The 54,950-nt window shown below is 32.6% G+C and overlaps 1 protein-coding gene across 1 annotated transcript; it reads right to left on the reverse strand.

Annotated features, from left to right (window-relative positions):
- Positions 1-1,345: 1,345 nt before the first annotated feature.
- On the reverse strand, positions 1,346-54,280 carry LOC120584379 (probable ubiquitin carboxyl-terminal hydrolase FAF-X). The gene is made up of 13 exons (XM_039840049.1): positions 53,917-54,280; positions 50,564-50,589; positions 31,514-31,767; positions 25,533-25,678; positions 24,380-24,459; positions 22,234-22,346; positions 20,703-20,921; positions 15,760-15,875; positions 15,296-15,547; positions 15,082-15,220; positions 13,322-13,474; positions 12,445-12,549; positions 1,346-1,624 (listed from the first exon to the last, which is right to left on the reverse strand). Exons 3-13 carry the CDS (start codon positions 31,607-31,609, stop codon positions 1,346-1,348), a joined length of 1,698 nt encoding a protein of 565 aa, XP_039695983.1. The 5' UTR covers positions 31,610-31,767; positions 50,564-50,589; positions 53,917-54,280.
- Between the last annotated feature and the right edge of the window lie 670 nt (positions 54,281-54,950).

Consider the following 54,950-nt stretch of genomic DNA (forward strand, 5'->3'; position numbering starts at 1 on the left):
CTGGATTTCATTAACCAATATCACCATAAAAAAAATAATAATGAAGAAGTAAAAAAAAAAAAAGAGAGGAAAAAAGAAAGCAAGAAAGAAATTACCAAATAATTTCAATTAAGTTAATGTCACTGGAGACTGTCACCTGGTCATATTATATACTACAAAAAAAGTATAAATAAAACATAATGTAGAGATAGAAGGAAAAAATGAAGAATATAAGACTATAATATGAGAATAAATCTCTTAAAAAGAGATCTCATAGTTCTTACAGCAAGTATATTGCTTTCATTCTCTATAACACTTCTCTATTTAACAAAACAGAATTCAAACATGAGGCTTTTATAACCATTTGAGATGCAGAATAAATAGTTAATGAACAGTCAGAATCAAGTACAGTGTAATACTGGCATATGATCAAATAAATGAACTATTTTCTTCTTTTGATAAATCTTAAGCTCTTACTGACCACTGAGATTTTAAAAAGTTCTCTGTTTTTAATCTGCTCATTAAGAAGAGTAATAAAGTTAAATTTTAATTCATACCTTCTTCCAAATTGGAAAAAAAAATTAGTTTTACATGAACAGGTGGGATTTAGTCCACAGACTATGAAGAATGACATCTTCATTTTTTAAGTATCTCAGGTAAAGAGTTCTCCTCTCTGAATTTATTCATCTAGTTATATATACATATGTGCCTATATGACAACATTTCTTTGATTATGGCAGTTTAATTCAGCAAATACTTCTGAACCTTTTAAATTATATGGGTTCCAAAAACTGAGAGTATCATCTGACCCTGCTTAACCAGACAGATTATATTCTCAGAGAATGTCTGCCTTCAAGTAACTAAGAATACCCTGCCTAGCATTCTTTTGCATTTTTTTTAAAGAAAATACATCATCTTTAATAAATAACAAAACACTGCTAAAAAAATATATAAAAACAGTTTCCAAAATTTAGTATAAAAAAATCATATTTAAAGTCAGAAAACATAAATGACTTAAATTAAATGCAGAGAAACTATAATTTGCTCATAAGGACACAACTACTTAGGAAATTTTGTTAATTTTCTTAACTTTTTGAGTAAGAATCTAATTACTCTTACCTCCAAAGTCACTATTGGTTTTAATACTATGATTCTATTTTACCATCCTATATTTAACTAAAGTAGTACCATAATGGATTGTTTACTCTCTATAAACCCTTCTTGCAGAGAGGTAAAAATCCTAAATGATATGAAAACTTTTTGAAAAAACACAAAAAGAAAAAAGCTAGGCTTAAATAAGGAAGCCAATTCTTCAAAATTACTTTAAAAAACAAAAATAATGAAATTACTCTATAACTAAGCCATCCTAATTGGGTGGGGGGGCAAGGGGTGGGGAACAACAACAAAAAAAAAAAAGAGCAAGGAAGCACTCCCATACCTGGGAACAACTATAATCTAGTATTTTTATGTGGGCACTGAGAGCCAAGTCCATGATGTCTACAGGCACATCATCGCTATGGGCGAGATTCCAAAGAAGGTTCAACACTTTGTGTGCCATCACACCATCTTTATCATCCTCTGCAAGACGACGTATCAGCTCAAGTAGCTTTTCACGTTGTTTCTTACTTGCATTTGTCCAACTTGCCTAGAAAAATTATTTAAATCACATAAATATCAATATATAAATGTTTTTATAGTAGGTCATTAATATTTAATTTGAATTGACTACATTGATCACACCCATACATAAACATAACTGAGCAGTTAATTATTCAACTGTTACTTGAGGAAATTTAACAGTATTCATGGGATAAACTAATCTAAATCCCAGGAAAAATTAAATCTCTAGTTACAACTTAAACTCTTATCACTATTGACTTAGAAATTGCATAATAGAAACATGATAAAGAAAACCTGATACAAAATATGTTAAGGAGTCCTAAAACTCAACAAAAATACATAAAACCCAATTCATAAATGGGCAAAGGACTTAAATAAATATCTATCTTTATGTTCCAGCTATCTAAAGGTTTTTGTATATTTTTCACATTTTTCTACAATTTATCAAAGATATATAAATGGTTTTTAAGCACATGAAAAGATGTTCAACATCACTGATCTTTATGGAAATGCAAATCAAACTACTACCTCACATCCATCAGCATGACTACTAGTAAAAAACATGACAGAAAATAACAAGTGTTGGTGAGATGTAGAAAAACTGAAACACTTTGCTGTGTTGCTAGACATGTAACGGTACAGCTGCTACAAAAACAGTATAATGAGTGGTTTCTCAAAAATTAAAAAAAAAATTACGTGATCCAGCAATTTCACTTCTGGAACTGAAAGCAAGGTCTCAAAGAAAAAGTAGCTATAATATGGAAATAATCCAAATGTCTGTTATCAGTGGAGGAATGGATAATCAAAATGCAGCATATCCATTCAAAGGAATAGTCACTTAAAAAGGAAGGAAACTGTGACATGTGCTACAACAGGTGAACCTTGAGGATATTTTGTTAAGAGAAATAAGCAACTCACTAAAAGAGAAATACTATAAAATTCCACTTACAGGTACTTAGAACAATCAAAATAATATAGCAAAAAGCAGAAGGGTAGTTCCTGGGATCTGGGCAGGTGGAAATGAGGTGTTGTTTAATGTACAGAGTATCAGTTTCATCGAATGAAAAGAGCTACAGAGATGGTTGGTGGTGACGGGGTATACAACACTAAGACTGTATTTAATACTACTGAACTATACACTTAAAAATGGTTAAAATGGTAAATTTTGTCATATGTATTTACTGCAACAAAAAAATTGAGAGCATACCAAAAAGGAATGTGCTTTACACATTTTTGAAACAAAAAACAAATATAGGCATAGAAAAAAAGTATGACAATGTCTATATTACTGACCAAGAAGAAAAAAATTTAAATCTTCAATTACAAATTTAGGAGCAGGTAAAATGCTAAAAAATATTTACATAGTTATGTATTTAAGAAGTGTGAATAAATATATTTATCATTATTTCTTCTATTAAGTACATCAAAAATTCTTGTGTATTATATTATATACATGTAACATAAGAAGATTCTGAACACTGAAGAGAAGAAAGTAAAACTGCTAGAAACTTCAAAACCTGAAGAAACACAACAAGGTTGTTGAGTTCTGTGGATTTTCTTTTGTTTCAAACATCCCAGAGTTGAAGCTGAAGAAACCAGCAATGGAAACATGGATGAACACAGGCAGATAAGTAAAATGCCCCTATAAGCCATCTCTACAGCCAAAGGACCAGAAAAAGGACAACCTAGCATGACAGAAAATTTTAGAAAATAATTGTCCTATTCCAAATAAATAATTCAGAAAAAGTTTGCCTATGTCCACCTACACCACACAAGTTGAGTGGGAAGTCTAGATTTTAAAAGGCTGTAACGAACCTTTCCAACACTTCTGGAGTGATACAAGAGAGGGCCAAGAAGTTTTTCATATGAATAGACCAGGTTATACTAAAATTTATATGCAAGGACAAAGGAATTAGAACAATTTTGAAAAATAAAGAGGAATCTGTCTACCTGACCTCAAGACATATATACAAACAGAAATCAAGACTGTATGGTACTGGCAGAGAAACAGAAAATGGAACAAAACAGGGAACCTAGAAATAGATCCATAAAAATATGCCCAACTGATACCTGACAAAAGGTAAAAGCATTCTAATGTAGACAAGATGAAAGAGAGTCTTTCAGCAAATGGTGCTGGAACAATGATCATACACAGGCCCTCCACCCGCCAAACAAAAAATTTTAATCTAAGCCTCACATCTAAACGAAACTTAGCTCAAAACAGATCAGACTTAACTGCAAAACTATACTTTCAAAAAATGAACACACACAAAAAACGTTTTTTTGATTTACAGCTGGGCAATAAATTCTTAGTCCTGACACTAAAAGTGTGATCTATGGAGGAAATAATCAGATGTTATCAAAAATAAGAACTCTGCTAGGAAATGATGTTAATAGGATGAAAAAACCCTAAAAACCTGGAAAATACATTTGCATATCACATATCTAACAAATACGTAACTCTGTAAACTCAATAAGACAGCAAGCCAATTAGAAAATAAAAGGCATAAAGAGAAATTTTGCAAAAGACACAGATGACAAGTATACCATTTCACTACTTCTTTCAACACTGTGCTATATGTTCCTCTAGACGAGGCCATTAGGCAATTAAAAAAAGGTAACTAGATTGGAAAAGAGGAAGGAAAACTATCTCTATTTGTAAACAATATGATCTTGCATACAGAAAATCTAAGGATTCCATTAAAAATTACAAACAAAATTCAACATGACTGCATGATGCAAAATGAATTTCTAAAAACTGATTGTATTTCTGTAATTAGATATGTTTTTCTAGGAATTTGATGAGAACAATCCCAAAATAAAGGAAACACTTCCATGTGCAATAACAATCAAAAACAATAAATTACTTTGGGCTCTTCCTACAAGCAACTTGAGGTGGCCACTGAAAATGGTTCGCTATTCACTTGATCCAGAAGAAACTGCTTGAAATCATGCAAATCAAGAGGCTGAAATCTTGAAGTTCACTTTAAGACCACTCATGAAACTGCTTAGGCCATCCAGGGTATGCATATCCAAAAAGCCACCAAATAGCTGAAAGATGTCACAGAAGCAATGCATGCCATTCTGTCGTTACAATGGTGGAGTATGGTATGTGTGTCCAGGACAAATGATGGGGCTGGACAGAGAGCCGGTGGCCCCAAAAGAGTGCTGAATCTGTACTCCACATGCTTAAAAATTGGAAAAAGGAATGCTGAACTTAAGGATTTAGATGTAGATTCTCTAGTTACTGAGCACATCCAGGTGAACTAAGCTCCCAAGATGCGGCACAGAATTTACAGAGCTCATGGGTAGACTAATCGTACATGAGCTCTCCCTGACACACTGAAATGATCCTTACTGAAAAAGAGCATACTGTTCCTAAACAAGAGGAGGCTGCACAGAAAAAAAGATATCCCAGAAGAAATTGAAACAAAAACTTATGGCCCGGGAGTACATTTAGCATCAAATAAATGCTAATTAAAAACAAACAAACATACATTAAATTGGTATAGATTTAACAAAAATGCAATAAACACTAAAAAAAAGTTGCTGAATGAAATTAAAGACCTAAAAAAGGAAAAAAAAAATCTCTAAATAAATGGAAAGATATTCCATACTCATAGATTGGATGGCAATACTAGGCAAATTAATCTACAACTGCCTCGCAAACTCAGAATCCCGGCTAAATTCTTTATAGAAACCAACAAACTAACTGTAAAAGTCATATGGAAACAGGAAACCTAACAATGGCCAGACAATATTAAAACAGAAAAATCTGAGGACTCACTCTTTCTAATTTAGAAACCTCCTACAAAGCTACAGTAATCAATTCAATGTAGTACTGGCATAACAACAGGTATGTAATTAATAGAATAGAATGAAAAGACCAGAATTAAACTCTCACATCTATGATTACTTGATTTTAGACAAGAATGCCAGGACAGTTCCACGAGAAAAAGAACAATCTTTAAACAATGTTCTGAGACAACTAAATAATTTTCACTTACAGGAGAATGAACTTGGAACTCTTGTCATACCACATGCAAAATAACTAACTCAAAATGGAACACAGACCAAAAAAATAGCAGCTAAAAAAATGTTTAAGTTATCTTTGAAACTACAGATTAAGCAATTATTTCTTAAATATAAAACCAAAAACATGCGACCAAAAAAAAAAAAGATAAACAGGAGTTCATCAAAATTAAAACTTTTACCCAGAATAGGTGAATCTTTCGAGACAGAAAGCAGACTGCTTGGTTTTCAGGGGCAAGAGAGAAGGGTAGAAAGAGAAATGACTGTGGTGACAAAATGTTTTGAGTGTGATAAAGGTAGTGGTTGCATAACACTGTGCATGTACTAAGTTACACTCAATTGTACACTTAAAAATGATTAATTTTATGCAATGTGAAACTCACCTGAACAAAAAATTTTTAACCTGTGTTAAAAAAGGATACCATCAAGAAAGTGAGGTTAATCTATCAAAAAAAGAAGAGAATATTTGCAAATCTTAATCTGATAAAGGAATTGTACAGAGAATATACAAAGAACTGAGTAAATATTCTGAATAGCAACTTCTTCAAAGATGGTAAACAAATGGTCAATAAAAATACAAGATGCTCAACAGCATTATCCTTTAAAAAAAAATACCAATTGAAACCAACATCAAGATAACGCTTCAAATCCACTAGGATGGCTAAAATAACAAGAACAGACATTAATAAGTGCTGATAAGAATGAGAAGAAACTGGAAATCTCTGCTGGGAATGTAAAACGGGGCAGCCATTTTACATTAAGGAACATGTAAAAAAAACACCTGGGCAATTCCTCAAAATGTTATATTTAAATGTTACCATATAACCTACAAATTCTATTCCCAGTATATACACAAGAGAAATGACACACATGTTGACAAAAATCTGTACACTAATACTCACAGTAGCATTATTCATAATAGCCAGAAAAGTGGAAAATATTCAAATGTTCATCTATTAAAGAATGGATAATATGTGTATACCCATACAAGAGAACATTATTTGATTATACAAAGGAATATGTCCAAACAAAAACCAGTACATGAATTTTCATAGATGCAGTATTCATAATAGACAAAAACCCAAATTTCAATTAACTAATCTGTGCATAAATAAAATTGATATATCCACACTAATGAATATAATTCAGCAATAAGAAGGAAAAAAGTCTGGTACATGATATAGCAGAGATAAACTCTGATACTATTAGGCTAAGTGAAAGAAATCAGTCAAAATAGGCCACATATTTACACTAAATGTTCAGAACAAGAAAATTCAGAGACAGAAAAACTAATGGAGGCAGGGGCTAGCAAAGAAACAAAATGAGGACTAACTGAGGATAAAGTTTTAATCTGGGATACTAAAAATACTCTAAAATTAGATAGTGTTGATGGTTACCATAATTATGTAAATATACTAAACCACGCTTAAATAGTGTGAATCTTACCTTTTGTGAATTGTATTTTTATAAAACTGCTTTTAATTAAACTAAACTAAAACCAAATATGCAACTCTCACTCAACCCTACAGCTGCAATTTCAGAGAACAAAGACTATATTCACAAAAATATCTGCATATCAATGTTCATAAAGTCTTTATTTGTAACAGGCCCAAAACAGAAATAAACCTCATATATCCATTTATGGGTGAGTGGTTAAATTTAAGTTTATACCTTACTACTCAGAAATAAAAGAAACAAACTATAGACACAGACCACATGAATAAACCTGCAGAGAATTATGTTGAGAGGGAAAAAATGAATTCCAAAGGCTACATATTACATGATTCCTGCCTCCCTTCCTTCTATCCATCCATCCATTTATGCAAGACATAAATGTTGACCTCAGAGCCTGCAAGGACCTTGTCAGTTTACAATCCCTTATTTTTTATTTTTTATGCCTTCAGCACCTGGTCTTCCTAGGTTGTCTCCCATCCAAGGACTAACCAAGCCCGACCCTGCTTAGCTTTCGAGATTAGATGTGTTCAGGGTGGCATGGCCATAGACTGTTTAATAATCTTAAAATGACAAAATTATATAAACAAAGTATAGTCTGGTGGTTGACACAGTTTAAGGAGAAGGGAGGGCAAGAGAAATCTGATCGTGGCTACAAAAGGGCACATGAGGGATCTTTGTGTTGATGAAATGTATCTTATATTATGAATGTATAAATAGTACATTTTGGTTCTAATACTGTACTACACTTTTGCTAGATGTTAAAATAGGAAGAAACTATATAAAGAATACATGAGATTTTCAGTCATTTCTTAACATGGCATTTGAACCTCTATCTCAAAGTAAAGGTATTTTATAAAATAAAAACAAAAGTATTTTATAAGTCCTGTAAGTCCTATACAACATGAGAAGCAATATATATTCTCTTGTTAATCACTGGTTAGTAGACCATAAAGACTAGATATCCACCTAAATACCCAATAACTGAGAAAGGAATAAATTTTAATGGGGTTATTAACAGCAATTTAAAATGATAAATATGGGAAGAAAACTTGAGCACTTCTAAATAATTCTAGCATTCACAAAATTCCCTTTGAAATGATGAAAAATACAAAAACTACTAAGAATTTGTACTTTAATAATTATTAATCAATGTAGTTTAATAATGATTAATCAATTATATAACAAGAACAAAAAAGGATAAAGAGAACAACTGTAGAATCAAAGAGGGTTAAAAGATTTATAAGCCAACTACACAGAAGTAGAGAGAGCCCAGAAACAAACCCTCACCTATGGTCACTTAATCTATGAAGTTGTTCACAAAGATGTTCATTTTCACAGAAGTAGTTGGCTTATAAACTACTAATATTCTACTAATATTAATATCTTTATTCAAACTACTAATAAAACTAAAAAAATAGTTTTTACACTATAAACAAAAATTGAATACTGAAATATATGACACTCTTAAGAATTAATAAACCACTATTATAATAACCAAATAGGAAAAATAAACAAGGAAAAAATATTAACTAAAAAGGAGATAAGAACAGTTTAAAAACATGTAAAAAAATGTTCAATCTTATTAGTGACTAAAAATATTAACACCAACAGTACAATGAGAATTTCAAATACATGATACTGAAAAATTAACAACTGAAAAAAGCAAACACTGGTGAAAAATCTGCACTTCAATGTGCAGACATAAATTAATACACACTGAAAGACTTACTAAGACTTACTAAGAACTCAAATACTGGTAGACGTGTTTAAGCAATAATATAAGCAATTATAACTGAAAATCAGTATTTGGAGAATCATTTACTTACTACCTACAAAGAACTGTTAAGTGACATGTACTTCATGAGTTCTTTGAAGCACATTTACTAAGACCTTCCAAGACACAATGAAATATACCATACCAATCTCCAGATTTACCAATACCTCAAAAAATAATGCTTGTTACTGAATAGATGTTCAACAAAATCTGGTAAGTCAAATGGGCAATGTATAGATAATGGAATTTTTATTATGATTCTAGTTAGATCATCTTCAGAATCTCAGAATTAAAAGGAGGAAGAACTGACACCATTTAATCCTCTGTAACTACTATTATACTTGTTGATACACAATTATTTGAGAAGTTATCTGATATTAACTTTTAGAGTATCCACAATAACTTTCCAATATTGATTTCCCTGTTTCTCTTTGATACAGTTCAGAGGACTAAAAAAGAAAATGTACAGAATATTTTATCACATTAGAAAGATACATCCCATTGCTGAGTTGCTTTAATAGACTAATTTTCACTATGATGTCGCATTCCATTATTAGATTATACCACACTTTTTTAATCCTTTTACTACTCACAGACATTTGAATTCTTTCTATTTGGGAATAATACAAATAATTCTGCTACAGACATTGTGGTTCAAATATCCTTGTATACATGAGAGTTTTTTCAGAATACATATTCACAAATACAAAAGCTGTATAATAGAACACAAGAACTTAACTTTTAAGAGATAATATAAAATTGTTTTCTCATGCGGTTGTACAAACTTAAGTTGCTACCAGCAATACAACAGTTATTTTCAACAAGAAATCTTGTGATTCTAATGATTGTGGGTTAATGGAATGAATATAATTTTATGTTCTTGTTCACAAATTCTACCAATGTTAACAATTACAGACTTCTTTAAAAAGTGCTAAATTATATCACTGCAAATATGATATCAGACAGCCCTGTACTTTCCTCTGAATTTCATTTCTATATAACAGGAACACAGACCTTGAGAACTACTTTGTTAGCGTTTTTTTGTTTCCATACATGTAAACATGACCTACTTTCCATTATAACAAACATCTGCATGTCTTCCTACAGTTATTTTAACCTAAAAACAAAAAATGTCTGAAAAAATTTAAAAACTTTAAATAAACCGAAGAGAAACAGTATAATTCTGTATGTGTGATAGAAATTATTACTATAATAAAAAACACTGTTGGAGACTTCAAGTTAAAAATGGATACTTGAAATGGGCATTTGTGCACCCAACATGGGTGACCATTACCCTAATTTCAAGACCAGACAAATACATTTTAAAAAACCCAAAGCAAACCAAAACAAAAAAACCCACAGGCCAGTATTTCTGATGAACACAGATGCAAAAATTCTCAACAAAATATTAGCAAACTGAATTGAGCAATAAATTAAAAGTATCATACACTATGATCAGGTTAGATTTATTCTTGGGCTGCAAGGTTGGATCAGTATCTGCAAATCAATGAATGTGACATATCAAAATTAAAGAAGAAAAATTATATGGTCATACTGATAGTTGCAGAAAAAGTATGTGACAAAATCCAGCATCCATTTTTGATAAAAATTCATAGTAAAAATAGATGGAACATATCTCAATATAACAAAGGCCATATATGACAAACACACAGCTAACATCACACTCAACAGGGAAGAGTTAAACATAAAGTTATCCTAAGATCAGGAACAACACAAAGATGTTCATTTTCACCACTGTTATTCAACATAGTATTGGCAGTACAGCAATCAGATAAGAAATAAAGAGAAAAGGCATCTAAATTGAAAAGGAGCAAAACTGTCATTATTTACAGATGACATGATATTATAGAATTAACCTAAAGAGTCCACCATAAAACAATCAGAACTGATAAATGCAGAAAAACAGAATATAAAATTAATATTCAAAAATTGATTATATTTTTATGCACCAACAACAAATGGTCAAAAAGAGAAATTAGGAAAACATCCCATTTACAATTGCATCAAAAAAAAACCTGGCAATAAATTTAACAAATGAGGTAAAAGACATGTAGTTGGAAAACTGACACTGAAGAAAGAAAATGAAGAAGATACAAATAAATGCTCATGAGTGGAAAGAATTAACATTGTAAAATGTTCATACTACTGAAGCAATCTATGGATTCATGTAATCCCTATCAAAATACCAATGGCATTTATCACAGAACTAGAACAAATAATCCTAAAATTTATATGGAGCCATAAAAGACTTCACAAAGAACTAAGTTGTATGTATCATGCTATCTGAAATAAACTACACTTTAAGGCCATAGTTATAAAAACAGCATAGTACTGAGATTAAAAGACACACAGATCAATGGATAAAAAGAGAGAGCCCAGAAACAAACCCCCACCTATGGTCACTTAATCTATGAAAAAGGAGGGAAGAACAATGGGGTAAAGATACTCTTCAAAATATGGTGCTTGGAAAACTGGACAGATGCATGCAAAAAATTAAACAGGACCACCTTCTAACACCATAAGATTAAACTCAAAATGGATTAAAGACTTAAATGTAAGACCCCAAACCACAAAACTTCTTTCTGGTGTATCTCCTTAAGGAAAGGGAAACAAAAGAAAAAATAAACAAATGGGACTGTATTAAACTAAAGAGTTTTTGCGCAGCAAAGGAAATCATCAACAAATTGAAATGACAACCTACTAAATGGGGGAACATATTTACCTATGATACATGTGACAAAGGGTTAATATCCAAAATTTATAAAGAGCTCATACTACTTAAGAACAAAAAACCAACAATCCAATTTAAAAATGGGCACTAGACCTGAATAGACATTTTTTCAAAGAGGACACACAGATGGCCAATAGACAAATGAAAGACGCTCAAGGTCACTAATCACCAGGTAAATGCAAATTAAAACCACAATGAGATATCAGCTTGCATCTATAACATGTATTGGCAAGATATAGAGAAAGGAAACCTTTATGCACTGTTGGTGGGACTATAAATTAGGCCAGCCACTATGGAATAGTGAAATAAGGTGGAGGAAGAAAAACAAATATCACATGATTTCATTTATACGTGGAATCTAAAACAAAATAAATGAATAAATAAAACAAAAAGAAACTCATAGATAGAGAGAACATTTTGATGGATGCCTACTGAGAGGTGGGCTCAGGGGATGATTGAAAAAGGTGAAGGGATTAAGAAGTACAAATTGGCAGATACAAAATAATTACAGGATATAAAGTATAGCTTAGGGAACACAGTCAAAAATTTTGTAATAACCATGTATGGGATCAAGGTGTACTAACTTATTGGGAGGGGATCATTTAGTAAATATATAAATGTCTAATCACTATTCTGTATACCTAAAACTAATACTGTATATCAACTGTAATTGAAAAAAAAATATTAACTTCTGCTTGAAATACACAAATTCTTTTTCATAAGATTCTTCGATGAAATTTTTTAGTACGTATCCTAACTAAATAGAATAGATATCTAACTAATTAACTCTACTTAATATGAAATAATACAACCTTTCTATTTGAACTACTACCTTAAAGCAATCAAAAAGATGATCAAGTTGTTCAGGAGAAAAATCCCAAGCCACCTTTGCTAGTAGATCATGTACATTCTTAACAATGGCTTCATGTTTCCCTGCCTGTTGGGGAAAAAAAAAGAAAGAAAGAAAGAAAAAAGGGGGTATAAATAAAAGCAAACAACAATAACCTATAGTGTACTTAAATTTGAATAAAGACAGGAAATAAGTAGGTCTATCAATCTCCATTAATTAATAAAATATTTCCAACTGCTTTATCACAGGTTATTACAGAATTCTTTATGTATTTTAAATGCTTACAGCTGACATTTACACTCATTTTATACTAAATTTCTTGGTATATATGGTAAGGAATCCCTAGGAAATTTTGTTACAGAATATTTTCTAATAACATTAAGAAAAAAATAAGGTAAAACTGGATTTTCAAATCTGAAAGCCTTGCTCAATGACAGCAAAACTGGTTTCTCTTGGAAATTATTCATTAATACTTCTAAACTCAAAAAGGTTACTTATTTTTATGAAAGTTAGACTGCTATACAATCGTAAGTTTTTATAAGTAATATAGTAATGTTATTCCTGTGATATTTGCATCCTTATGTAATTCACAGAAGAAAACACCAACTTCTAATTGTTATAAATTTCTATATAATGCATATAATTCTTATCTAACTTATAACTCACCCCATTAACAAAGATGTCTAAAATCAGGAAATCTGTTTATCTTTCAAAAATTATTGGCGGGACTGCTATCATGTTTAAGCTTACTAAAAGTAAAGTAATATAAATTAACATTCCATTATATACGGCTACTACAAGATATAATTTTTAGTATCTTCTTTATAAAAATAAAGTAACTATCACCTTAAATTCTTACCTGTGCTGCCCATATATTATCAAGATCTTGTAATGTAAGAGCTTTTTCTTTAATTACAAAACGAAGAATCTTCTCTAGCTTTTCTACATACTGAGGTTGATGAAGACTATCTCGCAAGACTATGGATAATATATTATTCTGTTGTATCCATTCCTAAATGTAATAGAGAAGTGTTTCAAAGCAGGAACTAAAGAGAAGCATTTTTAAAAAGCAAAACAGAGTGGGGGAACTAAATGAAAATGGTCAAAAATACAAACTTTCAGTTATGATATAAATATATACAGGGGATATAATGTACAACATGATGTCTACAGTTAAGAGTGCTGTATGGTACATTTGAAAGTAAAGATCCTAAGAGTGCGCATCACAAGAACAAACTTATTTTTCTTTGTATCTTTATGAAAATCATTTTACAATATATGTAAATCGAGTCATTACATGCTATATACTTTACTTTTATATAGTGCTGTACATCAATTACATCTCAAAACTGGAAAAAAAAAATAAAAACATGGTTCATACTTCTAAAAACATTAAAAACTCAAATTCTAAAGCACATTTGTATTCATAAATTACAACATAGTAATAAATTGTTTATGTGTCATTTTAATTCAAAATTATTCAATAGAATTACACAGAATTCAATTTTGCATGGAAAATGCTCCTACAGATGTGTTAAATTTACAAATTATAACCCACTAATGTAATGTACTTTTTACATTATTAATGTAATGTAATGTAATGCAAAATCATTAAAATTATAATAAATTGCCCAGAATTTAATTTTTCACACACAGAAATGTTCCTATAAATATGCCTTCAAGTATACTTTGGTAGGAATAATCCATGTTATTTTATATTTGCAATCTTAGATTCTTTTTATAAAAAATAAAAATGTCACAGCAATGTCAAACTGCTTCAAAAGTTTTAGAACATTCTCATTTTCTGTATGTGTCAAGTACTGGTAACAATTCAAGGACCAAACATTTTCACTAATTCTGCACTGAATATTCCACAAACTAGACAAATTACATGAAACTTGGTTCTCACACAGCACAGAGTCATAACCTGGGTCTATAAAAATACTACTTGTCAATACCATTTAAGTGTTCTCAAAACACTTAACACGTTTTGATCATTTATACTAACTATTAAGCTGAAGACTCCTTTATGCAGAGCTGATTCTTCAAAGATATATCCCCCAGTGTGGGCACACAATATCCACTCAAAAAATATTACTGAATAACTTTCATGGTCTACTATATGCTATTCATTTCAACACAAATTATGTATAAATATCTATACTCAACAGTTTTCTTTCAATGTCAAAATGATATGTAATTTAAAAATAAAGTTCTTAAAATCATAAAATATTAATCCACGGAGATATTTTTAATTATAATCCCCATTTTAAAACTGCTAAAGTGAACTGGCACATTATGGCTATGCCTATTTATTCACTAGATTCCAGATCTACCCATCTACTTTAAAGATCACCTTTATCTACTTCTTTTGAACCAAACCTCCAAACCATAACTGCAACATAAACACTTACATTAAATAATAAATTAACAAAAGCCACAATAAGTTACTATATTACTTCCATTTAACAAATCATTTGTTATTACTGTTATAAAGTTTTATAATTTAATAGCCATGAATCAATCTCTGGTTTGAGTCAGTTTTTGTTACTGTTGTTTCTAACATTAATTGGTGCTAATCCACTTTGCCTTAAACAATTATTCATAAAAGGAGCTTACTGCCATTCGCTCAGCTGTCAGCCACTCTTCCTCTTCAGGATTACCATGCCGATGAGTGTAATATGACACATTAGATATCACCTTGTTAATTTCATTCAAGGCATTCATTTTTCCATTAAAAGAGGAAATTTGCAACAATCTATAAAAAAAATTTGGATTAAGTAACATTATAAGAAGTTAAGCAAATAATTATTTAAAGAGGTAAATATCTTACCTGAGTATCATTTTCAACCTAAAAATTTCTAAATTTTTTATCGTTTCTTCTTGTCCTGAAATCCTTGAAGCTAAATTCTTCAGAGATTTAATAATCATTGAAAGGGCATCATTTTTGGTTTCATTCTTTGCTTCTTTTTTCAGTTCTTCATCAGTTAAATTTTCTAAAAACTGTGGAACTATTTCTATAATTGGAATAAAGTATTTTTTCACTGTATGTTGACTGAGAAACTCATAGCATTGTCCAAATGGCCTGAAATCAAGAAAAAACAAAATTTCTGTAACATCCAATATTTTCTCCAGGACTAAACTCTCAAACTACCTTCAGTAATTAAAAAAAAAAAAAAAAAAATCAAGTTATTGCTTTAGAAGAGAAAGCAAGCAGACTAGAAAACAAAAATTCAATAATTTTTAAGGCAACAAGTTTTATACTAAATTGAATATTAATTTTAAAATATAACTTACTTAATAAGGGCTGCAATAATTTGAACATTTAATGCTGATCCATTAATAAAACGGTCATGCAAAATCTGGAACCCATTTAATATGCCAAATTTATTGATGAGATCCACTAGCCAACCCTGCAAGATAAGTAATGAATCAGTTTTTTCCTTTAAAGAGTGAACAAAGTTACTATCTAAAATATATGTTTAAAAAAAGTCATAAATAACAAGTTCAAATACTATAATTACATGAAATTATCTTTTAAAAGTACACAAAACATTTTTATTATACAGTCATATATATATTTATTGAGACTGAAAATTTTTTCCTATTGTATTTTTCTCTGTATCCCTTGAGCCAAAAGCAGCCAGCTTACAATTACAGAGTAGGACACAGAGGCACAGTTGGTATCTGCTCCTATCTCATATCTGATGAATAGGATTTAGCCAACAGTTTCATAGGTAAAAATACTAATTTTTGTAGCATGTAAAATAAAGTTCTATAAATACAAATAACAAATGCACATGCATTAAGTACAGAAGTAAAACTTTTAAAAAAATTTTCCTAAATGCCATGTTTTAGGAGAAAATGAACCAAAATGAAGGAAAGAGAGTCCTTTTTACCATCAATTCTAAGTAGAAATAATTTCTACATGTATAAACAAAAAAATTTTAAAACATAAGAAAAAAAATACTAAATAACAGGGAACTTTTATGAGAATATAGTGGTATATCTAATTCTAGGTTGAATATGATGAAAATCTAAATAAATTTTCACCTCAATAAATCAATTATTTTGTGAATGAATTTACTATAGCACTTCCCTTTTTATTTAGTTTGTCACAGAAATTGACATCAGCAAAATATCAGATTACATTCAAAAGTCTGTTCTTATTAAATATCTTTTAAGGAAAATGCGAATATCCAAAATTTATACTAACCAAGTAAATAAATGTTCAATCATAATCACATTCAAAGATTTAAGCAATCTCACAATGTTTTTACTGACCCATGCCTACTCCTTCCCCAGAGGAGAAAAGTTTAGAGAAAGCAAATGGTTTGATCCTCAATTCCCTTACATAAACTGAAGAGAGCACAGAGAATAGATTTGCAATATTTTAATGGCTGCAGGCTGAGACTGGTTTGCCTATCTTGAAGTTAAAACCACCATTTTTTGCTTAGACCTCAGGATAAGGAAAACCACAGGAAGAAGAAGGCATAGTTCATGAAAACCACAAAGTGATTTGAGACTACAAGTCTGAGAGGTAAAATGAAAAAAAAAGAAAGACAGACAACAAGAAAAATTAAAGAAAAGTGAAGTGTCTAAAGTACTTATGGGACACCCTCAAGTGTTAAAATATATATTATGGAAGTTCCAAAAGGAGAAAAGAGAAAAAAGGGCAGAGAGCTTTGAAAGAAATAATGTCCTCTAACACCCGAAATCTGAGGAAACACAATAAGTTCGATGACTCTAAGGAGAATAAACCCAAAGGGACTCGCACTAAGAAACATTATCAATTTCTCTGCTATCCAGAAGTAAAGCGTCCCTGGCATAGAGTAAGAGTAACCTCCACTTTCTGAATTTCGCATTACAGCGACTCTAATTCTACGTGTAAGACCTACATTATTACCTGTTTCTGCTAACCAAAAGAAATTTAAAGAGAGTTTTTGCTTTTACAGAAAAAGCTGTTACTGTACTAATGTAGGTCTTTTTTAAAAGTGAAATATAAAGCAAATTCTCAGAATGAAGATACTAAGATAATCAAATTGTCTGAAGCCAAAGGTAAGAAATCTTCAAAGCATAAACAGAGAAATGACTCTGAACATATAAGAGATCCTCAGTAAACTCAGCTGATTTCTCAGTAGAAACCCTGTAGTCCAGAGGAACGCTGTATAAAGTGCTGAAAGGCAATGTTATATGAGATTTCTAAATCCTGAAGTTTTTCAAAAATGGGGAAAAAAATAGGGCATTCTCAGACAAAGCTAATAAGGAAGCCTATTACAGTAGACCTATCCTATAAAAAATGCTAAACGAAGTCTCTCAAGTTGAAACACAGGATGCTTAATAGAATGCAATGCTGTACAAAATCTAAAAAAGACTTAAAGGTAAAAAAAAAAAGATAAATATGGAACTACTATTAAGTGTAATTTTAGCATCTGACTTCACTTTTTATTCTTCTACAGTGTTTGAAAGGCAAAAATATGAATAAAAATTATAAATCTGTTAACAGATACAAAGATATATTTGTAACATCAGCAACTTAAATCAGAAGATGTTGAAACTAAAAGGAGTGCAACTGAATTTGAGCTGGTATCAGTTTAAAACAGACTGTTAACTTTAAGATGTTACATTTAACTCCCATGGTAACCAGAGAGAACGCATCTGTAGTTTAACACAAAAGAAAATGCAGAGGAAATGAAAATATGTCAGTCCAAAGAAATCAACTGAATTAATGGAAGTCAGCGAAAGGAAATGATGCACAAAAAAATTATCACATATACAGAAAACAACAAAATGGAAACAGTAAATCCTTATCAGTAATAACACCGATTATAAATGAATTAAACTCTCTAATCAAAAAACAAAGATCAGCAGAATGGATTAAAAAAGTAGATCTAATGAAATACTGGCCTTAGGAGGGTCATTTTAGATCTGAGGAAACAGTTTAGAAATGAAAGGACAAAAATAGTAATTGAGAATAGAAATGGGTATACTAATATCACATTTTAACTCAAAACTGTCACAGGAGATGAAGAAGGACATTATGTAATAATAATAGGATCTATTCACCAAGAAAATATAGCAATTATAAATATCTCTGCACCAAACCTGAAAGTTCCTAAGTATATGAAGCAACTACAAACATATTTTGGAGGTAAAATATAGTTCGACAATACAAGTCTGAGACTTTGATACCATATTTTCATAAATAAATAAAACCAACGATCAGTTTTAAAAAAAAAAAAGCAGTTTTATAAAATACTACCAAACATTCCAACCTTTGAGACATATGCAGAATACAAGAGTACACACATATCTAACAGGAGTACATATTTTTCTTAAGTGTGCATAGAACATTCTACACGAAGAAATCTTTTTAAAAGACTGATATCATAAAAAACATCTTTTCAGGTCACAACGGAATGGAACTAGAAATCAATAATAGCAGAAAACCTGAAAAACCAACAAAAATGTAGAACAATATATTCTAAAACAATCAATTGATCAAAGATGGAATCAGTACTAAAAGGAAGAGCATTTTAAGATAGAAATCTCAAGTCAACAATCTAACTTTATACCTTAAGGAAGCAGAAAAAGAATATCAAACTAAATTCAAAACTAGCAGAAGGAAGAAAGATATTAGATCAGAGATAAACAAAACAGAGAACAGAAAAAGAACAGAGTGTCAGGGAGGGGCACAAAAAATCAACAAACCCAAGGCCTGTTTCTTGAAAAAGGGACAATGGACAAGGAAAAAAGACTCAACTAGAATCAGAAATGAAAGAGAACATAACTATAAGACTTAACAAGAATAAAGATTATTTAAAAGTACTATGAATACATGTTTTTCAATAAATCATATAACCTAGATGGAATGTACAAATTTCAGAACATCTGACTTATAGTACACAACTGACTTAGGAAGAAACAGAAAATGTGAATAGGTCTATAATTACTAAAAAGATTGAATCGATAATCAAAAACCCCCAAACAAAGAAAAATCAAAGACCAGATGGCTTCACTGGAGAATTCTACCAAACATTCAAAGAATATCAAACTCCTCAAACTTTTCCAAAAAACTTAAAGAGGAGGGAACATATCTAAATTAAAACTCTATAGCCACCATAACTCTGGTACCAAAGTCAGACAAACACTGTAAAAAAAAAACTACTGCCATTGATGGAATACTAATGCAAAAAAATTTTGAACAATATACTAGCAACCGGAATTATCAGAAAATTAAATATATTAAACACACAAAAAACAAAAAAATACAGTCTCAATTGATGCAGAAAAAGGATTAGACATATTTCAACACCATGTCATGACAAAAACACTCAACAAGCTGAGAAAGGAACTACCTCAACAAAAGGTCACATATAAAAAATCCACAGCAAACATCAGAATTCACTGGTGAAATACTGAAAGCTTTTCCTCCAAGATCAGGTTCAAGACAAGGATGCATGCTTTCAACAAATCTAGTCAACACAGTATCTAAGTCCTAGCCATGAAAATTAAGCAAGAAAAGAAATGAGGCATCTAAATTGGTAAAACAGGAAAACTGGCTCTAAATGCAGACATTTCACATTATAAGAATTGTATAGTTTTTGTTATTGTGTGTTCTTGTGTGTGTATTAAAGCTTTGTTCTGCCTTTGTTTCTATTGCTGGTAAGTTTTTTCCATGTGTTTATAGATTAATTCAAATGAATATAAGCAAACAGGCTCTGAGACATACAAAAGCCATTAAAGTGATGTTGAAGCCACTGAGACATTAGAATGAACGTAAGGAAAAGAGCCTTCTACATAACTTGATCTGCTAGTTAAGTGCTTTTAGCTGTTTTTCTTAGCTATGTAGATGTATAATTTTCTGCTGCTAAATATACAGAGACGTGCAAACAGTACAGTTGATGCTCATTATTTATAGTAATTATATTCTCTAAACTGATGTAGCAAAACAATGAATCACTACTACAAGAAACAATATACGGTTAGTTTCCAATGATTATGCTCATCAACTAATCAATATACAATTAGCTTTGTTTAGGTATGAATTATAGTGCTGCTGGCTATGAGTTCAATGTTACTGCATCTATAATACATAGTAAATACTATGTCTTTAAACAGAAACCCATAAAGCAAAGTTATATACAGATCATTATGTTAAAGGGAGATTCATGTCACTTAAGATTTGTGAAAAACACAATAATTTTAGTATTTAACTTGAAAATAACAAACTAACATACTTTTGGTGATCGAGGATCCAAAGAACGAGCAAATAGTTCATCTTCAGGCAACTGAGCACTTGTTGAAACTGATTCACATGGGCGTGTCCCATTGTATATATGGAATTTGCAATGAGGATTTAAGGCCATTGCAAGAAGTTCTAGAAGTGGAAACCAGTCTTGGGACAACTTGGCCACACAAAGCTCCACTAGGCGATGAGTATTGTTAATAATACACCTCTATTATAAGAGGAATAGGAGAGAGAGATGAGGACAGAAAGTTGATTAGAAAGAGAAAAAATAATTTCTAATACAAACGTCCTATTCTTGATAATAAAGTCTTTTCATTTTTCTATACTGGTCATCTGAATTCTGCTTAATTTCATAAATACTGTGATCAAACTGACATATCATTAAAAATAAATTAGTATTTCACTGTACTCAACTTCAAGTTTTTAAGGGTTACAAATGAAGTACCCTAGGTTGTCTATTTCTGCTCTATGTCCAGATACAAGTGAATCACTATTTTCTTTCTTTTAAATTTGTAATTTAAAGGTAATAATTCCAAAAATCTAAACATCTGAAATCATGCCAATTACCGAGGATGGGAAATGTAATATAAGCCTAATCTAAAAGTCATAGATTGTTTCCAAAGTTGTCTACTTCTACAGCTAAATTCCATTTCCATCAGAAAATATTAGGGCTTACACATATATATATACCACAGTCATTTGCGGGAAATGTCCAACTGATATTTTCTAGGCTGAAGTTCACAATAAGTATATGTTTGTGTCATACCTTTTGGTTAATTCCATTTTGTAAATAAGGACCAGAAGTTTGGAATATTCAAAGATTCTCATAAGACACAACTGTTTTTTACTTTCATAATTTCTGGAATATGAAGGCATCTTAGAAACAACGGTTGTTTACATTGTTTTTGTCCTAGACTGAAGGTATTTCCTGACAGTAGTAGCTATTTCGTGCTGCCAGACACTTGAAGACACTACCAATCTGAGAACACTTTAACTTGTTTGACATTTTTGTTATCAAAACTGCAGTTTTAATTCATATCACAAACTGTGGGAGTGCTGGTTCCTAATTCAAAAAATGTTTCTTCTCTAACAGCTGACAAGGTTAGAGCTTCCGCGTTTCCTTGCATGTTATTCCTACAGTGTGAGTTTATTTATCATCTACATTTGCACTGAAATTACACCTTTTGGTGTCCCAGCTACAGTGGGAGTCCTCTATTATATTCCCTATCTTGGATATCCCTATCTTGGATATTTTTCTTTCTTAATGGCATGTAGTATAGTGGACTCATAATAAACAACACATCTTGTATAAGGTCACAGGCACTTGGGATTCCAAGTGAAAGATTAAACCAATGTTTTATAACTCAAAACACTATTCTAAAAAACTATTCTAAAAAACCTTCAATAGTATCAACTACTATCAGCAGACTTGATGTGTTATTCACATAATGCTGGGCAGAGAAAAACCCAGAGAGATCACCATGTCAATTTGAGTCTTCAAAATAAATTACAAGACTCACATGAATTTCAAACTTCCAGCCACTCACTGCCTCATCCATAAGAATTTTAGTGAAGGATATTGTTAACCCATCTCGATAAAAACGCTGACATGCTTCACTTTTAACATCAAGACCTAAGAAAAAATGAAAAGATTAAAGAAAACATTTCTCTGGTCAATTAAATTATATCATTAAAGACAACAAATTGTTATAAACTATTATAGTTTCTGACTCAAATAATATTGAAACTTTTTGACACAAGATATGACATTATAAGGTTAAAAAGTAACTTATTTACACTGCAAACATGAGGAATTCAGTAAAAAGAAATGCTATAGTTAATGATTTTTGGAAATACTATTGTATAAACTGCATCAAACCAATAATAATATGCTTTGAAATGATATTGGACTTTAAAAGACAGATTACTGAGTATACAGGAAATCAAACCACTTCATAGTATTTTATTTACTGAAAAGTTTAAAACTTCAAAAAAGTAACTTTTAAAATTTCATTTGGTTGTAAATCATCCATTTCTTGCCAAATTTAAAAGACAGAATGCTCTTTTCTTCCTAATAAATTACTTCTTTCACTTATTGGCATCTAAGCATTTTACTTCTTTTAAATTCCATATGATCTAACAAAATCAATTGTTTCCTGTGCCTTCATCCAAAAAGAAAACATTAACTATTCATAAAAACTCAAGATGTGTTAAATTTGCACAATGCAGTAAACAGTAAATCTGGTTTTTGATTATATACTTAGTGGTATATCATTTAAACCCAGAACCTTCCTTAAAAAAATTTAAAACTGCCTCAGGGTAACCATGCCCTTCCCCCGCCCACCCACCCCCACCGCCAAATGAATGGGAAAAGCCCCTGCAAATGATATACATCCACTGGATGGCAATGCTATTAAATAAAGTAGCATTTTCAATTTTTGTTCATCTTCTACCAGGAGGACTAGAACATGCCTAGTACATAATTTCTTCAATTAATGAATAAATGCACAAACAAAAAGAATTCTGATTATTAAAAAATATTTGTTATTGGTAAAATACTTTCATAATCATTAGATTGTTAGTAAGATTAAAAATAAAATACAACAAAATATTCTTTAAGTGACAGTAGGATAACTGTTATTTAAATGAAATTATCCTTGCCAGTCAGACAGACTTAGCAACAGGCAGAATTCACAAAACACGAAAGATGTAAAAACACTACCTAATGACATGAGCACTTAAATAAATCTTGAAATACTGCATTTCAAATTCTTATTGAATGCTCCTGAAAATAAAATGCTATTTACACTTTAGTTCAGCTTTTAAGGCCTTGACAAGATAGAGAATGTTATTACATAAATTAGTCATTTATGAAGAATTCTGTTAATGTTAGAACAAATTCATCGAAAACAATCAATTCCAATATAAAATTTTTACTTCTGGCCAACAATGAAAACACCAGATTTTCTTTTATGGATCTTTTAAAAAGAGAAAAATGACATAATTTTTCAAGACATTTCTCTTTTCCAGAGAAAACCTGTGTCTTAAAATGTCAAACATGCAATCCTGACAGTTTGTCATGAAAACATTATTAATGAAATGGCAATTTTCATTAAAAAAAAAAATAGAGCTTCTGTTAGCATATCCTTTGATTCACTGGCTTTTCAGTAAATTGTTCAAATGGCAAGTTTGAATAATTTTTACTGAAGTTATTTAAAAATTAATGTATTGCTCAATTATAAATGACTTAAATGCAAAAAAGTAAACATATATCTGACATCATATTGCCACACAGTATTGTGAAGTATGCTTTAATGTATACTATTTTAATAACAGATTATTTTAAATTTGACTCTCGAAATTATCTTTTGAATAACACCTTTAAAATATTATAAAACAACAGATCCAGTCCTTAGAAATATGAATATCATATAAAATTCTGCATAAAATTTTAAAGAATTCAGATGTCTTTAAAGATTTCTCTAACGTTTCTATGAACTTTTACTCTAGGTATACATAAGCCCTACCAGAAAATTTAGTGATACAGTGTATGCTAAGAAAATTTAACAATTTCATAATGGAGAAAAAGAGCAAAGCCAACAAGAACAATGGGGAAGTATACATAGTGGCATACATTATCGTAAACGGAATAACATATAAACTCACCTTTTTTACTAAGATCAATAGCAGCTTCTAAAAGCACTTCTAATTCCCCTTTTGGCAAAACTGGAACTACCCAACGAGGTCTAAAAATAATTATGAAATAAAAAGACGATACACTGAGTACAAATCAAATGTTATAAATTACCTGCTATGATTACTTTAACAATGAAAATGAAAAAAACCTCGACTACGTTATAAATTCACCATTAAACTGAACAAAAGAAGTTGACAACCTTTTCCTTTTGATCTTCACAAAGGCAGAAGAAACAAATATCTGATTTCCAATTCAATTCGCATCAACGGGACATTTGTCATTTTTTCCCTGAAGATTACAAGAGTCTCCAACTCTTTATACCACTGTAAGTGTATTGTTATATCAAAAACTGATACAGAGGCTACCATATCCAGCTAGTATTTCCCCCAATATCTTAAAAGCTCAATCATGTAGGAATATTCTCTACTGACCCACTACTTCCTAGAAAGAACTTTCTATCATCTGCCCCTCAACCCTTTTCAAAGAGACAGCTTTCCAAATTCTCCTATTTTGATAAAAGATACCTATTACAAATAATCTGTTAGATGTAAACAGACACTTTTTTATTTTTAGTTCCACAAAAAGCAGCTTTTTAAATTTCCTCTGCCACTAAGGATTTATAATGATTTAGATCTCCAGTTCTAATTAGAAGTGCACTGTAATAAAAATCAACTACCATAAAAATTAGATAAGCAATACAATCTCTTGCACTGTTTCTATTACAACAATATAGACAGCTTAGAGAGAAAAAAAAAAAAAGTCACCTAACACCTCTAGTAATCAATATACCAGGGAGAAATAAACTTTACAAATGCTCAAAAGGAAATTGGTACCCATACTTCCAGGCTAGAAACATACCAGCTAGGATCATATAGCATCGTTAAGTTGAAGTCTTTATTTATAGCACCATTATCTTTCAACTTTAAAAAAATCTATACAAATGTCTACCTTAAGAACAATGAGTTATAAAGAATTTGGCAATGACTAAAATGTTAAGGCTATTAAGAAATCGTTAAAATTATTGTCCACTCTATTTCTCATCTACTACCAGATGTAATACTGACAAAGTTGTTTGTTTTTTCAGTTTATCGCCTCCATGAAAAAAAATCTAAACAAATTCACCTATTGATCATGTCATCCAACTTTGCCAAGTCAGTATGCGGAAATACAGGTTCTTCAATTTCATGCAGTGGTGGGGCATCACCTTGACCTTGTTCATCTGGAGGAGTTGCTGGGGAATTCTCATTGGAGGAATCAGGTGATGAGGTCTTAAAAATTAAATATGAAAGACTTAAATTTTTATTATACATGTACATGTAGCAATTCAGATATACTAACAAAGATTAAATGAAAATATTACATGTTTTTAAATGTCCATGTATATCTACATTTAATAAAATTGGGATCATTCTGCTTATCTTTTATCACCCTGAGCTTTTTTCTGCATGATTAAGAATATTTTAAAATTAATTAATGGCTACATAATACTAAATGAATTAACCTGGTTAAAATTAGAGAATAGTTTTTATAATGTTTACAGTAAATAAAACAGTTGTATTCAACCATCTTAATTATAAGTTTTTATGCAAAAAGTAGGAAAATGACAGTGTAACCTCTGAGGATATGCCATAAAAGTCATTTCTTCTTTTTCCTTAAAGCAATCTTTCTGAGAAAAGTTCAGTGCCATATCTTGAAGACACTTACACAACCCTATGAAGAGGCTCATGTGGTGAGGAACTGAATCCTCCAGCCATAAGCCATGTCACTGAGCCATTGCAGAAGTGAATTCCCCAACCTCAATCAAGTCATCATATAACTACAGCTAATATGGAAACCACAATTACAAAAGAGATACTGAGTGAGAACCATTCAACTAAGCCATTCCCAAATTTTTAATGTGTGGCATTGAAATAATGGATATTTTGTTGTTTACATTACAACAACAAAAAATATCTTGAAGCATTAAGCATAAGCATTTTAAAATGTGTAACTAAACAGTATAATGAGAAAAAGAAAAAAAGAAACTGAATATTTTGAGGGCAAAAGATAAAACAAAAAGCAAGAGGATACACAAAATCCAAAATATATCAGTATTTGAATTTAAAAAAGGATTAAAAATACCAGTAAAAGACAAAAACACAAAACATGGTCATTGACTACATAAAATATTCTTAAATATAAGAATACAAAAAAGAAAAAAGTAAAATAATAAAAGAGACTTTTGGTTTTCAGTGCAGCATGTAAGGAGTTTGGAAGTTATCATTCCTTCTTAACAAGTAAAAGGCTGAATTAGCTGAAAATCAACTCTTCTCAGATTTGATCTGCCACAGGGCAAATTACTGCCCACAAAATCAGAAGACAGGAGAACACAGAATCAAAAACTACCAGAGTGGAAACAGTATTGAGAAAAGAAAATATTAGAGATTAATTGCTGGAAGCTGGGTATGGAAAGTCTAAAAGTTAAAAACTCTAGGTGATCTATCCTTAAGGAACTCACAGAACTATTTTTATAAATCCTATTAAGTTCTCACAGTGAAGATCAAAGAAAAATCCACTTTGTTTCCATGGAGAGGTAATGCAAGCAGCAATTCTGAAATACTCCAGAGCATTCTGTTCTTAACTGAGACTATTCTGAAGCTGTATTATCAGAGCCTGTTTTACTAGGTTTTTATCAGAGCCCAATCAAACTAAGAGAAAGAAAATACCAAATTCTAGCCTGCGACAGCCTTCCATGTGGGGGCAATAGAAATACCCAAGTCCTGCTATTTCTAGTCATCCTGTCTCTCTTCATCAACACAATACTAAAAGTATACTTACAGCAGTTTCTTTACCCAGTACATAAAAAACAAGTATCAACAAAAAATTACAAGGCATACCAAAAGATAATGAACGCAGTTTAAAGGGACAGAGCGAGGATCAAATTCAGTTATGGAAATATGCTGGAATTATCAAACTAAGAATTTAAAATAACTACAATAAATATGCTAAGGATTCTTAAAAAAAAAGTACAGACAATAAACAAATGGGTAATTCTAAGGAAAAAAATGCCAGAGATGAAAAACACTTTAACAGTAAGGAAAAATGCCTTTGATGGGCTATTAGTAGGCTTAACACAGCTGAAGAAAGAAACATATCAAGCGAAACTTCCAACACTGAAAAGCAAAGAGAAACAAGATTAAAAACAAAAACAAAACACATCCAACTCCCGTCAAAATCCAGGGGTCTGCAACTGTTAGACAACTGCAAAAGGTGTAACATGCATGAGAATACCACAATGCAAAGAAAAAAAGGAAGAAACAAGAAATATTTAAAATGATGAGTGAGAATTTCCCCTAAATTAATGTCAGACATCAAAGCACAGAAACCAGGAAGCTCAGAGAGAGAACACTGAGCAGGATAAATGCCAGAAAATAAATGGTAATGGAAAAATCTTGAAAGAAGCCACAAGAAAGATACGTCATCTCCAGAGTAGCAAGGATAAGAGTTACTTCAGACTTTTTTTTTTTTTTTTTTACACCTACAGCACCTGGTCTTATTTCTAGGTGGTCTCCATCCAAGTACCAACCAGGCCCCAACTCTGCTGAGCTTCCAAGATCAGATGGGATTGGGCATTTATTTAGGGTAGCATGGCTGTAGAGTACTTTTGGAAAGAAGGGAGTGGGGAGAGGGGAGGGAGGGAAAATGGGGGTGATGTTTAAAGAGAGAAAACCACAAATAAAGAATTCTCAGTTCTCCATCCTTCAAAATTACTCTTCACAGTGAAAGAGAAATGTCTCAGACAAAAATTTAGGGAATTAACTGCAAGTAGATCTACCTTTCAAAAAATGTTAAGTCTTCAAAGAGAAGGAAAGTGATGTAGGTCTGAAACTCAGATCTATATAAAGAAAGAAAAGCATTAGAGGAAGAAGTGAAGATAAAATACTTTTATATTTCTTATTCTAAACTGAACTAGCAAAATAGTTTGGTCAAAATAAAGAACAATATATTCTATGATTAAAGCAATAATATAAAGACCAGAGGGAGGAGGTACGGAAATTTGTTATTATAAAGAACTTTACCCATGGAGCTGTAAAGTGTGATTTGAAAATGGATGTACCAATTACTTGTAAATGTATATATTGCAAACTCTAAGGCAACCACTATAAAAGTATAAAAAGAAAAATAAAAAGAGAAAGGGGAATCATATAAAATTCTCAAATTAAACTACAAAAAGCAGAAACAAAGTGGAAGACAAAAACAGGTACTAAGGAAAAGGGCAATGAATACCAAACAGTAAGAATAGGAAAGATATTAATCCAACTATACCAATAATCATTTTAAACATCAATGGTTTAAAATATACCAATTAAGGCTGAGTGAATCAAAAAGCAAAATTCAACTTTATGTTGCAGATGCTTAAAAGTTTGTTTAGAAATTTAAATATAAACAGAAATCTAGGTTAAAATTCAAGGGCTAGAGGAAGATACTCAAACAAACCCATACTGATAGTTATCTTTGACAAAGCAGCAAAGACAATACAATGGGGGAAAAATAGTCTTTCAACAAATGGTGCTATAAAAACTGGAAATTTACATGCAAAAAATGCATATAGAAACTATACCACACACCCTTCACAAAAATTAACTCAAAATGGATAGAAACCTAGATGTAAAACACAAAACTAGAAACCTCCCAGAAGAAAACACAGGAGAAAATCTAGATGACCCTGGATCTGATGATTATTTTAAATATACCGTCAAAGGCATGATCCATTAAAAAAAAGAATTCATAAGCTGAAATTAGCAATTTCTGCTTCATAAACGACAGGAGAAAACATTTGCAAAGTTAAGGACTGTTATCTAAAATATGGAAAGAACTCTTAGAACTCAACAAAAAGAAAAACTGACTGAAAAATGAGCAAAACAGCTGTACTGACACCTCACGAATGAGGATATAAAGATGGCAAATAAGTGTATAAAAAAATAAGTAACATTATATGCCATTAGGGAACTGCAAATTAAAACAAATCAATGAGATATCACTACACACCTGTTAGAATCGTCTAAATCCAAATCCCTGACAAACCAAATGCTGACAAAGATACGGCACAGCAGGAACACTGACATATTGCTAGTGGGGATCTAAAAAAGTACGGCCACTTTGGAAGATAGTCTGGCAATTTCTTACAAAACTAAACATACTCTTTACCTTATGATCCAACAATCACAAGCCTTCGTGTTTATCCAAATGAACCGAAAACTTACGTCCACACAAAAACCTGAGTGGGTGTTTATAGCAACTTTATCTATAATTACCAAAATTTGGAAGCATCCAAGGTATCCTTCAGGAGGCAAACAAAGAAACAAGGTATGGTACATCCAAAGCATAAAATCTTATTCCGAATTTAAAAAAAAAAAAAAAAAAAAAAGGCTATCAGGCCACGCAGAAATATAGAAAGGCTTTAACGTATATTACCAAGTGAAAGAACACAATATATAACTATATGACATTCTGGACAAAACAAAACTATAAAGGCAGGTAACAGACCAATAGCTGCCAGGGACATGGAGAGAGAGAGGAAGGAATGGGTAGAGCAGATATCAAGGCACTAAAACTATTCTATAATGCTTTAATAGTGTATCTATGCCATTAGATGCTGTGAAAACCTATAGAATATATAAAAGACTAAGTGAATTAATGTAAACTATGGAGTTTGATAATAATATGCCAATGTATTTGATTTTTCACAAACATACCAGTTGGTAGGGGAGGCTAAGTGTGTAGGGGCAGGAGAGAGATGGGAACACTGTACTTTCTGAACAATTCTGCTGTGAAATCTTAAAAGCCTATTAAAAGTAGAAAAAGTATGAGAATAATTTAAAATGGCAAAGTTCAGGGTAATTATTAAAAGACAACATTAAAAGTAGTAAGTGTTTTAAAAATACAGGATAAGAAAAAACTTCCCTAATAAACAACCACCCTCCTCCTTCCCCCAAAATGTGGTACAGTTATACAAATATGTGAGGGCAAATTTTAAGGTAGGAAGAATTGCTGGACATTAAAGAGATCTCTACATAAAGGTTAACGGATCAATCAGTAAAACCAAACCAAACCAAATCAAATATTATTTTCTGTTTGTATGCATCTTATAGGTTCAAACTAAATCTAGCTAAAATCGATAGAACAGTGAAATGGTCAAGTCCGCAATCCCAAGTAGAGATGAATTAGTAATAAAACCATATTTAAAAGAAAATAAAACAAAACAAGCCTATATAGAACATCCGAAAAGTATAATAAGTAAACTAAAAATAACTGAAATGTATGACTGCTACACATTATAGCATATAATTTTTTCAAATACTCATGGAATGGAAATTGAAAATATGCTAGGCAAACACCATGCCTCAATAAATTCCCAAGCAAAGACACACTGAAAATGTATGTTTTATCCAGAGGAAATAAGCTAAAAACAGTAAGTTAACAAGAAAACCTTCAACTGCTTGAAAATTAGAATCGATGCACAAACTAAAACGTTAATTGACTCACAGCAGACAGAAACACATCAAAAGTCATGGAAAGTAGTTTGGCAGAACTTACATTATTCCAAAATGAATGTTTTAGAAAATATAAAAACTGAAAGAAAAAGTTGAAAAATCAATTATCCAAATCGTATCAAAAACCTAAAAAATAAACAGCAAACCAAAGCCAAAGAAATGAAGGGGAATGAACTAATAAAAGATTTAAAAAATAACTTTTTTTTTCACTTACCCTCACTTTAAAGATCCAGAAACTGAGGCCTAGATATTCTATTACTTAGCCAGTCATACATTTAGTGGGGCACAAAAAAGACTTGAATATAAACCACTGACTTAATCCATACTTACAACTAAAGGTTAAATAACTGCTTTAATGCTATGGCCCCCTCAAATTCACATAGGGCCTTCCATACAAAAACAAGAGGTATATTCTCAAGTATGTACAGGTTTCCTGTTGCTAATATTAAGCTTCAGTAACTTTTAAGTGTGACATAAAATGACAACAGCTTTTATGATTACCTTACAAATTATTCAGGACATTATTCAGTATTCTTAAGCACCCCAAACAACAAAACCTTAATATCCTACCTGATTCTGTTGGAATGGGGGTTGAGACTGTCCATCAGGAGTCTGGCCCTGGCTGTCATTCCCTCCTACTGGAGAGCCACGAGTTGTGGCTGTCATACTCAACAGAGAACAGATCTTTGCTATTTTGTCTGTTTATGCAGCTGTTGTAAGAGAAGAAATTATAGTCCACTTAAAGGAGATGAAATACCAGCATACGTCAGCCTTAAAAATCTCCAATTCAAGGACAGACCATCTTGTACAGACCATTTCATAACCTAAAAGTAGAAGGAAAAAGGTATAATTTGTTTAATATTAAAATCATACTAATTTTAATATGTATGGTAACATCATTAGAGTCCTTAACTATCAATAATAGATGGCTATAAAAATGAGACAGTATAAAAGTAAATTTTTATCAATACTGTTACTCAACAAATTCATATTATTATACCAGTAATTATAAGGAAACATAAAAAGTACAGTCTTAATGTTACATATAATATTCCAGGAAAAATGCGAAGTTCTTAGTGTCATTTCTGACTTATAAAAGAATGCCTGTTTGTTGCTGCCAAATACACACTGTGAAAATACAAATACTTGAAAGATGTAGAATTCTTTCATAAATAAAATGAAAAACAAAGTTAAGAGATAATTCCATAATGGTGGGATTAAAAAGTAGATTAAAACAAACCTTAAGTATACAAGCATATACACACAGCCTGTCCATATAGTCATCCTAAGATCAAATAGTCTTGCATTTTTTATTTGTGTATATAAACCTCACTTAGAGAGCAATACAAGAAGTAAATTTTTAAAACTTAGAGAAACTCCCTATCTTTCTGTTTCTAACAAAAAATATCAAACCTTTTCATACAACTCAAAAAAATCAATTGCCAATTTCAAAATTTCATTCTTTACTACTTCAAATTTATTCTAAGTTTTTTTCCTTTTGTCCTTTTCTCAGTTCCTGATGATACCATACACGCCCTATCTCTGAAAAAAACCTTGTTCTTCATTTTCTCAATTTCTTTCTAGAAATTTTAGTTAGCCTATTAAGTATGCTTAAATTTTCCCTACTGAAAGCCATTAATATCTGTTCTCCAAAAACTTCTTGAATATCTATGTTGTTCCTTTTTTTCATCATTTGGTGTGCGTTCAAAATTGCTTTCATCAAGATGGTCTTGTGGGAATTACAGGGATGGCTTTGAAAACAAACCAATTCGTCTACAACTACAAAGCTTTCTATGTAGGTATATTTTTTTGGAAGACAACAGAGATGACTTCTGGTCCAGGATTAAGACCCTAACTCTTCACAGGTTATACACAGATTTTGTGTTATATGAAGATTTTATGAATTTAACCTAAAAGCAAAAATATATGAATGGAACTACATCAAACTAAAAATCTTTTGCTCAGCAAAAGAAATCATAATAGCTACACCATTTTACATACCCACCAACAGTAAACAAGGGTTCTAATTTTTTCTTTTCGTTTTTTTTAAGTGCCAGTTTATTATTTTTTTCATACTATATATACATAATTTTTTTAACATTTTATTTTTTTATTTTCCCCCTCCCATCTCCCTTCAGTAACCACTAGCCCATTGTCCATGTCCATGAGTCCCTTTTTGTTTGTCCTGTTCATTTGTTCTTTTAGGTTTATATTCCACATATGTGATATCATGTGATTTTCAACCTTTTCTGTCTTGTTTATTTCACTTAGTATAATTATTTCAGGTTCCATCCATGTTATTGCAAATGACAGTGTTTAATCTCTTCTTATGGCTGAGTAATATCCCATTGTATGTATGTACCACACCTTCTTTAGCAAATCATTTATCATAGGACACTTTGATTGCTTCCATGTCCTGGCCACTTTGACTAATGCTGCTGTTAACATCAATGTGCAAAAATATCTTTTTGGATACTGCCACATAGCTAAATGCAAATTTTTAAGAAGTATAGTTTACACAGAATAATACACAAATAATGGTTTCTCAAGACAGTTATAAAACCGGCTGCTAATAACAAACAATTATCTGCCTAATGACTGAACTTCCAAGGTTCCGCCCCCCCATAAGAAAATAAAATGTGAGAATCATATTTTCAGGAGAATAAATCTCATTCTGGCTGTCAAGCAGTATTTTTTTGCCTTCTTCACATTCCTTTAAAGTTTGTTCCCCTCTCCCCAACCCCCATCTATTTCCAGGGTCTTTGCACAAGCAGTTTGTCTGGTTAATTCATACTCATTCTTTTAACTCTCAACTCAGATGTGGCCTTTTTGAAGAGATCTCCTTGACTAAACCTCATCAAGTCCCCCTAGAATTGGCACTCAGAGCCCCTTGCACTTTCCTTTTTGGCATTTATGTAATTCTCTCTCAACATGGTAAAACATGAACTCCACAATGATAGTGACCTTACGGTTTTGCTCATCAGTGAAACCTAAGAAATCTCAAAAATATGTTAAGTGCTCTACCAATCTAGCAACCACTAGTAAATTATTTAAGTAAATTTGAGTAAACAAACCAAAAAATTAAGGACTACCAATCTCCACACATGCTTTGCAACTGTTCTCATAAACTGATGTTAAGATATTCTTCACCCTAAATCCAGAGGCTTAATTTCAAATATTCAATCAAAAACTACCTCCAATCACTTTCACGCATAGGTCTTTTCTCAAGATGTAGAAACACGGTGATTTCTAGGCCCCAGAATATCAGACTGATAGCCTTATTTCTCTTATTGACAAACTTTCACACATTGCTAGTACAAATGTAAAACATCAGTCCACCACTTTGGCAGTTTCTTACAAAGCTAAAAGTAGATTAACCATACAATCCATTAATCACATTTCTACACATCTACTCAAATAAAAACTTAGGTCCACATAAAAACCTGTACACAAATGTTAGCAACTTTATCAATATTTGCCCAAAATTGGAAGCAACCAAGATGTTCAAAGAGGTTAAAAAAAACTCTGGTAATTTCACACAATGGAATAATATTCAGCAATAAAAAGAAATGAACAATCAAGCAACAAAAAAGACATGAAGAAATCTTAAATTCATACTGCTACATAAAAAAATCCAGTCTGTAAAGGCTACATATTACATGACTATGACTAAATGACTTTATGGAAAAGGCAATACACTTATAGAGACAGTAAAAAGATCTATGGTTATTAAGTGTTCCAGGAACGCGGAAGAGATGACCGGTGGAACATACGATATTTTAGAGACTTGAAACTATCCTGTATACTATACTGATGAATATATGAAATTATGCATTTGTCATCACCCGTATAACTGTACTAAACACTGAGCCCTAACTTGAACTATGAACTTCAATTAAACTAAATATCAAATAGGTTAATCAACTGTATTATAACGATGCAAGATATGAATAGAGGAAATGGTAAGGGCAGATACAAAACCTCTATTTTCTGTGTAATACTTCTGCAACCCTAAAACTGGTCTTTAAAAAAGTTTATTAAAAATGTAAAATAATTTTTCACTTGGAAAATAGTTATTTCATAAAAATACTTGTTAACATAACTGGTTTAGTACTTTTTTCATATGAAATAGTAAATAACTTTAAATCTATAACTTTTAATTTACAATATGGTAAATACCAAAAGAAAACACACAAACTAAGCTAAATGAGATTCTCAAAACTTTTTATAGTGTAAAGAGGACCTGAAATCAAAAAGTTTGAGAACTGTTAGTCTCTTAAATACAGCATGTGTAACAATCTCCTTTCACTAATTACCTTATTGTAATAAAAAACAAAGAATATAAAATTTTATCTGAAACCATTTATATCAAACTTTAATCACTGCAGATCCTTATTCTCCTTTTGAGAAAATACAAAGATCACTCTTATCATTTCCTCTATCAGGCTGCTAATATTTTTTAGCAGCATTAACATTCTTCAGAACCATCAGCTAAGACACTCCTAGATTCCCAACATTAGAAACTAATAATGTTAGTACTTTTAAGTTGCCAAGTTTTGTCATATTTTGTCATGTCCAATCTCTTAGCTTACTATTCCACTCAATGATAGAAAAGGTAGTCTCATTAACAGCCCCTGTGTTATGCCATAGCCAACTCATGGTTGTCAATGCTTAATTTCATACCTCAAAACATTTCTCTAAGCATTTTACCCAAACTGCTAAAAAAAAAGTTTCAATTCTTTGGCTACCAGATTCACCTCTAACTTATCTTTTAAATAGCCACAGAATTTATCTCCTAATGTCTCTACAAATCAAAAACAAAAATAAAAACAGAAACAAAAAACACTAACAACAACAAAACAGATTTCTTTCCATGAAGGCAGAAAGTCCCATTTCATTGTTTAAAAATCAGCGTAAATGGCATTTGAAATCCTTTATAATCCAATCTCACTCAAATTAGCTTTTTGGTCTCAGCCTATAATTCTTTCCTCTCAATTATTCAGTGCTCCTCCTACATTCTATTACTAGTCTTTAAATATAGCACAGACTTCCATTCCTCAATTTCAAATGTTCCCTACCCTGGAAGTCCCTGACCTAATTCATGAAGCCACCCAAATCCTACAACTTTAAAGATCAGCAAACAGTATACAAACTCAAATTGGAATGATTATCTTCACCTCTTTTAAGCATTCACTCTATTTTTCACATCTCTATTTTATACAAAACATAATTAAACATTAAGTTCTTGTCTGCCCATCAGACCTGGAGTCTTAAAGAGATGTTTAGCTATTCATCCCCCAGTTGATGACCACGAATGAATGAATGAATAAATGAATACAATTCAAGAATTACAGTAAGAGAAGAGCAATTGCTTTGTCCAATTCTCTCATTTTATAATTGTAATGAGGTCAAATAACTTGCTTACTAATTGAAGAGCTAGATAGTAACCCAAGTCTCTTAACTGACATCATATTTTATTAACCACTGAATTCCCTCAACCAGTCATTACGCTCATCACACAAAAAAAAGAAAGCTTCACCTCACAAATGAATTTCACTTAAAAGACATCCCACAAAAATCTTTAAATACCATGTATAATAGCACCGTTTCACTATATTCTGTAAGAATTAGCAAACTGACACCTAGTAATAACATAATGTAATAAATATGAATGTAAAATTTTGATTCTGTAATCTTTGTATTCTATGTAAATCACTGCACATGTGTTGATAAACAAAATTCAATTATTCAATAATACCTACTAATAAGCAAGAGACTAAGCTAGTAGACATGAACTTAATTCTAGGAGACAAACAGAAACAGAAAATGTTAAGTTCATGAGAAAGTGCTATAGGAGTTCAAAAAAATGCCAATTATTATCAACTGAATATAATCAAAGATGGCATCAAACTTAGTGTGATGGGTCAGGTGCAATGAACATACCCCTCACAACCAGCACAAGAGTAAAGAGTACAAAGGAACTCTAACAGACATTCACATCAACTATGGATATTCTTCCATGAAATGAGAGAATGTTAAATAATCATGGAAGGAGACTGGGAGTTTTGTTAAAGTAACTTCATTTTAGTGTAATTAGCATGATAATTGTTTTGAACAGTATTTGGGAGGAAGAGTAGAAAGAGAAAAGTACACCTCTAGTATAATTCGCCCACTCAGGCTTTACTAAGGATTACTAAAACAATTGTCTTAATAAGAGCAATTCAACTTCAGACAGCTGATATTTATATGGCTCAGATACGAAAGAAACCCTCTTATATCTGGCAAGGAATATATTTTGTGGCTACTATAATTTTAAGGTTCTCCTGTAACAGAGTCCCTCTCTCCCTTCAGCTCACCAGGTAGAAAAAAGTCAACAACTCCATTACGCCTCATGTGATGGGGTACAAATCTAACAAGATAAGAGTGGCCTTAAACAATAAAATAATTCCTGCGAGGTATCTCAACTTGGGACTATAAACTTTCTGGATCAGATAACTTTGTTTTCATGTTGCTTATTTCCAAGATGTTTAACACCACAGCATCTCTCTTCCCTATACACTGAATGCTAACCAGTGCATGCTCACTCCTTCTCAAAATGTGACAATGAAAAATGTCTCCAGATTTTTCTGAAATGTTCCACAAGGCAAAATCAGCTCAAATTGAGAACCACTGCTGTAAACTCTGATACTGAATTACATGATCGTTTGGTCATCATTAGGCTTAACTGATGCATATAAATGTAAGTGATATATTGATTAAATATGATTACATGACACTGCCTATCTTATTTCCATTAAGGTCTGGGCAACCAATTCAAATCAAAACAGTACCCTACATTCAATTAAAATACATCTCATTTCTCAGTACAGACATTAAACAAAGAGAGAAGCTAACTCTGCTGGAATAACTATCTTCCAGAAAAATAACTAGAAAGGCAGCTTTTAAAAAAAAACTCATGGAAAAGAGCTTGAAACCATTTTAGTTTCCTGAGAACATCTTGTAAACCTCAGTCACTTATGATGAATTTAACTGTCACTAACAAAGGAAAAAAATTTCACCCAAAGAACTAATAAAACAAAGCTATAAAGTTGTAAGACGAGGGTATGTATGGAGAATCTACAAAGTCAAAGTAATGAAGGTAACATGGGCTTTTCTTAGTTGTGGGTGTGGTTTTTAAGAAAGGAAATACTATTACAAAAACTGTGTTAAAACTGAATTCATGATGGGAGTTTTGAGCAGTATGGAGGGAGGGGCGGGAACAGGCATTTTATCCAGCAAGAAGGACCATGAAAATAACCTCTCTTCAGGCAGAATAAAGAAACCTGACATACCTAAGTTCCTAAAACAGTAAGTAGAGGCAAAAGACATGAGAAAATCCTACCTATTAACTGAAACATATACAGCAACTAGGGAAAACTTTGATTCATCATAATATTCAAGCATTTATCAACACAAAATGTTCATTACCGTATATTCATAACAAAAATTGCTGACATCTCAAAAGGGCCCTGGGGGAAAGACTAACTAAATAATAATATATTTGTAGGGTGGTGTATTTTAAGTCCTGAAAAATGCTAGTATAAAATGCTTTTTAAGCTACCAAAAAAAAAAAAGAAAAGAAAAGAAAAAGAGCAAGACAGTAAGTTATACTTATAATATTTTCACCCATTTTTAAAAATAAACCAAAAAAGTGAAAAAATACTTAAAAATACTATTGCATCATAAGAGATAAAATGTTTGTATGACCGTTTTACCTGTTATTCCTCTCCTGAAATTTCTGAACTTTTTACTAAACACGTGTAACTTTTGTATACAGAAATACAAACATACATATGTGCAAAGTGCTTATACACTCACACACATACACACAACAAAGGAACATAAAAAGTTCTCCATCAAATGAGAGACTATAACTTAAACGTAAAGTCTGGTTTTCTGAAAATTTATTTACACAGAATGTCCAGTGTTCCCTTTTTACCAATTAAATATTGTTGTATTTAATCTATGCCCTTTTCCATTTCAGTCAGTCTCCTTTTAACATGAATGTTCCATATCATGTGATGTACTGTTTTGAAAATGGCGCTCTATGTCTCACAGATTCTGAGCTTTAAAAGGCTCTGGGAGGAGTTGGCTCCATAGTGTCATGGTTAGCACATCTGCTTTTACATGCAGAAGGTCCTGGGTTCACCTACCTCCAAGAGTTTTTCATCTGAAAAATGGGGAGTTTAATTAAATCTAAGATCCCTTCCTAAACTACCCATCTTAGACTGATTAATAGGTGAAGCTGAAATATGCTAAGTAATGACCTCGTAGCAAAACAGGGAAGGAGAAAATCATGTTGAGAATGCTGTACTGATGATTACATAACAAATAATACCACCTAAATGCCAAACAATTTCCAGTATTAGGTATGTATCACTGATTTAGAATCTAAATTCTGACCACATAAATGCCACTAAACAAAGACAGAATCTGAAGAAAATCATGAATGAAAGTACCTAAATAAAAAAATAAAAAGTCAGAAAAAAACACATATATACCATAAAGACAACTAAGAGCATAGATGCGGAAAAGTAAATACAGATGAAGGGGAAACATGCCAGAATAGGTACTCCAAGCAAAAACTTAGAAGCTTTATCAAGGTCAATTATTCTTAAAGCCAATATATACAAAGAATCGTGTTTCTACTATACTAGACACTTTACTGTACTAGGGAAGACTGAAATTCAGAATAAATCTCTTAATTAATATAAACTGGAAAGTATCAGGGCAATTCCACTGGTTTACTACAACATGTAACTTTTAATTATAGCACCTTTACTGAGGCAGATAAAAAGAATGATAGAAAATCAGAGCTGGGAAAATTAGCTGGTCCTCTTCCCCACACACTTCATTAAATCAGCTGGTCCTCTTCCCCACATACTTCATTAAACATAAATAAAAAGTAACCTTTTTGTTTATTATATACCCTGACATATGACAAGCCTAGGATAGCACATGATATCACGATACACAGTAAGTGCCCAAAGAATATTTATTGAAAGAATGGGGGGGAATAAAAACCTTTAAGAGGTAAAAATAGGATTAGAGATTAAACTGTAAATGATAAACAAATATAATCAAATTATGGTTCTAAGTAAAACCCTAGTTCCTTACCTTCTAAATTGCTATGTGTGAGTCTGGGTGTGAGATCTGTGACAGTACTTCTGACACAAAACACTCAAAAAAGGATACTACTACCTAAATGGGAGAATAACAAAATGCTCAAAGGGTCTCACGTCTCCTCTTTCTCTAAACTGAACCGCTTACCTAGCTGCACATTTAGGTCCCATCCTAGAACTACCCAGAATCTCCCAAAATCTATTCTAGGACTGAGCTCTAACTAGTTACATTCTCCAGTAAGCTCGACATAATTCTGGGACACAGCTGAGGTAGTAAACTATATACAATGACTTTGAGGACAGAACAGGAAAAAAGATTTGCTATAAAATATACATATATTGTATATGTACATGTTTAATAAAGAATTTGTCATATTAAAAGACTAAGTTTAGATAATATCAAAATGGAATACTTTTTCCTATATTAATCCTTAAAAGCATATTATAATAATCACTTCACAATCAACAAGAAAAATAGGAAGTCAATGATATGGTAAATTCAAACACTAACATACAGAAAGTGATTCACATCTTTCTCTTCCTTTATTAAAATTATGGACATAAATAGTTATTATAGTAGTTATTATAGTAGTCCCATTTTCCATTTTATTTACCAAGTAGATGTATGAAGTCTTGGGCCACATTAATAAGCTTGAACAGATCAATACTATTTAAGGCCTTTTTCTCTTCATTTCTGAATAGAGAATTGAGCACACTGAACTAAGTACACAGAAACATTAGCAACAACCAATAAATTTCTATTATTTCTACTTCAATAATTCTATAAATTCTGTAAAGTCTCACACCCCTATGTCCACAAAAGCTAAATTAATTTGGAAAAGTTTCTGTGGAAAACAATTTTAAACACTAAATGAAACCTCAAATTTATTTAAATGAAACCTCAAAATTTCTTAAACTGAGATATAGTTGCACATCAAACTAGTCTCTGTGGATGGTCTAAGTAAATCACAGAAAGACAACGCTTCAATTTTACATCTTTCAGGAATATTATGTTAATCAAACATTTTTAAAGAATAAACCCACAGATCAAAATATTCTGAATATGCTGGCAGACAAGTAAAAAGTGAATTTTATTCAATGCAGTTTAACATCCCTGTGACTAATCAGGACATTTATCAAATAGCTAAATATTTTAATAATCTTAAAGAATTACAAAATTTATTAAGCTGTAAGCCTAGTCTGATATATAGAACAATCAAATTTCAATGTTTAAACATGAAAAAGCATATAAACTAATAATTTTTATAGCGCATTTGGCAATAATTGGTACAATGGTTGGAATTACCATTATTGAAACTATTAGAACTCAATTTTCATATCAGTCTATGGAAATAAAGTTATCTAAATAAGATATATCCAAAATGCTTAACACAGTGCTAACATAATTAGAATTCCAATGACCACTATGCTATTAAAAAATTAAAAATTATGTTATTTGCTCATCAAAAAGATGTATAATTGCATACTTAGTAACAATAACCGAATAATTCTTATCCACAGTGCTTTTAAAGATCACTTTGTTCAGGCTTGGCATTACACAAATTAAAAAGGGGGGTAGGAGTGGTGATGTGACAAAGAAGTGTCAGAACTATTTTAAAAACTACCAAAGTGACTCTACTGTGTTATCTGGGTTGAGAGAAACGTTTCATTAACTCTTTTGCAAATGTTGTCAGACTCTATGTTCAAAATGATGATAATAATAAAATAATAATAATAGTAATAATAATGGCTTTCAAGGACATAGCTCCTAAAAGAACAATATGAAAGCTAAAATCTATTTCTCAAGCATCGAAAGAAAAATACATCAAGATTCAAAAAATACAAGAGTAAAAGTGCAATCAAGGTTAACATTAAATTTTACCTCTCATGATGGTTACAAAACAATGTGTTTATAATATCTTACTAGGTATTAACTAATACGACTAACTTGTAACACATAAAAATAGTTAAGGGGTTAAATTGTTTATAAACGACGATTTAAAAAAAATTTAAGTATTATTCTTCCTTAGAATAGAAATTAACTTGCCTATTAAGAGCATAAGGATAATGTATAAATACGACAGTCAAAAAATAAACCCTTATTTATTTATAAGCCATTTTAATAACTCAAATAGGTTTTGACAATAGTGCCGAAAACTCCTCATAAGAGAGACAAAAATCATGTCAACAAACTATACTGAGAAAACTGGATATCCATCTGCAAAAGATGAATCTGTATCCCTAACTCACACAATACAGCAAAGTTAAACCAAATGGATTTTGTAAAGCAAAGTGTAAGTATAGTCAGGCACCAGAAAACATTTTTAGTCAACGTGAGATTGTATGACAATGTTGGTCCCATAAGGTTTTAAAAGAACTAAAAATTCCAATGACTTAGTGACATGGTAGCCATTTTAGCACACACAATGATAAAATAGGACATAATACTTTATGATGGTAATAAACAACTACGTTACTGGTTTATTTATTACACTTTTTATCATTATTTTATTTTATTTTTCTTAGGCACGGCAACCCTTGGTTGACATCACAGACTGCAAGGACCTTGTCAGCTTACAATCTCTTATTTTTTACTTTTTATGCATACAGCACCTGGTTTTCCTAGGTGGTCTCCCATCCAAGTACTAACCAAGCCTGACCCTGCTTCTGAGATCAGTCGGGCTCGGTCTTGTTTTATCATTATTTTAGAATGTATTCTTCCTATTTAAAAAGTTTATTATGCTGTTACACCAGCAGTGGCTTCATACATCTCAAATTTAATGCATCTCATGACTGCATCATTCCCTCTTGTGCCTCATTAAACCTAATGTTGTTTTATAGTTTTAGTATAACCTAAGTGAACAGGGTTTATAAGCTCTACAGTAGAAAACAGCATGTCTCGGGCCTTCACATTCACTCACCACTCACTGAGTCACCCAAAGTAACTTCCTGTCTTGCAAGCTTAAGTGTCACTGTTCCTTTGTTGAGCCCTCCACAACCAGTGTGAAGATGCAGGCGGGTACCATGAATCTTCATTAACCTAACACCATTCGCCCTGCCCTGATGATTACCTGAGTCCCTGCCCACCCAAGCCACTTCCATTGGCTTATCCATACAAATGGCCTTTCTTGGCTTATGCTAGGACTTTCCTAAAATCACTCAAAGGTTCACAAATCCCAAACAAGCATCATTGGCCTCAGCATACCCTGTACCTCTTGCTAAGCAGCCAAGGCCCAGCACTGGGGCAGCACCAAAGCACCACCTCCACAAATGACACACCCAAAGGGTGGACTGGGCAGACATGAGAGCCCTGTTAAAGCAAATCCTGCTCCTGTAGGCTCAGCCCCTGCACAAACAGCCCCTCTACTGAAGCCAGAGCCAATCCTCACAGCTAATCAGCCTGAGGGCAAAAACCTCCCACTAGGCCAACAGCAACCAAGGCTCAACTACAATAAGTGGGCACACACAACCCACACAAGGAACATCCAGCTCGGGTGACCTAGAGGCTGTGCCTCTGGTTCCCACTGGACAGCTACTACATAAGGGTAGCCTACCTAAAACATACATAGAAACAGAGGGAGGCAGCCAAGATAAGAAGACAAAGAAACTTATCCCAAATAAAAGAAAAGAACAAAACTCAAAAGGAACTAAAAGAAACAAGAAAAAGAATCTACCAGGTGCAGAGTTCAGAACACTGGTTATAAGGCTGCTCCACGACTTAGGGGAAGAGTTGATGAACTCAGTGAGAACTTCCAACAGTAAGAGAGAAAATATTAAAATGAAAATAGAAAGCATAAAAAAGAGCCAGTCAGAAAAGAAGAATATATTTGAGAGAATGAGCGGTAGATTAGATGACGAAGAAGATAGAACTGGTGATTTAGAAAGCAAGAAACACCAAATTAGTACAGCAATAAGGAAAAATCCAAAAAAAAAAAAAAAAAAAAAGAGAAGTTTAAGGGCCCTTTGGGACAACATGAAGTGAAACAACATTCACACCATAGGGGTATCAGAAGAAGACAGAAAGCAAGAGACTGAAAACCTACTTGAAAAAATAATGACTAGATACTTTCCTAACCTGGTGAAGAAAAGAGACATACAAAGCCTGGGAAGCAGAGGTCCAAACAAGATGAGCCCAAAGGGCACACCAAAACACATCATAATTAAAATGCCAAAGAGGGAATCTTAAAAGCATCAAGAGAAAGCAATTGGTTACCTATAAGAGAGCTCCCACAAGACTGTCACCTGATTTCTCAACAGAAACTCTGCAGGAAGGGACTGGCAGAAAATACTCAGTGTGAAAGTAAGGACCTACGAAACAAAAACATAGCTGGGGAAGCAATACTTAACACCAGGCAAAATGACTAAAACAAAGGCTATGAATATAGCAGGAAACAAAGAAGAACCCAGTAATGCCATTTCTAGGTATTTACTCAAAGAAACCCAATAAACTACTTAGAAGGGACAGGTGCATATATATGTTCACTGCAGTATCACATACTGAAGCAACTTAAGCATGCATCAATATTTGAATAAAGAAGTGGTACATATATACAATGGAATATTACTCAACCATAAAAAAGAAAAAAAATATTGCCATATCCAACAACATGGACGGACCTAGAGAATACTTTGTTCATCAACAAAAAAACACCCAAACTGCACATCAGCACCTCTGAGCATGGGATCTGTGCAGAAGAGCTTCCACAGGTCAAAACCCTGAGACTGGGAAAAATAAAGAAGCTGTTTCTTACAGCCACCACATCTTCCTATGGGGGAAGGGAAAGGGAGAACATATGGAGAATTCCATGAATAGCCCTGCCTAAGCGAGTTTATGAGTTCCATGCAGCCAGCAGCAGGACCCAGTCATCAGGGCAAAAAGAGGAGGAGCAGATAGGAGAAAAATAACAACTGATTTTTACCGGCTGCGGCACCAAAACCAAGACTGAGCTGCAGCCCCACAACTCCAACCCAGAAGGCCCCTGCCTCCATGCCCTCTGAGACCAATCACTCTAGGGCCCCAGGGGAATCTGAGCAAACACAACTAAAACTGTTGCTAACACTGACAGGGACTGAAACTGAGGGTAGTGAGTGTGATTAAAAATCTACAAGAAAATAAAGCCATTATATAAAAGAAATATTAAGGCTTTATATAAAGTAGGGATCCAAAAGGCTTAGATGCACCTACTGGAAGACAAAAGAAAAGCGCTTTCTTTGCAGTAGACTAAAGAGACACCTTTATATAATAAATCTTCTTTCTGGAAAAAAAGCAGACTACACTTCCATTAATGCCCAGGTGGAGAAATAGTTCATTAAACATCATGAACAACCGAAGTGACAAGGCAGCTCGGAAAGAAGGAGAAAAATCTCCAGAAAATAAGCTTACAGACATATAAACATGCAACTTAAATGACAGAGAATTCAAGATGGTACTTCTAAAAAAACTCAGTGAGTTTTCTCAATGAGTCATATCAACAATTTCAGAAAATGATAAAACTACTAGATAAGCAGAGCAAGAAAACTGATACACTCAAAAAGAACCAAATGGAACTTCTGGAAATATAAAACACATTGCAAAAGTTGAAAAATGAAATAGCAAGCTAGATAAACAGGGCTGACCAAATGGCAGAAAGGATCAGGGATATTGAAGACAGAAATCTAGAAATAAATCAGAAGGAAGAGAGAAACCAAAGAATGAAAAGTCATGAAAGAGAAATACAAGAACTAGCTGATACCATCAGGAGAGGAAACATAAGAATAATGGGCATTCTCAAAGTGGAGGAAAATGAGCAGATATTAGAAAGCATTTTCAGACAAATAGTGGACGAGAATTTCCCAAAATCTAAGGAATGACCTGGAGCTTGGAATCCATCAACAGAACACCTATTTATGTCATCCCAAAAAGGCCTCCTCCAAGACACATTACATTAATATTATCAAAAATCAATGACAAAGAAAGAATACTCAGGGCAGCCAGGGAAAACACAGTAACCTATAAAGGAAATCCCATTAGATTCTGGTCAAACTACTTAGCACAAACCTTACAAGCCAGAAAGAATATTTGAAATCAAATATTCAAACTATTAAATAAAAGAAACCAGCCAAAAATAATGTATCCAGCTAAGATCTCCTTTAAATATGAAAGAGAAATTAAGACCTTTCCAGACATAGAGAAATTGAGGGAATTCTCTACTACGAGGCCTGTATTACAAGAAATACTGACAGGGGTCAGTTCATCTAAAACAAAATGACAAACAAAAACAAAAGCATAATTAGACTAGCAGGCAGATAGAAGCAGAAGAGTGCAACCCTTCCTATGAACAGAGTATTATAAGCTTAAACAATAAGGAGAGATTTGCTACAGCAAGATAATAATGAACATTCAACATACATAGGGACAAAATGAGACAACGGTGACTGAAAAGAGGACGATTCAAAGATCCAAATTCTCAAAGAGGAATGGAGATAAGGAATGCACAGAAGAAAATGGATGACTGTTTATCTGTAACTACCCTTTACATTTCTTAATGGTACCCACACACAGAAGATTCAGAACTGAAGTATAGAACAAAAACAAAAGAACCAGGGGGAAAATCCACAAAACCCAAACAAATTAAAAACAAAACAAACCATACAAACAAAAAGACACAAAAGGAAGCAATGGAAACACCGAACTACCAGAAAGCAAAAGATAAAATGGCTGTAAGACCTTATACTTCAATAATCACCCTAAACATAAATGGACTGAACTTACCAATAAAAAGGCAAGATCAAAAAACAAAACCTAACCATTTGCTGCCTCCAGGAGACACATCTCAGTTCCAAGGGCACATATAGACTCAGAGTAAGAGGGTGGAAAACGGTATTTCAAGGAAATGGCTTTCAGAGAAAAGCGGGAGTAGCAGGACTAAATTCAGACGAAACAGACTTCAAAATAAAAAAGCTAAAGAAAGATACTGAGGGACACTTCATAATGATAAAGGGAATCATGCACCAAGACAACATAACACTTATCAACATCTACGCTCCCAATCAGGGAGCCTCCTGATATGTAAAGCAATAACTAACAAAAGAAACAGACCAAAACACTATCATAGTAGGGGGCCTAAATACCCTGCTGTCAGATAGACAGATCATCCAAACAGAAAATCATTAAGGAAATAATATCGAATAATAACTGGATCAGAGTTTAGAAATAAAAAGAGAGATCAAGAGATACATAGAAACAAATGATAATTATAGTATAGCATATCATAACTTTTGGGACACAGCAATAGCAGTCATAAGAATAAAGTTCTTATCATTACAGGCCTACCTCCAAAAACAAGAATGAGCCCAAATAAACAACCTAATGCTTCACTTTACAAAACTAGAAAAAGAAGAACAATAGAGCCTAAAGTCAACGGAAGGAAAGAAGTCATCAAAATTAGAGCAGAAATAAATGAAACTAACAACAACAACAACAAATAAAGAAAAAATAAATGCAACAAAGAGCTGGTTCTTAGAAAAGGTTAATAAAATTGACAAACCCCTGCCTAGACTCACTAAAGAAAAGAGAAAGGACACAAACAAAATTAGGTATGAAAGAGTAAAAATTATGACTTATATCACAGAAATAAAAAAAATCATTCAAGAATATAATGAAAAAGTATATAATACCAAATATAATAACCTAGAAAAATGGTCTAGTACTTAAAAAAATACAATCTTCCTAGACTGAATCAAGAACTGGGAAGTCTACACAAACTGATCAGCAATATGTAAATTGAAACAATCATCAAAAACCTACCAAGATGTAAAAGTCCAGGACCAGATGGCTTCACCAGTGAATTCTACTAAACATTCACAGAAGATTTAATACCTAGTCTTTTCAAACTCTTCCAAAAAATCGAAGAGGAAGCAATACCTCCCAACTCATTTTATGAGGCCAATATTACCTTGATACCAAAACCTGGTAAAGACAATACAAAAAAAGAAAACTACAGACCAATATCTTCTATGAACACAGATGCAAAAATCCTAAATAAGATACTAGCAAACCGAATACAGCAACATATTAAAAAGACTGTACACCATGATCAAGTGGGCTTCAGCCCAGGGGCACAGGGATGGTTTAATTTACACAAATCAATTAATGTGATACACTACATAAATAAATTAGAAAATAAGAATCATATGATCGTATCAATAAATGCTGAAAAAGTCTTCAACAAGATACAGCATACATTTATGATCAAAACACTCAACAAAATTGGCAAAGAAGGAAAGCACCTTAACATAATAAAGGCCATCTATGACAAACCCTCAGCCAACATTATACTTCATGGTGAAAAACTAAAAACCTCTCCTTTAAGATCAGGAACAAGGCAAGGCTGTCCACTATGGCCGCTGTTATTCAATATAACATTGGAGGTTCTAGCGAGTGCAATCAAACAAGAGAAAGATATAAAATAGAGAACGAAGAAGTCAAACTGTCACTATTTGTGTATGACATGATTCTCTATATAGAAATTCTAAAGACTCCCCAAAAACACTACTAGAAACAATAAACAAATACAGTAAAGTCTCTGGATACAAAATCAATATTCAAAAATCCATCGTGTTCCTATACTCTAATAATGAAGTGTCAGAAAAAGTGTGAAAAATAATTCCTTTTCCAATTGCAACAAAAATAAAATACTTAGGAATAAATTTAACAAATATGTGAAAGACCTATATAATGAAAACCACAAGATCCTATTAAAACAAATCAAAGAAGATACAAAGAAATGGAAATATATTTCATGTTCTTGGATTAGAAGAATCAGCATAGTTAAAATGACCCATTAAAATCCCATCGGCTTTTTAAAGAAGTGAAACAAAAAATCATCTGATTTGTACTGAAGCACAAAAGACCCTGAATTGCCAAAGCCATCCTGAGAAAGAAAAACGAGGCTGGAGGCATCACACTGCCCAACTACAAATTACACTACAAAGTGACAAATCAAAACAGCATAGAACTGGCAGCAAAACAGACACACAGACCAGTGGAAGAGAACTGAGAATCCAGAAATAAATCTATATTTATATGGGCAAATAAATTTGACCAAAAAAGCGAAAAACATACAGTAGAGAAAGGAAAGCCTCATCAATAAATGGTGCTGGGAAAGCTGGAAAGCCACCTGTAAAAGCATGAAACTAGACTGTTGTCTATCACCACTCACCAAAATTAATTCAAAATGGATTAAGGACCTGAATATAACACCTGAAACACTAAAATGCATAAAAGAAAACATAGGAATTAATCTCAAAGACCTTGGACTTAAAGAGGATTTTATGAATTTGATCTCAAAGGCAAGAGAAGTAAAAGTAGAAATAAATGAATGGGACTACATCAAACTAAAAAGCTTCTGCTCAGCAAAAGAAACTGTCATCAAGGTAAAGAAAGAACCATTGGAATGGGAAAATATATTTGCAAGCAACACCTCTGATAAGGGCCTAATACCCAAAATATACAAAGAACTCACACAACTCAATACCAACAATAAAACAAACGATCCAATCAAAAAATGGGTAGAGGACCTGAACACACACTTCTCCCTAGACCAGATATAAACAGCCAACAAATATTTGAAAACATGCTCAACATTGCTAGCTATTAGGGAAATGCAAATCAAAATCACAATGAGAAATCATCTCACACCTGTTAGAATGGCTATAATCAACAGGACAAGTAATAACAAATGCTGGAGAGGATGTGGAGAAATAGGAACCCTCATACATGGCTGGTGGGACTGCAAATTGGTACAGCCACTATGGAAAACAGTGTGGAGGTTCCTCAAAAACTAAGAATTGATCTACCATATTATCCAGCAATCCCACTACTGGGTATTTACCCCCAAAGACTTGAAAACCCATATCCGAAAAGATATTTGCACACCAGTGATAATAGCAGCACTATTCACAGTAGCCAGGACATGGAAGCAACTGACGTGTCCTACAACAGACGACTGGCTAAGAAGCTGTGGCACATACATACAATGGAATATTACTCAGCCGTAAGAAGACATGAAACACTGCCATTTGTGACAATCTGGATGGACCTCGAGATAATCATGCTAAGTGAAATAAGCCAGAGAGAAGGTGAAAATCCCATGCTATCACTTATATGTGGGATATGAACCTAAAAGCAACAAAGGAAAAGGACAAACAAACTCATGGACATGGACAAACAGACCAGTGGTTACCAGAGGGTAGGGGAGTAGGAAGGAGATAGGAGGGGTAAAAGGGATCAAATATATACTAGCTGAAGGAAACTGGACTCTGGGTGGTAAACACACATAGACTATGCACATATCAAATTATAATGTACACCTGAAAATTATATAATTGTATTAACCAATGTTACCCCAATAAACATTTTTTAAAAATTAAAAAATAAAAGAATATTATGCTCAGTAAAATAAGTCAAAGAAAGACATACCATATGATTTCACTTGTATGCAGAATCTAAAAAACAAACAAAAAATCAAACAAAACAAACAAACTCATAGGTACAGAGAACATTGTGATAGCTGCAGGTGAAAGGAGAGGTCAAAATTGGGTGAAAAAGAGGAAGGGATTAAGAAGTACAAATTGGTATTTACAAGTAAAGTACAGCAAAGGGAATACAGTCAACTGGGATGTGAAGTACAGCATAGACACTATAGACAGGTGGATAGTAGATTTGTTTGGGGGATCACTTCATAAGTTACACAAATGTCTAATCACTATTTTGTACATCTCAAACCAACATATTATATGCCACTGATGATTTAACAGTTATTTAAAGAGAAAAAGAAGATAAACTACAAAAACACATTGCAAAACATCTATCAGATAAAAATATACAACCTAAACAGAGAATGTTTTTTAAAAAAAAAACAAAAAAACCTGATTTAAAAATGGGCAGTCTCAATAGAGTTACACTAGATTTACAAACTACCGATAAGCACATCGTAATGTGCTCAACACTGTTAGTCTAAGGGAAATGCAAATTAAAACCACAATAAGATATCACCAGAAGGAGTAAAAATATCAGAAATTAGAGGAACTGAATATCTCATAAATTGCTGATAAGACCATAACTGGTACAGGAACTCTGAAAACTATTTGGCAGTTTCTTAAGTTAAATATCAATTTACAATATAATCCAACAATTTTTTCCTATCCAACATAAATAAAACATACAAGTCTTTCTGTGTGAACATTATATTTGAAAATATAATGTTTCCTGTTCACACAGAAAGACTTGTAAATTAGGGCTAATAGCTTTACTGAAGTTCATATTATAAGAACCATATTTCAGTAGAAATCCCAAAACATTATCTAAGTGAAAAGACAGACATAAATGCTACATATTGCATGAATCTATTATGTAAACATTCAGGACAGGCAAATCTACAATGATAGAAAATAATTAGAAATTGCCTGGGGAAAATGACTGCAAACATGCAGGAGGAACTAGAGTGATAAAAATATTCAAAGTCTGGTTAGGGGCACTGTTTTCACAAGTATATAAATTTACTAAAAACTGTACAAAGAAATACACCTCAATGAAACTGTTAAAAAGTTAATTTACCTGATAACCAAAAGATGCAACTGTTTTTCCAGTTTTAAAGTACCAGTCCTTTTTGAATACACAGTGAAAAAGGAAAAAGTCTATATCTGAAATAATTATGTTTAATTTGGCTTAAACATAGTGGTTTCCACACTAAAATGCTAAAACAAATAAAAAACATTAAAGAAAGAAACTTCATCTGTCCAGCTATACAATGATTAAATGTTGAAATTTTATTACAACATCCAATTTCAAAAACTATAAAAGTCATTAAAAATATATACCTTATCAAAGAAAAATTATTAGAGGATATCAATGAAAAGTGTCATATGTTACACTCAAAATACATTTCAAAATCATAAGAAAAAGGACACATGGTAAGTCCTACTTGACCATTTCTATCCAATAACATGGTTTAAGGTAAGAATCTACCCTTCAAAATTACTTCTTTAGAACTCAGATTTTCAAATATAATGTTTTGCTATAAGCTATAACAATTCCTTCCAAGTTTAGAAAAAACTTCAAATTTTATTAGGGACAACCAACAAAAGAAATACTAGAACACTGAGATATGGTGAACATTCATGTTAAAAATGAATGTTCTTTCCTATGGGAAAGAATAAAAAATTATCTAAAAATCTTACTTTTAAGTGTTAAAAGTAAAAAATTATCTAAAAGAATAAAAAATTACATAAAAATCTTACTTTTAAGTGTTAAGTAAAACACACTGAGGTGACCCTTTAACACTAACTGTAACTACTTAAGGCTTTAATTTCTGATAAACACTGAAACAATAAAGTTTAAAACATAAATATTAAAACCACATGAATGAGTTTTTGAACTGAGGAAACAAATGCTGACTCGCTGGTAAGGAGTCTTACTTTACCCACTTCTAGAAGTCAAAATGGCAGTCGGTTAAATTAGGAGAACAAGGAAAATGTAGTTTACAGTCTTACAAATTCAAATACGTAGTTTAAGATAGGCAACCAACTTCTGGTTAAGTACTTCTGAGAGTATTACTTCTCATGATAAGCGCTCCTCCCCCCCCTCAAAATCTGTTCAATTTCGTAATCAAATGACAGCAAAATTTTTTTAAAAGCGCAAGTATACAAATGTTATTTATGTGGGTTTAGAGAATGTGTTTAATGATAAGAAAAAAGAACAAAATATCCTAAGAAATACAGCATGAATATTTAACTCATATCTACAATTAGCCAAATTAAGTTAAAAAGTATGCTGAAGTATTCAAACACGTGCAGGAGTACGTGCATAGTAGAAAATTCAAATATGGTTATAACAAAATACCACAGAATAACATAAATGCTCTATTTAAAAAATCCCTAAGTAAATGTTAGTTTCGACAGAATTCCATGCAATTACATAAAATATCTTCTCCATAGCTCTAAATTAATATTTTATAGTAATTTAAAAATACGTATATGAAAACTAAGACATGGTATCTCAAGAACGAGATTTTACTACCAACAAAATCAAATGTAGTAATCTCTCTGTAGAAACAGATAACAGAAAGGTGAAAAAAGTAATTAGAAATGACTTTTTTACTGAAACTTATTTCTCTGTCCCGAGGGCCTTAGCAAGCTGGAGAGGTACAGGAGGGCAAAAACGTTTAGACTGTCAGACTATCGTGGGAAGTGGACAAATGTCAAATAGACTAGCCAAGCGTAGGTGGGGCCCAGCACTGTTTCAAATCAGTCCACCTCATTAGTGGTATCTGAAGTCAAGCCAACCAGGATATTCACGAAGGGTCCTCTGGTGACCGAAACATGGAGTGGTTAACCCCAGCACTAGATAGGTCAGCGCAGAAGAGACAGAACCGTCAGCCATTTTCCTCTACACTCGACAATATGTTCCTAGAGCGCCGGCTGGGCAACCATTAGAGCTGAGTGCGACCTACCAGCACGACTGCGACAACTGGGAGACTGTCAATCTGCTTCTGGCCTGGCAGAAAAACAATAAATAGTGACATGCCTCCACCGTATTTCTGTCTGAGATCCAGTTGATTCCAGAAAGAAACTGGCGACTACTAATCACAGAGCACAAGTGCCTTTACATCAAAACCAGAGTACTGGAAGGCAGAAAGCAGCAACCAAATTTAGCCCCAAGTCACAAACAGAAACAAAAACAAAAAATTGCGACGGCTAGGCTCGGGAGTGGTGGCGTAATGTTAAGGACATTGCGCTCACTCCGTCCACCTTGGCACGCGGTGGCCCTCTTACCTATGTTTTCACTCGGAATGCAACTCTTCACTAAGGTGGTTTTCACGCGGTGCGTTTCTACTGTGTCACCTCCTCTTAGCCCGCAACAGCAGTTTCGCAGATCCCGGCCTGGTCTGTCCGCTGCGACTTACGCCTAGCTCCGGCGGCCGACACCAACAACCAAGAGCTCTACGGGGCCGCCTCCTGTGAAATAAAGACAGCAGCAGCAGGAACAACCTCTGCAAACCCTGGTAAGCTGGGTGAAGCTGGAAGGGGGTTGGGCTCAACTGAGCCCCCAAAGGGCGGGGTGAGGGAAAGCTGGGGCTCAGCAGTTGCCTAGGCCTTTCCTCTTCAAATATGGCGGAGCCTGCAAACCAAAAAAAAAAAAACAAACTGTCAGCTCAGTGAGCACGCAGCTGCGTAGACTTCACCAGCTCCCATGCCACCCACAAGGGCGCAGAACCCGCCCCTTTAAGTCCCTGCCTCGACCTTCCTCCTTCTAAGCAGCAGTGCCCTATCCCTAAGCGCTTCTTCGTTCTCCTTCTCCCCTCCCCCATGCCCTCTCTTCCCCGGAACTGTGAAGAATTATGTGCTCAGAGCCGGAAACTGATCCCTGACTTAGGCGCCATGATCCCGCTCGAAGTAAGGGGTGCAGAATCCGGGATCTGCCCCTTCCAACAAACATTATTAATAACTCGGAAACATACCTTTCTATTAATGGTTCACATTCAATCCCCTGAGATAACAACGACTCTTACTTGTGTCAGTATACATTACTTTTACATGATTACAACAATAAAAATGGAATCAATCATACAAAATGTAAACTTGGTTTTGGCCCTTCGCACAACATTATGTCAGAACTTTATTTTTCTAGAACGAATATTACATTATATAGATATATCTATATATAGGAATCTATGTAATTCCTATTAACCTATATGGAGATTTTTTTCAAATTGGAACTTTTATGAAAAAAGTCACTGTAAAAAAACTTTCAAAATATTTCCGGGCACGTATGTCATTATTTCTGTTACGCATAATCCTATGATTAC

Source organism: Pteropus medius, unplaced genomic scaffold, assembly GCF_902729225.1.
Source record: "Pteropus medius unplaced genomic scaffold, Ma_sr-lr_union100, whole genome shotgun sequence".
In the NCBI taxonomy this organism is placed as follows: domain Eukaryota; kingdom Metazoa; phylum Chordata; class Mammalia; order Chiroptera; family Pteropodidae; genus Pteropus; species Pteropus medius.

Excerpts from the sequence above, each read along its gene's own strand:
- LOC120584379 (XM_039840049.1), bottom strand. The coding sequence starts at position 31,609 with ATGACAGCCACAACTCGTGGCTCTCCAGTAGGAGGGAATGACAGCCAG. Across the intron at positions 15,876-20,702 it reads TGGATCCTCGATCACCAAAA|GGTTGGCTAGTGGATCTCAT; the intron begins GTATGTTAGTTT and ends CTTATCTTGCAG. Across the intron at positions 15,221-15,295 it reads AGGTTGAAAATGATACTCAG|ATTGTTGCAAATTTCCTCTT; the intron begins GTAAGATATTTA and ends TTTTTTTTATAG.